General features: G+C 38.0%; 3 protein-coding genes across 9 annotated transcripts; 1 reads left to right on the top strand and 2 right to left on the bottom strand.

Annotated features, from left to right (window-relative positions):
* The first annotated feature begins 11,217 nt into the window (after positions 1 to 11,217).
* On the top strand, positions 11,218 to 38,926 carry zbtb7c (zinc finger and BTB domain containing 7C). 2 transcript variants are annotated; one of them, XM_084387093.1, is made up of 3 exons: positions 11,218 to 11,318; positions 32,248 to 33,559; positions 36,496 to 38,926. In XM_084387093.1, the coding sequence occupies exons 2-3, from the start codon at positions 32,262 to 32,264 to the stop codon at positions 37,037 to 37,039; spliced, it is 1,842 nt and encodes a 613-aa protein (XP_084243219.1). In that variant the 5' UTR covers positions 11,218 to 11,318; positions 32,248 to 32,261; the 3' UTR covers positions 37,040 to 38,926. The 2 variants fall into 2 exon arrangements, with proteins under 2 accessions (XP_084243219.1, XP_084243218.1); XM_084387092.1 differs by lacking the exon at positions 11,218 to 11,318 and adding an exon at positions 24,151 to 24,323.
* Positions 38,927 to 46,062: 7,136 nt separating this feature from the next.
* hnrnpabb (heterogeneous nuclear ribonucleoprotein A/Bb) lies at positions 46,063 to 49,965 on the bottom strand. Of its 6 annotated transcripts, none has more exons than XM_084387173.1 (9): positions 49,839 to 49,965; positions 49,222 to 49,395; positions 48,014 to 48,182; positions 47,776 to 47,934; positions 47,557 to 47,688; positions 47,238 to 47,331; positions 46,986 to 47,153; positions 46,820 to 46,905; positions 46,063 to 46,672 (listed from the first exon to the last, which is right to left on the bottom strand). In XM_084387173.1, exons 2-8 carry the CDS (start codon positions 49,374 to 49,376, stop codon positions 46,835 to 46,837), a joined length of 948 nt encoding a protein of 315 aa, XP_084243299.1. In that variant the 5' UTR covers positions 49,377 to 49,395; positions 49,839 to 49,965; the 3' UTR covers positions 46,063 to 46,672; positions 46,820 to 46,834. The 6 variants fall into 6 exon arrangements, with proteins under 6 accessions (XP_084243299.1, XP_084243297.1, XP_084243300.1 ...); XM_084387171.1 differs by having other exon boundaries at positions 47,533 to 47,688; positions 49,839 to 49,955; XM_084387174.1 differs by having other exon boundaries at positions 49,831 to 49,931.
* Positions 49,966 to 51,178: 1,213 nt separating this feature from the next.
* On the bottom strand, positions 51,179 to 60,438 carry LOC311277051 (small ribosomal subunit protein RACK1-like). Its single transcript, XM_084387177.1, has 8 exons — positions 60,210 to 60,438; positions 59,039 to 59,210; positions 57,115 to 57,262; positions 56,246 to 56,341; positions 55,866 to 55,976; positions 53,440 to 53,580; positions 52,103 to 52,213; positions 51,179 to 51,318 (listed from the first exon to the last, which is right to left on the bottom strand). Exons 1-8 carry the CDS (start codon positions 60,316 to 60,318, stop codon positions 51,253 to 51,255), a joined length of 954 nt encoding a protein of 317 aa, XP_084243303.1. The 5' UTR covers positions 60,319 to 60,438; the 3' UTR covers positions 51,179 to 51,252.
* Positions 60,439 to 62,736: the final 2,298 nt, after the last annotated feature.

Genomic DNA, 62,736 nt, shown 5'->3' on the forward strand with positions numbered 1-62,736 from the left:
TGTGTGAGTGGAGTCGAGTGAGTGGAGTCGAGTGAGTGAGTGAGGGAGTGAGTGGAGTCGAGTGAGTGAGTGTGTGAGTGGAGTCGAGTGAGTGAGCGAGTGACTGGAGTCGAGTGAGTGAGCGAGTGGTGAGTGAGTGGAGTCGAGTGAGTGAGTGAGTGAGTGAGCGAGCGAGCGGAGTCCAGTGATTGAGTGAGCGAGTGAGTGTGTGAGTGGAGTCGAGTGATTGAGCGAGTGAGTGAGTGAGTGAGTGAGTGAGCGAGTGTGAGTGGAGTCGAGTGACTGAGCGAGTGATTGAGTGAGCGAGCGAGCGAGTGAGTGTGTGAGTGGAGTCGAGTGAATGAGCGAGTGAGTGAGTAAAGTCGAGTGAGTTAGCGAGCGAGTAAGTGAGTAAGTGAGTGAGTGAGTGAGTGAGTGAGTGTGTGAGTGATTGAGTGAGTGAGCGAGTGAGCGAGTGTGAGTGGAGTCGAGTGATTGAGCAAGTGAGTGAGTGAGTGAGTGAGTGAGTGAGTGAGTGGAGTCGAGTGAGTGAGTGAGTGAGTGAGTGAGTGAGTGTGTGAGTGAGTGTGTGAGTGAGTGTGTGAGTGGAGTCGAGTGAGTGAGTGAGTGAGTGAGTGAGTGAGTGAGTGAGTGAGTGAGTGAGTGAGTGAGCGAGCGAGCGAGTAAACAAGTGATCACTACTCCCCTCCGTCCGCCCAGTACAGGGGAAAATCATAGCACCCACCCAAACTCCAGCGGCCTGCTCACAATTCTGATTCATGCATTACATAAGGTAAAAACACACATACACACACACACACACAGAAATCCATGACACAGAGATCAGATATGCATTTTCAGACCTCCTCTAACGTTCCTTCTCAAATGAAAATCACATAGGATGAAGGTCTGTCACTCTTCTGTCAAAATCTCTGTCACTCTTAAATATAAAGGTTCTTCAACAGTTCTTGGGCTCAGCAGAAAAAGCTCTTATAGTTGTGAATATTCTGTGTTGATGCATTTCCTTTTCAAGTGGTAAGTTACTGTTTGAATAGTCAGTAAGCCTTAGTTTCACCACAATGTGCTATTTGCTATTACTAATCGGTGGTAATAAAGGAATATTTCACTTTTGAAATATTTCATTTTTGTCATCATTTACTCACCCTTATGTAGTTCCAAACTCGAATGGCTTTCTGTTCCTTTTCTTTCTGTGAAACAAGTAAACAAGTTGAGTCATGAATATTTTTGGTCCGTTTTCCCGTAAGACAATGACTATACATTTTAAAGGAAATGTATGTTTTCTGAAATGTTATGTTCAAATTATGCCTATAAAATACGTATAATATTGCATAAATGCAATGCATATAAAGCAAATAAAGCATATATGCAAATAAATAGTTTCTTACCTTAAAAGATTATATATATACTACAATGTACAGTATACCCCCAATGTTTGTTTAAATTAAATGTCTCCAGTGTAATATTTCTTAAAGGAATGGGTTTACAACATTCTGTCATTATTTTGTTGTTCTAAACCTGTATGACTTTATTTATTTTCTTGTCCAAACAATGGAAGTCAATGGGCTCCGATGTCGTTCGATTCCCATTGTTCTTCAAAATATTTTGTGAGTAAATAATGACAGAAATGTCATTTTTGGGTGGACTATACCTTTACATTTTCAGCACAGTATTCACAATACACATTGCACAGATGGTATTTTTAATTGCTTTGATAGTAGCAGACTACAATACGCTCAGAAAACTTGATGTGTGGATTATGAACATGCAATTTCCCTCTGGAGTCTAGACACACACGCGCGCCACACGGGTCTCCCATCTCAGACCCGATCTATCATTGTGCCGTTCATAAAAGTGCTTCTGCAGGACGGCGGTCGGCTAAACGAGTGTTGCCAACGGTGAGCAGTCGTGCCCGAGAGTCCACACTGAAACATGCTATTTTAACATCTCACCACCAAAGATGGCCTTACCCATAATCCCTCAGCGACCAGCCACGCCCTCCCTCCCCGCCAGGCTTCTGATAGCTAGCCGGAGTGATTACTAGTTTAACTTCCAGTGGTCACCCGTGGACTAGTCTGAGTCTCAGACGGCACACACCCACAGTCCACTCGCTGACCGTCTGATGCAAAACTGGACAGAACCTGTGAAAACCACAAGCTCCAATCGGACTGACCTGCAGGAGTCACATTCACAGGTTTAATTAGCTGGGAAACACTAGAGGAGACACTACGGGTGAATAGGGTAAAAAACATTAACTAACTGATCTCAACATACTTTCCCCAGTTGATTAATCACAGCACATTAACACTGTTTTGTAGTACAAGTTTGCTGAAATTTTATGTTTAAATATGCAAATAAGGCATTATCTATTCAAAAAAGCACTATTTGACATACAGTAGTGGACAAACGTGATGTCCGGCCTAGGAACATTGACATCTTTACCCTTTATTCAAATATTATTACAATTTTGTTAAAGCATTTTACATAGTTGTGCTTGGAGTCAATTGTAATTGTAACGCAATGAAACATGACAAATTGTGCCGACATCATTTTTCACCAGACTGTCCCACAGAGAAAAAACTGAATATTAATAACTGATTATGTTGTGGTCAATGTATGCTTTTTCCTGACAGCTTTTTATTCTAAGAATTTTTTTTATTTCATTTTATTGCATAGCTGTGTTGTCTTTTTTCGTCAGATACCTTAACCAAGTTTAGTGTTTTGTTCTTCCCTCATAATGTACATTTCCAGAACAGAAATATGAACCCTGGATAAAGCCAGGTTCAAAATTGTTGTTTCGTTTTGTTGCTGTAAAACTGTAAAGTTTGGTGTATCTAAAGCTGCTGAAATGGAGATTTCCGACTCATGACCTTTAAAGATATGGATCGTGATTGAAATCTACAGACTCAAGTTGAGAAAGTGCAATAAAATTACCACTTAATGTGTATTTGGATGTTTTTGAAGAAAAGTGATTGAAGCAAAATAGTCCAACATTTTGCCTGTAGTGTCTTGCCTTAAAAGGTGGAGTTGATTTTATGAGCACTTTTGTGATATTTTTCAAAATAAATATGTAAATGAATAAATCTTCACCTCATTCAATTCATGTTTTTTTTTTTATTTTATCATCCTTATAACAATTATCATTAGTGTTGGTCAGAGCTACTCATGTGTATGTGGAGAGGATGATGTTGTGGATGAACTCTAGAGTCAGTCTGGCTAAACAACAGCCTGAACCTTCTGCTCTACACACCACATCAAGAGGAAAAGAAAAAAGAGTATAAAGAAGTTGGTAACCTTTATAAAACTACATCACACTTCCTGTCATTCAAATAACAGAAACTCTCGAAATGACAGGAGGAAATGAAAACTCTTTGCATTCAAGTGTGTGTGGATTTGATAGCAGTGGTGGGTCCAAAATTAACACTCGCCAAACACCAGATGCGACAACAAAATTAGGTTTGGGAAGTTAATAAAAATCGACAGGTTGCAAATCCTTGATATTCAGACCGTCTACTTGATGATTGTTCCTTAATGAAAATCTCTCTTTTTTTTCCTGTGGTGGCCTTTTCAAAACGGTTTATGTTTGGCAAACAGTTTGCCACAAATGTTTGCAAGGAGTTTAAGGCCCTTTTTTAAAGATGGTGCTGCAATGACAACTGACCTCCTGACAATGGATTCAACAATCACATTTCATTATTCATTCAGATCTCAGTGGTGAATGTAAAACAAAACATAAAAGCCAAGTTAAAGCCAAAAGCTATCTTAAAAACTCCAGCAACATACATGTGGAATATTCTTTGCCATCAAAATCTCATGTTCAGGTCTTTGTGAACAGGTGCAGTGTCAGTGATGGCTGAACATTGATCTTATACAGTACATGATGCTGCGAGTAAGATAAACACAATAACTCATTACATGCTTTATGTGCAATTTTTCTAGCACATCTGACTTGCAAGAAGAAAAAGAAAAGATTTTGCATCAAAATATAGATGTTTAATGAAAAAAATAAATAAAAATTAGGGCTTGCAAGAAATATTTTTGCCCAGTAAATACCACCCGCCATTGGGAAGTGTGGCAAAAATGTCATTTTTGTACTGTGTTTGTGGGAAGACGTACCCAAACACTTGAGTAAGAACACCAGCAACTCCAGCGGGCAGGTTTAGACATGAGATCACAGTGAGGGGGTTTAACTCAGCACAGCTCAACCAGACTAGACCCACCCACCCCGAGAGAGAGAGAGAGAGAGAGAGAGAGAGAGAGAGAGAGAGAGAGAGAGAGAGAGAGAGAGAGAGAGAGAGAGAGAGAGAAATGGGATGGGAACGGGGGTCGAATGGAGAGGAGAGGGCCGTGTGTGTGTGTGTGTGTGTGTGTGAGTGTGAAAGTGTGTAGGAGAGGCTAAGAAAAACATTCCGACCTGGCAGCAATATCACGGGAGAGGGCGAGAGAGAGAGAGAGAGAGAGAGAGAGAGGACTGGAGGAGGGTGAGGTAATCTATGAGTGTGTGGTTGGATTACATTCCTTGCCTTGTCCTCTCATGCAGTGGGTTGTGGGACCAGAGAGAGAGAGAGGGAGAGAGAGACAGAGGGATGGCTGGTGTGAACCAGTTGGACCACTCTAGGGGTGTAGTCGACACCGACAGCCACTAACAGTACAGTATATTCCACTACTGCACACCATTTCTCAGAATTTCTAGTACAACCACACACACACACAAACACACACACATTATTATTATATTTATTCATAATTTAATTTAATTTTAATTATTTACATTTTATAAATTATATTAAATTTTATTATATTATAATATAATATATTATATTATATTCTATAGCAGAAATACATATATACATATGTAAAAACGTAAATAATTGTACAAAAGATTGTGAATTCATGCATATATATATACACACACACACACACACACACACACACACACAGAGATATAGTGTCGCTGTCATGCGGAAACCTCTATATTTCTGTCTGTGGGCAGAGCCGATCCTTCCTTTACGCAAACTACATAAGTTGCGTAGGGCCCCTGAACCACCAGGGGGTTATAAATGTATATACATGACAGAAATTTTCCATAATGTGAATATTTCTTTATAACATGCAAATATATGTGCGGTGTCAACTAAACATTTGTGGAGTCATGTGGAAATATTTTTAATAATGATTTATGTTTATTCAATAACTGTTTCGGACTCGGACATCTTGCAGTGCGGCAGATAATAACATGGCTTGACATGGCTATGGCTGCAAAACAAAACTATCCTTCTGGAACTGAATTTAGCGCGCATTTAGAAAGCCAATTCGGCAGTGTGTTATAGTTTTTCTGACAGCTAGATGGTGCCAGAGCATTGCTATTATAAAATGCATTTATTTAGCTGTCAACGAAAATTTGGTTTTAAATTTTACTTACTGCCAATCTGAAGTGTTATAACGGGTTTCCCTTTATATATTTATAAACGCTTTTTCATAACTTGCAGTTTGTTTCCATTCCAGTAGGGTGAATTCAGGTTGATTGTGACACTTTGTCCCATTCAGGGCTGCACGATTAATCGCAATTAACATGAAATCGAGCTTAAACCGATTTGGCTTATTTCGATTATGAAATCGCAAAGCACTGAGAGTTTGAGTTACTTATAATGTGCATCTGAAAAAGCAACACGCGTCAAACATCTTTCCAAACTTGAGAAGCATTTATGAACCCCTTGTCCAACAAAAGACAACATTTAATAAATCAATCAAAGCGTTTCAATCTTCTGTTTATTCAGCTACAGTGATAGTATGATGCCCATAGGGATTTCCTGGAACGACGTGTGTTATCTACTTCTGCGGGGCATATTTGGAGATTCTGCGTGAGACGCCCTCTGGTGTTCAGATGCAGCATTTACTACTGATCACAGAGCCGTGCTTCACTGACAAGCTGCGCAATCGCAGCCCATGCCAAATCCTGTGCGGTTTAATTTTGATTAATCGTGCAGCCCTAGTCCCACTTAAAGGAACACGCCGACTTTTTGGGACTTTAGCTTATTCACCGTATCCCCCAGAATTAGATAAGTCCATACACACCCTTCTCATCTCCGTGCGTGCCGTAACTCTGTCTGATGCACCCACCGCTAGCCTAGCTTAGCACAAAGACTGGAGGTAAATGGCTCCAGCTAGCATACTAATCCCAATAAGTGACAAAATAACGCCAACATTTTCCTATTTACATGTTGTGATTTGTATAGTCACAGCATGTACGAATAACAAGGTCACATGAGACACAGCCATCTTCTAACCGTATTCATACTGGGAACTATATTCTCAGAAGGCGAAGCACTGCTACTTCTGCGGAGTGATTTACTCCAACTCTGAGCGAACTCTCTGCTCCTCACCACGGGGCTTCTCAGGCGCTGCGAGCAAATCACTCCGCCCAAGTAGCAGTGCTTCGCCTTCTGAGAATATGTGACCATGTTATTTGTACACCCTGTGACTATACAAATCACAACATGTAAATAGGAAAATGTTGGCGTTATTTTGTCACTTATTGGGAGCAGTCGGGTCAATTTTTTATTTGTATTTTTTATTTTTTACAGATTGGGCTTTGGTCGGACTCGGGCTCATTTAGCTTTTCTCCTTTCATCGTGCCCATAATATACGTGCAGAGCGCAGGCTACTGTATGAAATATTGTTATATTGATAATATTATAAATATGCAACGCAATATGCGATCACGCGAGTAACGCGACGCGCGTGCAATGCATTAGGTGACAGTTGACCATGCAGAGCACCAGGGAGAAGTTAGAGCGTAAGGAGTTACTAAAAGTTCCCAATACTTCAGGAAAAGCTGCATTTTGAAAGAGTTTTGATTACCTGAAGTCTTCAACAGTGGATGCTATTCTTTTTCTTCACAACGATCGGTTGAACGTACTGAACGTACTCAGTTCAACGGATTTTTTTTTTCTTTATTATATTTTTAGTATTATTTAACGTTAGCCAGTTGGCGAAGAGTTCTTTGAAACGTTGTTCTTCAGTAAAGTTACTTGACATCAGAGAAAGGTAGGCCATAAATCTTTATTTACTGCTGGATCATATTTGGCTATATAATATTCTCTACTGCATGATTATGCTTCTCTGTAATGGACAGTCTGTATTAATATTTGTGGGCATAATTTTCGGTGGTGGCAGTTATGTTTGAGGCCTATAATAAAATTTTACCTAGTAGCGTGTGTGTGTATGTGTGTGCGTCTAGCAGAGACAGCACGCATCAGAGGGCGCGCGTCAGAGAGAGCTCAAAGTGATATTGATGTTGGTCTCGGGTCGGTTCGGGCTGAAAAACTGCAGACGTTTTCGGGCTGGGGCCGGATTAGGGCTTGAACACCACGGGCCAGGTCTCGGTTAGGGCTGGATGTTTTGCCCCGTGCAGGGCTCTAGGCAGTATGCTAGCTGGAGCCGTTTACCTCCAGTCTTTGTGCTAAGCTAGGCTAGCGGTGGGTGCGTCAGACAGAGTTACGGCACGCACGGAGATGAGAAGGGTGTGTATGGACTTATCTAACTCTGGGGGATACGGTGAATAAGCCAAAGTCCCAAAAAGTCGGCGTGTTCCTTTAACCTGAATTCACCCCTATAGAAATCTGGCACTGTAATTATGACTTTATGGAAATGTGGGGGTTTTAAGAACGCACTGAAAGGGGACCCTTCACAAAAGTTTTGCTTAGGGCCCCCATAAGTGTAGGATCCGCATCTGTGGGTTGTGCAAATATATAACCAATGACTAAACCTTGTCCTCAAAGTGTCAGTCAAACCTCATAACTCCACCCACTTCCAGGGGCGCCAAAAATGAATGAATTTATTTACAAATAAAATTTACACAGCCTCAAGTCGTTTCAAACCTGTATGAATCTGTATGAACACAAAAGATGCTATTTTGAAGAATGTTGTCGATAACAAGATGTCTCCGCAAATGTATTGTCCTTTAGTTTTCAGACACCTGCCAGACTGCCAGAATGTAGTGAAGCTATTTTAGCTGCGCATAGAAAAATTGTCTTGCAAGTTTTGCGTCATCTGATCGGCCTTTATAGAGACCCCCAATCAAACTTTAAAAAGCTATTATCATCAGCCGATAACGATCAGAGCCCGATCAATCAGAGCACCCTCACAAATTTTATTGTATTGTTTTACCCTTGTTCTCAGAAAATGAAAATCCATCTATCACATCTGCATATTTCATTCAAATCATTTTCCACCAACAACTTTGCTTTTAAGAGTTTAGTGTTGATCATCAGGGAGACGACAATGTCAGCGAAAGGCATGATTGAGATGGATTTCCAGTCATCTATAAGCATGTCATATTGTGCAAAAAGCATGCAAATATTTCTGAAATAATGGGCATTTGTGATACTTAAAATACTAGCTGTGAAATTATCGATAGGAAGGCCACTTTTAATCTTTCTATTCTAAAAAAATACCAAAAATTATTTTAGGGTGCGATCAAACCAACAAATTTTGATTAGTTTGTTCATAAAAGCAATAAAAATGACTCAAATAAATCGACAGGGTCCAAAAAGACCCAGAGTTGAAGAAACTCCCCTGTACGTGTCACTAGGAGGGAGACGTCTGCTACCCATGTACTGCTGAGGGAACCACACACACACACACACACACACACACACACACACACACACACACACAGGCACTGCAGGAAAGGAAGTGGTTGATTTTTTTTGCAGTTTCAGCTGAAAAAGTAAGTCCTCATTTATAAGTGTCTCATTTGAAACAATCAGTGATCATAAAACAGAAACAGAAAGGCCGTGAGCAGAAAAAAAACTAGGCCGTGCCATTCATGTTTATGAAACACAATAATCAAAGAGAGATTTAAAAGATGCACGAAAGTATAGCTTACATCTACTCTACATCGTACAGCTGTAGTGGGCATTAATAGTACTTTTAGCAAATGTTTAAAATGAGATGAAGACTCTCGTCATATTGGCAGTCAAGAAAAACGCTCACGAATTGATCGTTTCTGGCATCATGTTTCTGTGTGGTGCTGCATCCACACCGATGTGTGTCAGTATTCAGAGTTTAAGACCACCGCTTCATCGGCCGACGAAACAAACAAAAGTGACGTCTCTGTTTCTGATAATTCAATAGGCGTTGTTGATATGTGAATGTGGGCAGTCATGCGTTAACATATTCGTCTGTCTGACGACTTGCGGAAGTTCAGAACGAGTCATTTGAGTATCTTTGCTTCAATGAATCTCTTTTTAACCTGAGGAAGAAGTTTGAGTTCTGAAAGTTACAGTATGTTTTCAGTGTCAGACATCAAACTCTTTTATCTCAGAAGATCAAGAGAGATTAGAGTCCTCATGATGAGTCCTTTAAGAGAGAAAGAAAAACAGGTTCTATGTCTTAAATGCCTTGCATAATGCCTTCATGTTTAACAGGTTATTTTGATAAACCATGTTTAATTTAATCAGAATTCAAATTAAATCCATAAAATGATCCAATGAAGGAAAGCACTAAAAGGTTCTATACACGAAGCCGCTGGCGGAACCCTTTAAGGTTCCGTTTGGAACCTTTTCTTCTGTGACATCACTTGATTAATGACACGCCACTGAATTAAAATCCACCTCCAGGGATCAAAGTGCTTGAGAGTGATTTGAGCTGGGTAAACATGTATTAATCTTGATCTTTAAATGATGACGTTTGCGCAGCGTGAGTGACACAGTAATGTGTTTTTAGCGCTGTTCACTTAATGCATTGTATAATTATCTACGCGGTGCACACCTGCATTCACAAACACCTTACTCATGAGCCTCACAGAAGCATGCCCGCTCCCTTCTTTAGGTGGGTATTAATGGAGCGGCCCACATATATCCAGCCCCTCCCTGAGTTTAATACGACACTGAATGCTGGGAACGCAGCCATGAAAAGAATCAACACGTATTTACACATCACACCCACATACACATCTTCTACGGGGGCTGCGGTCAATGTATACAATAAATACGAGGCCTATTTAGCTATACGAGGACACACTTACAAAATAAGCACTACGGTATTATTCTTTACCTAGGAGTAGCATAAAAATAACACCGTGTATATGAATATGATAATCACATAGTACCATGGTATATTAAAAAAACAGCATAGGTATTGGATAAGTATTTAGGAAATAATAATCAATAAATATTATTCAATATGTACATCTTTTTTTCATTCAGTAAATAATAAATAAATAAATTCCAGTGTTTTTTGTTTTTATATTGATTAATAATAGTAATTAATATATTAATAATTAACAAAGTTAGTACCTGTAAATGTTCATTCTGACCTCTCACAAGGCAAGGAGACACATTCAGAAATGTTTATGAATAAAATTAATAATATACATATATTTAAGGTGAATTTTAATATTTTGCCTATATATAAAAAAAAAAAACTTTCTCTGACTTAAGTACAAAAAACAATGTATAATTAATCTGCGATACCTAAAATGTGGCGAATACAGTATGTTCAGCATTAATTCAGAATGTACAGAGTAAAATGTGGTCAGGTAACTAACAATTAATTAACATCTAAATTGACTGGTCATATTTTACTCACAAATGTTATTTAATATGACTAAATAAATTAGATTTCACCAATAAAAGTCATTTCTAAAGGTCAGATCAGGTAGAAAGAGCTTTTACTACAGTATATACTATATCAAAACAGCATCTGCTACCATCATTTGACCAACAGAACTGCCACAGTATATTTATGTAGATGCTTTAAAAACTTGAACAATACACTCACAAAACATATTTCTCAATAGTAAAACTTCCAATATGCTCCTCTGACTTAAAGGAAAATCCTTTGTGTGTGTGTGTGTGTGTGTGTGTGTGTGTGTGTGTTACTGAGATTATCAGAATGTAAACAATTTGCTGAGTATGTTGGTATTAGTGCATAACACACTGCCAGTGTCTGCAGGTACGCAGGGAGGGTTTGTGCTTGGTGTGTGTGTGTGTGTGAGGTGCATGTCAGGTGGACACGTGCGGCCGGCTGCCAACATACTTTTGGTTTGGAGGGAGGGCTGGGTGGGTGTGAACTTTTGTTTAGTGTCTCTCTCTCTCTCTCTCTCTCTGTCTCTCTTTCCCTCTCCCTGATACACGACACACCTTCTGTGCAAAACGCAACTCCTCTGCTTATCTCTCTCCCCCTGTCGCTCTCTCTCTCTCTCTCTCTCTCTCGTCTGTGTTCACTTTCACATGTTTGAATCGGAGGATAGCAGTCTGTTTCCTGACACGCAGAGACTTCTCTCCAAGAAGCAACTCCACCAGCAACACCTAAAGGTCAGCAAACACTACTTTCTGTCTCTCTGTCTTTCGCTCGAAGTTAGTTTCTCTCAGTGCCTGTCTAACTGCTCCATCACTGTCTGTGGTGAAATGTAAAGGGTTTGTGATGGCATTTTTTCGGCTCGTCTTGTGCATATGTCATGTGAAGTGCATTAGATTCTGCGGGACCCCCCCCACCCCCTCGTTCTCACCGTCTGTTTAATTAGAAAGTCTAATACAGTAAAATGAGATGATAGGGCAGGGACAGGGGTCTGATGCTATCTCAGCATCACTCAGTGTTGCCCTGCAAGAGATCTCCAGTTTAAGACTAATCAGGCTGTGACCAACATTATCCATTACGCCACGACAGCGACTAAACAAAAAATGCATGAGAACCAAATTAAAATATGAGGAAAGTTTACATAATAAGTGAGAAATTATCTGTACTTGAAAAAAAAAAAAAAAAAAAAACTAATGATTTTTAGACTTTCATTATACGTCACTTGAATGGCATATTGCAATCTCAAAAACGCAAGCTTTTTTGTAAGGGTCTCATTCTTCAAGTCAGTAATGTAACGTACATAACAAAAGCACTTAAGTAAATGGTTCTGTTTTGTAAGGGTTTTATTACTGTATATTTATTGGGAACAGTATAAACATTAATTGAAAAACATTCAACAAAGTCAATTATTATTTAAAGATTTCTGAATGATTTTCAACATTTCAAATGTTAATGTCTTCCACTATTTAATTTTTATTTTTTTATTCTATAAACGAAGAAAAAAATAGAAAAATTCCAAAAATGAACGATTTTACGTGAATATTCTAAAGAAAAAAATCTTTGAATTTTATGTATACATTTTTTGCTTACATTTTTTTGGACAAGATTGCTTTGAAAACACTGACCAGCATGTTTCCACTTTCTGCTGTGACTTTTATTCTGCGGAAACTTCACATACGATGTCTGAGACGGAATACAGGAAACATCATTCATCTGCTCTCTTTGTGAACATAAGCCGAGACTCAATCAAGAATCTGGAGGATTAAATGCTGAAGTATTCAAACATGTAGATTCAGTGCACTCGGGTAAACTGTGTGAATACAGTATCCACACACACACACACAGAGAGAGAGAGAGAGAGAGGGGGAGCTTTGTTCGGTGTGGTCAGGGACACCGTATATCAGGTGAATGGGCAGATGACCGCCGGTCTCAATTATTCATTCATTTTAATTGTGGCTGTGACGGGTACCAGATTTCCTTTCAATGCCAAGCAGCCGCTTTCAGATCCATCACGGCATGTTCGAGCAGCCCTGATTAACCTGACATTAACAGGCCGTGATTACATAAAAACTCCTGCGGTGGGAGTCCAAACCTCAGCGAGCGAGAGAGAAGCAGCGGAGAGCAGCGTGAGGGAGTGGGGTTATGCCGGGATACGCACCACACCTTTGTCTGTCGAGTCACTAGGACAAGGTTTATCAAAGTTGAACCTGATCCGAAACAGTCTTTTGTTACACGCCAGATACTTTTACACTGGCGTGTTCTCAAACATTAGAGAGTGTGGTGCGCTCCACGCGGGAGGGTGTGGGAACGAGGTAACAAGAACAAAGATTGGGATCTCAGTGTGGTTCTAGATCACTGCTGGGAACAGTTACAGACCAGATCCTACCTACACACACATAGAGAGATACAGACATACACACAAACACAGCTCAGAACAACACTGGGGTTTTAGAACATCAGTGGTGACAACTATCAAAAAGAAGCTACTAATTTAATATATATATAAATTAATTAAATATATATGTTAAATACATTAAACGGGTGGTATAACCATGTAGAAGCAACAACATGTAGAAGCAACAGAACGTTTCTGAATGGTTAGTTGATGAATTTATGTAGCTGATGTATAGTTATCTTCTAATCACTGATTAGCATATTCAGTCTTGATAATCTATAAATCGTGTTCCGGGGGCGGGGTTTATGCAAATTTTAGGGTTAGTGATGTCATTAACCCGGGAGGAAGCTCGTGTAGTCTCTACCAGCCGTTTGTTGTAGTCCTTAAAAAGTGATTTCTTTAAAAGCAAATATCTTCCTTTGCTTTGAACTTTGAGTGTTGTAACTTTGCAGATGTTGTTTATGCTCAAACAGCAACATTACACACTAACTAAAGTTAGAAAAGTGAAATCATAATCAACCAACCCTTTAAAATAGCTATAATATTCAAAATACAGAAGACTTTTAAAGAAGTCTCTTCTGCTCATCAAGGCTGCCTTTATTTGATTTGATCAAAAGTACAGTAAAACAGTAATATTATGAAATATTATTGCAAATGTGTATATATATATAATTTTTTTATTTATTCCTGTGATCAAAGCTGAATTTTCAGCATCATTACTCCTGTTTTCAGTGTCACATGATCCTTCAGAAATCATTCTAATATGATGATTTGCTGCTCAACAAACATTTATGATTATTATCAATGTTGAATGCTGGGTAATGCAGAGTTGTGCCGCTTCATATTTTGGTCAAAACTGTGATCCTTGTTTTTTTTTTTTCAGTATTCTTTGATGAATAGAATAGCATTTTTTTAAAATAGATTATTTTACTGTCACTTTTGATCAGTTTACATCATCCTTGCTGAATAAAAGTATTAATTTCTTAAAAAAAAAAAAAAAACCTCACTGACATCCGCTTTATGGTAATCAGTCAGTATGTCCAGACAATAGCTTGTTTATATAATTTATAATATCGAAGACGAATATGGTTTGACTGACTGTCTGGAATAGAGATTATGATGTTTAGTCACTGAACAAAACAGATATTGATGAGGGACTGTGATGTGAGCAGATATAAATATTGATTTACATATAGTGTTGCTCATGGCTGGTGCAAACGCATTGCTTCTTTTTGGGTCCAAATAATTTTTGTTTAATAATAAAATAATAAAAAGAGTGCTTTATACGATAATTCAGCTACTGAAAATAACATTTTGATTCGATAAAGAAGTGTAAAAGAGAGTACAAATCAGTGTAAAAAGAGTAAAAAGATGTGTGTGCATCATGACGCTAAATTAAATAATTTATCGTTATCCCAGGCAACCGATGTCCCACATATATGTGCTAGTTTCATTTTTGCAAAAAAAAAAAAAAAAGAGTGAAATTATTTAGTCAGATCTGTTCACCAAATCTTTCAGTGTTAGTTTCATTATCACAAAATGAACCCCCTCAGGTTGAAACAAACCCCATCATCCTGTCAGGGTTTATTTTGTGATAACCAGCTGATCATTTCTTTTAATTTCGTTTAACAGTTGTGAGAGGAAATCTGCGGTTTGATGTTACTTAATGGAGACTCTTCTATGACTGTGTGTGTGTTTGTAAGCAGTGAATCAATCTAATAAAGAGTCAGTTTGTCCAGTTCGAGACCCAAAGAGAAAGTTAGGGGATTCACATCCGCACACACAACATGTCTGTTTCTGATGACACAGCCGCCCAACAGCACACTCAAACAGAGAGTGAAATAGTGCCTGTCTATATGTCATTCTCTTTCCTCTCTCTTCATCTTAAAAAAAAAAAAAAAAAGCATCTGTGGTGATTTAGGTAACGCTTATCTGTCAAAGCGTGAGGACTGCCCTGACCTCACCTTTACACAGAGTGAGAGACAGTTAAACTCAACCTGACCAAATTTTTTTTTTTTCTGCTGCATAAAACCGTGTCACGACTGAATCTTTTATGAACCTGCTCTGGATAACCAGCTGTTAAACTGATTCATTCAAAAGTTAAACGGTTAACTGGGTATTTACAGCCATCCATTTAAGTACCTGATGCTGATGTCATAGCATGCTCATTTTGATAGCAACTGACCATGTCACATGGTCACGCAATTTCACTATCACTATGGTCACGGTGAGTTGAGCTGAGCCGTTATTTATAAACTCTGAGCGCTGCGACGGCTGGGATTATATGATATATCTTTAAGAATTCAACAAGTGTTTTTCTTTAGAAGCTCCTACACATTCACAAGGACACATGACTAATCGCCCATAACAAACAGGAAATTAACCATAATATAGGTCAAAGTCTCCAGAAAGAAGAAAAGGTTTTATGCGTTTGCAATGACTATTTACAGCTGATCTTGTTTAATAGAAACCAAACTGATTAATCCGAACATGATCGGCCCTTTGGGATCATAATCTGATCTAGATAAGACATTCTACAATAATTACTGTTTAACAAGACTTTACAGTTCTATAACTAGACTTCAGACTTATAGTAGACTTATAATCACAACATTTTACTGTTCTATCACTATACCATATTATAATTATATTTTATTGTAACTGTACCAAACCTGATTAGACATTACTATAATCTGTTCAATTTCTAATCTATAACTAGACTATACTATAACCAAACCTGATCAGACTATACTATAATAATCTGTTTAACATCTAGACTAATCAAAAACTAGACTGTACTATAAGCAAATTTGATTAGACTTAACTTTACTATTCTATCATTAGACTAAACTAGAGCTATTCTTTGGTCTAACCAAACCAGATTAGACTTTACTATACTATAATGTGTTCTATATCTAGACTACTTAATAGCCAGACTATTCGATAGCCAAACTTATTATTAGACTAACTATAACTAAACTTTACTGTTCTACCTCTAGACTATACTTAACCAAACCTGATTAGACTTGACTACACTATACTGTTCAGTCACCTGTAACCAGACTTCACTATGCTATACCATGCTAAACGTAGCTTTTGTATAGACTATACTTCACTATTCTATCATACTAAACTTTAATAGACTTTACATACTACAACTATTCTGTTCTATAGACTACAACTAAACTTAACAATACTGTATTTTCAAGTGTATTCTGTTCTCCAGCTATACTACTTCCTGTACTGTAACACAGTTTAGTTTCTTTCAGCTGACATGTCTTTCTTCTCGTTTAAGCCCGATCTGTTAGATTTCAGCGTTGGGCCGTGTGTGTTTGACTGATTTCCTCTGGTCTTCTATGAAAAGTGAGTGTGATGTGAGAGCAGCTGATTGAGGAACATCTAAACTCCTGTAGGTGTTTCCTGTGTGAGAAGAGTCACTGTAACCAGTGGCAACTCCCAGACTGTCTCCTCTCTCTCTGTTGCTCTGGGTAAATTACAGAAGCCCAAACACACACACACACACACACACACACACTTGAAATGATCACACACACACACAGACACAAAGTATTATTGAGGGCAACGCACCACAACACACCGTTACGTAGAGAGACCGAGCTCAGTTAACCACACACAGAGAGAGAGGGAAAGCGGCCCGTTTTGTAATGTTGCTGTAAGATTTTGGTTTTGAAACTGGGTCCACCCACTGGTGTGAGAAAAGAGGAGAGGCACAGAGGAGGGGTGTATGGAGAGAAAGACAGCGATAGAAATGAGTGTGTGGGCTATCACTCACTCACTCACTCACTCAGTTTAAAATAAGGACACATTGATCCACCCACCCTAAGCACACACACACACACACACACACACACACACACACACACACACACACTGGAGCAGATACCTCAGCAGAAGAGTTTAGGCATCACAGCGGGCCGCTCTCGGGCCTGATGGACTGACAGTCGGGTTGTATTGTGTGACCGCAGGAAGATTGAGGAATTATCTCAGCGTTTGGTAGCTGCTTGTTATAGATTTGTGGATATTATGTGACTTAAACAGGTTTCCGATCGCCGATATGTATTACACAGCAGTGCGGCCGATATCCTGCAAATATACAATGAAAAACAACACATTTTACACAACATTTATTCCAAAATTGAAGGAAATGTTTACCATATATTGTCAAAGATGAAGTCTTGGCCTGGCAGGTCGTGCCGGGCGATGCCGGGCGATCCAAATTAATTCCAGCTTGGGTCATCTCCCGATTCGGTTCCCACAAATAAAAAAAATCTAATTTCAGACTGTCACTGTACAAACTTTATTCATACATTTATAAATGATCAAATATATCAAATATTAAATTAATATGTTTATTATTAACAATATACAAATTAAATAAAATATATTTAATTTTTATTAGATAGGTTTTTATTTTTATTTAAAAAATGTAAATATTATGTATAAATATTTATTAATTTAAAAAGTTATATATATTTTATATATTAAAGTTATACCTTAAAGTTTGTTCCAAAATCAATATATAATTTTGTAACTTTTTAAATTATTTTATAAATATATTTGTGTGTGTATATATATATATATATATATATATATATATATATATATACACACACAAATATATATATATACACAAATATATTTATAAAATAATTAAAAAAGTTACAAAATTATATATTGATTTTGGAACAAACTTTAAGGGGGTGACCTATTACCAAAACCATTAATATGTAAAAAAAAATATTGTTTGTCCTGATAATTGTCTTTTTGTGCAGGGGTTGAACCACTTTATGTGATGCAAGTCGAGTCGATGTCGACTAGTCGCTGATGATGTCATTGATGAGCAAATAAGCCTGAACCTCGAGCTGAGACTCGAACACGGGTTGCCTTGTGCTCAGCTCTGGCATATTGACACAGCGCTCCTACATAACAGCTTATTCTTATCAGTTCTTTTGTCTTTGTATTTCTCACAGATTTCTGCTCGTTCTAAATCACATACAGATAAAGTTACATTACATTTATATGATTGCATTAGTGAGTGAGAGAGCGATTGCGTGAGAATTAATTCTACCTGGCAGCGTCTCTCTACTAATAGTGAAGCTCTGGGTTTAGGTACTAAGAAATATATGCTACAACTTTTCAGATTCTAAGCTATTTTATTGATAAATCACAGAACAGAGTTTACAACATGTCTCTGCAGTACTGAATGATTCTGTGTGTGTGCGATCTTCACGTGATCTGCAAGCTACTGTCTGTATGTGTGTACGTTACAATGCAGCAGTGCATTAGTTTAGAACGGCGATTAACTTGCGTGTACAATAAACGGTTTAAAACGTGAATTCACACGAGCAATTTTGAGCATCCAGATGGTTTAATGAAACACATCTTGTGGAGCGCTCTCTGAGTATGCATTTATTAGTCATTTTAAAGGAAACGGAGTGTAAAAGTTGACTTTAACCTGTTGCGCCCTCTATAGGCTGTGATCAACAACTAGTCGATGTCAAGCTTAAAGCGTCATGGCAGAGCATTAAAGTCGACTAGTCTGTTCAACCCCTAATATATATAGAGTATAAATATAAAACAAATAGTAGATGATAATGTATGTGATTTTATTACCTATTAACAAATCAATTAATATGTAAAATTAAGCAATATTATTTGTCTGGTTAATTGTTCTGTTAAATATATTAATTGTTCTGTTAATTGTTAATAAAAAAACATTTATATGTTTAGATATCGGTCCATCACTACATATAACATGTTTTTTTTTTAGGCATGCTGAATATCCAGTGCCATTACACATGTAGATTTCAATGAACTGTGTGCATGAGAGCATGCGTGTGATATGCGCTTGCATTTTTTAGCATGAAGCGACATATGTGCATACAGTTAGTTTGTGACTGATCACTATGAAAGCTTGCATCTTGTGTGTGTGTCTATGTGTGTGTGTGAGCGCGCTTTGACAGACATCTGTCTCCTGTGCCCTGCAGCCTGGTTGCTTTTAATTAGGTAGAGCCAGAGGGCCTGAGGGCAGACAGGGGCTAGTCATAATCACTCTCACACACACACACACACACACACACACACACACACGGGCCAGCCTCCCCCTCACAATCCTCCACAAAAATGTCCTTTCAGAAGGAGCATCTCAAAAACACAAAAACACACACCCTCACACACTCCATCTGTCGCAAACACGTGTGAGATCTGTGTTTTACATGCATGATTAGTTTGATTAACGACATATTAGGGGATGTACATTACACTACATTTGAGCTTGAGCGCTGGAGTATCTGACGTCAAGTATGTCGCAATGAGCGAATTCACATATGAACACCAGCACACCAACAGGATACTCTGGTTTTCCTATAAGCCGCAACTTTCTGGGTTGAAGGTGTGTCAATTACAAAATAATTGCTGAAGTTAATTGGTTTCAGTCATAATCATTTGTAATTCCTGCAGCTTAAACAGTAGAGCGTCGTGTTAGCAATGCCTATACGAATGCATGAACTAATCAAATTTACACCTTCAATACAATAGCAAACAGCGTCTGCTAAATGTAATTGTCCATGTTTAAAGTACAATTTGGCTTGTATGCATTTCGATAGGCTTGCACAACAAAACTATATTTCCCATCATGCTCCACTAAAGCAATTAATGCTTGAATCATTATCATATTATGTAGTTCACACTCACACACACAGACTGACAAGCCTGACCAAGACAAAAACACAGATAAAAACTTTCTTATCAGCAGCATTTCCAAAAATGATCACTGTTTCTCTGTTGTCTGTGTGTGTGTGTGTGTAGAAGATACCAGATAACGCAGATGAAGCCGACCAAAAGACACAACACATCCAGTAAAAACAGGAGTTGATGTGTGGAGGGGTTCACAGATGACCTTGTCGCATATTTTGGGCTCTCTGTGTATGTGTGTGTGTGTGTGTGTGTGTGTGTGTGTGTGTGTGTGTGTGTGTGTGTGTGTGTGTGTGTGTATGTGTGTGTGTGTGGGTGTGTGTGTGTCGTCCTTGGACGGCTGTTTCCCACCCTAGTTGGTGGGTTTGTCTGTAAGTGGGCAGAGATGACAAATTTTTCCCACAAGGCCACACCCTTGAGCGCCAAAGCCCCCACTCCCACAATACATCTGTGCACGCCGTCCCAAATCACAAATCCAAAGGCTTAGGATATCAAACTGATGAATTTATGTATTAAACACACGAGCAACAGTAATAGAGATTTTTGACTAGCAAACTAGAAAGAAAGAAAGGAACATCTAACCTTCCCTGAAATGAAGCATCACAGGGTCAGCGAACACACAAGGGTTTGTATGAGAAGGATGTCAGTCGTGGTTCTGAATGAGTCTCTTCGTCGTCTGACTGCTGTGAAAAAAACAACACATCAGTTCTCACTGCATTCTGACTGATGCAAAAGACATCGGAGAAATCTGATGCTAAACTGGGTTATTATAGGTCAAACTAAAACCTTAAAAAACATTTTCGTTACTTGAAATCAAATCAAAGTTACCTGAAACAAAAAAACTAAAAACTTAATTTTCATTTAGTTTTTCATGAAAACATTTTTTTTTTAAAACACAATGTCAGAGAAGAACCATTTTTGGTTCCTCAAAGAACCTTTCAGTCAAAATTTCTTAAAATAACCTATTTTTTCTTATTGTGGAGAACATTTTAATATTCTAAACAAAGTGTTACCAATGCAAGTTCAATTTAATGCGTCATTGCGTTACGATTTTCAAAATGTGTCAAGCATGTGAATTCATAACACAACACAAATCCCTGACACATTCTCAGTGATGTCACGCTTTTCAGGGTTAAAAAAATACACAAAAAAACTTGTATTTTGTAGTTCTTTAGAAAACCACCAATGCTCCAGAACCAAAACACTCCTCTGACTTTGAAGAACCATTTAATTTTAAGTATAGGAAGTATTTTGATTGAAAACCACCTTTCTTTTTTACCCTGAAAAGCAACTTTTGACAACACTGTGAATGCATCAGGTACTTGTGTTGTGTTACGAATTGCGCTTGACGCATCTTTAAAGTCGTAACGCAAAATAAATGTCTTTTTATAAAACACTGTCTAATTCAGGAATCTGTTTTAAGGGACGTATAGAATCACCTGTCTGAGGTTTCTATGACAACTAACTGAAAATATCTTCAAATAATGTGTGTGTGTGTGTGCGCGTGACACACGTCTCCATAATTAATTTGTCCATCTCTTACATTTTCACATCTTGCATTCGTCACGTTCTCAGCAGCACAAAGAAATCTATCTAAATCATAGTTTACCCAGTTAAACGCCGTCTTTGGTTTAAAGTAACTGTGCTCGTTAAAAAGCAGGTCATGATGAATATGTCATAAATTACATAACTAGGTGGATTCTTGATGTCATTTAGGAAATCCTGTCCGTGTTAAAGCGTCGAGTCATGATTTAAAGAGACAGATTCGGGGGGGAAAATGTCACAGTGCCAAAAAACACAAACGAGAGAGTCTGTAATAGTTTTATGTCTTTTGAAACAATAGATTTGAAGGAAACGCACTCCCTCTCTCTCTCTTTTCACACAAACACATGCTGGATTTCTGAAAAAGTACCGCCATTTCAATATGTGTCTGTCTCACATATTGTACATCTGTTTTCAGAAATGCAGACAACATTTGCAGTGTTAAGAACTGAATTGAACCGATTGAATGGAATTGAAACATTATGATTGTGACAAATGTCAAACATCTTTGATTATCAGAATCCAAACATGATCCGGGGACGTTTTAAAGTTCACATTGATTGAACAAAAGAGATTTTTACTGGTATCCTTGACAAGAGAGATTTTGTTATAAAATGGTGATAAAATAAGATCTCACTGACATTACATGAAAATACAAATATAAATGAAACATTGACAGCTGAGAGTATTATTATAGGATGAGATTGTCCATCTTCTCAATGTCCAGCTGTAAAAAACAGAAGATAATAAACATTCATTTGACAGATTAATGCATGATATATGCCAACATTTACATACCCAGAGGAATATCTAATAATCTAAAGCTTTTTGCAGAAGAATCACACAATGAGTTGAAAGGTGGGAAAACAGTCACGTGTGTCAAATACACTGGAGTATAGAAATATTTAGAAATATTTTGTTTCACTTAGACATAATTACTTATAATTGAGCTTTTATTAAAAACTAGCTTGTATTACTTTTGCACACATTCAACTACACTACTTATGGAAATGCAATCCAATTATGTATAATATATATGATAAATTATGGAAACCAAATCAAATGAATAGAATTCAAAAAAGCAAACCTACAGTTATATGTTATTAAACTATAGATATATAAAAAATAAAAAGAAAATGTACATTTCTAAAAAAAAATTTAAAAAAATGACATATATAAAGAAAATGTTTATAAAAAATGATAAAGAAAATATATATTATGTTAAAAATTATACAGAAAATGTAAATTATTAAAATATATATCATATATAAAAAATTATAGAACATGTATATTACTTAAATATATATTAAAACTAAAGAAATGTATATAATATATATATATATATATATATATATATATACACACACACACACACACACACACATATATACATACATACGTACCTTCTACAGATGATATGATGTACAGATATGTAGAAAACCACATTACAGTAAAAACTGCTGTCTGTATGAACAAGTGCACTCTTCACACAACTGTGAGTATAAGTTTACGCGTTAACTAACTGATTATCCGTCTACCTCTGGTTTCAGTTTCAACAAAGGGAAATTGAACAGCCCTGTTGAGGAACATGCAGTCTGAGCTGCAATATGGGTCAAACCGCACGTATAAAACAACCAACTTCTAATTAACTAGAGAGTCGTAACGTCTCAATTCTGCCATTATATAAAGTGTCGCTTAATAAAACTGACACACAAGCAAAATATAAGCAGCAAATCTGACCCGTGCGCCACAGGAAACGATGCGAAATCACATACTTTATATTCAGCAGAAACAGAAAACTAGCATACTAATCTTCCTTTTGCTGTAGTGTATAGCTGTCATACTTGTGGAATAAAGTATGTATAGAATTATAGATTTAGTTTTTTTATATTTTCTGTTTTCATTTCAGTTATTTATTTTTTTCCTTTAGTTTTAGTTTTAGACAATAACCCTGGTGCACAGTAAGCCATTTATCCTGCATGTACAGATTACATACTACATTTGCCAAAATGTGTAGTATGCATGTAGTATACAACCAGAGAACAATGCTTCAGATAATGTATCCCACAATGCATTGTGCTCTGGTCATATACTACATTTTGGCAAATGATAATGAAAATCACATTATTTAATATTTCTTTCTTGACTCATTATATGAGTTGATTGCCAAATGTGTAAATAAAATTGCATGAAAACTTTATTAAATCGGTTTTATTTTCAACTTTCAACCACAAGCCGAATCAAATCCATTTAGGTCATGTGACAGTACATTTTTTAAGAAAAATATACATCTAAGACCATAAACAATGTATAATGTCCAGTATTTAGTACGTTTTAAGAAGTAAGAGTAGAGTGCTATTGTGAACTTCGGGTCTTCTACCTTCGTCTAATTCATGTTCTGAAGTCAGCGCACATGCATATATAGAACTGGTACTTTTCTCTCTCTCTCTCCCTTCATTTGTGCCCAAGTTTGAGTTGCAAATCCTTCACGAATAAAACTAAAAATTCATTTTGTCTGACCCCAAATCAGAGGGTTTGTGCACCATGGGCTTTATTACATACTGAGCTTAAACTGTGTTGTGGAGGAGGATGGGTATTATTATCCTGAGCTTCCCACCCAGCTATAAAAACTACATCGCCGCTCTAGAGTAGATCCACCACCTCCTCTCTCTCTCTCTCTCTCTCTCTCTCTCTCTCTCTCTCTCTCTCTCTCTCTCTCTCTCTCTCTCTCTCTCTCTCTCTCTCTCTCTCTCTCTCTCTCTCTCTCTCTCTCTCTCTCTCTCTCTCTCTCTCTCTCTCTCTCTCTCTCTCTCTCTCTCTCTCTCTCTCTCTCTCTCTCCTCCTTCCTGTCAGTGTCCACACAAACCTCTCAGTCTGTCCGCGTGTGCTGTTGTTTTGGGCTTGTAGTTTGGATGCTCGTCTGTGCTTTTTGTGAATGGAGAGGAGACGCTCGGGCAGAGAGGATGGACAGACGTCTTTGTGTCCCTCAGAGACGGAGATGAGACCGGCTCGGATCTGAGACCACACTTAGTCCTGGAATAAAATAAAAAAAATCACACATTCACTTAGACACACCTGAGGATCTGGACGGGTGAGTGCGTTACTGCTTACCATGTTTTCAAGAGTTCTGCATGTGTGAAAGTCTGTCTCGTGTGTGTTTGAGTCACAATGCGCACAATATTTGAGTCTGTGGTTGACATGTGCGCTCGTACAAGCTGTTTATGTTTGTTTGTACGTGTCCGTCGGGGATGTTTGTGTGCATCTCAGGTAGAGAACAGCATGTCTGTGGGCAGTCATTTGATGACTCATGTAATTATTTGGGCCATTCTTTAGATGTCGTCTCCAGAAAATGAGCGTGTGGAGTTTTGGCCTGCTGTAAACGCAAACTAACACAAACAAGTAATGACACAGCAAATCGACAATTACACCAGACACCGCTGACTCTGATGTGTGTGACAGCAGCATAGCAAAGTGCTCCGTTATCACAACATGACTTTAAGTTATTTACTGTACTTCACTGTACAACACTGTAAGATAAAGTGCACTTTTTCATTTCTCAAATGATCAATCTAAACAGATGATCGACCCACATTTGTTACATTCATTGTAACAAACAATTTTCATATCATCTTTAAATATACAGTACTGGTCAAAAGGTCATTAAGGTTTTAACGTTTTTGAAAGTAGTCTCTTAATCTCACAAAGGCTGATCAAAAACTTTCACAATTATTACAACTTAAAATATCCAAAAAAAATCATGTGACACTGAAGACTGAAGTAATGATGCTGAAAATTCAGCTTTGATCACAGGATTTTAATATTCACATAGAAAGCTGTCACTTAAAATTGTAATAACATTTCACAATATTACTGTTTTTACTGTATTTTGGATCAAATAAATGCAGCCTTGGTGAGCCTTCTTTCAAAAACCTTAATGTTTCCAAACTTTTGACCGGTATTGTATCACATTACATTTTTATATGAAATAGAACTATATTTATATATGAAATATATCATTTTATATGAACTTCCCGCTTAAAGATATATTAAGCCAAACATTTTAACTGCGACTGTCACTGCTTAAAATAAGTGTAAAAAATTAATTACATGTATATACCTAAGATATATAAAAGTATAGTTATAGGCCATATATAAAAATATAAAGTAAAACTTTATTATACATTAATTATCTATCTATCTATCTATCTATCTATATCTATCTATCTATCTATATACATACATATTTGGCATCTGTCTGCGATACTTCATATAGTGCAATTTATGAACTATATTTGGGGTTGGAAGTATAAAAAGACTGACGTCACAATTCAAAAATCAGATACATATCAGATTTGTTTCCACACAAAAGTGGCCCAGATCAGATTCGAAAGTGTCAGACTGTGAATTTTGCTGTTCACATTATCATCCAAAAACAGATTTTAGATTTTAGAAGTTTAGACACTCATTTGAATATGTTTTTGAAGTTTTCGAAAGGGTGTCATGACGTTGACGTGTGTTTGTGTGTTTGAAGAGGCCTGAACGCAGATTAAAAACAGTGTAAATTACTGTTTGTAGCAGGTGTGATGCAGGTGTCTGTACGGTCTTGCTTCATATATTTAGCAAACAGACGAATTACAGCAGACATTACACAATCCCTGTGTGTAATCTTGACAAGTCTCTTAAAGTGTGGTTTACGTTTGTTCTCATCTGTTGGCGGGTGAATCCGTCTACGGGTGAAAAGCAACTCAAACATTTGGGTCAAATTCATAGCAGAACGTTAAAAGAACTCAGAGAGGGCCAAAAACACGAGGCCAAACCTTCACGCCACACTTTATTATGTTTTCTTTAACTTCGTTAAACAAGGTTTAGTAAAGACCGGTTTAAGACTGTGGTCTGTCGTCAATTTGTATTAGGGTGGTTGAACACTGACATGCACATTGATTTTTTTTTATTATAATTGTTTTATTATATATAATTAAGCTTTGCCATCACTGGAATAAATTACATTTTAAAATATATTAGAATAGAAATAATTTTAAATTGTAATATTATCTTGGTGATCATAAGAGACTTCTTTAAAAAACATTAACAAAAGCTTAATTATAAACAAAAATCTTAATCCAAACTCCTGACTATTAGTGTGTTCATATATATATACATACACATGTTAATTGTGTGTGTGTGTGTGTATATATATATATATACACACATACATATACATATACATATATATATATATATACACACATACATATACATATATATATATATATATATATATATATATATATATATATATATATATACATACATATATCTTAATACATATATATACAATTCATAATACATTAAGAATAAATTGATGCATTTAAAGAATTCAGAAATTGGACTGGTGCAATGAATTATAGTTTTTATTGATTTTTACTGTATTTTTAATGAAATAAATAAATAACATATATATATATATATATATATATATATATATATATATATATATATATATATATATATAATTTTTTTATTTTTGTTTTGTTTTTTTTATATTACAAAGAATCAGAAAAATCTGGTTTAAAATAGATTTTACTTGACATCTTCTTGACGTCACTTCAGCTACTCATTAACAAAACTCAAAAATTCTGTTACTATTAAATGCAAATGTCAAAACCAAATTCCACAACCACAAAAGTAATTAATCAGACTGTGGAAACATGACAAACCATGCAAATGTCTGCCACAACTGAAACAGATATCAGGTTCACAGTAAGCAAAGCACCATTAAACAGTTTGCTGTGTATTATATGCAAATCACTACAGGGCAGAGAGAAACCGTATTCAAATCCACAGCCTTCTATTGGGCGACTGGTGTGCCGCTGCTAGAGTGCACAAGAGGGAGGGAGGCAGATGTGTCTGTAAACAGGGCCGTGAGTCTCAGCAAAGCACTAATAGACTAAAACCTACAGGTGCCCCTGCAGGTGAGGCCCCTAAATGATCTCCCTCAGGACCCACGAACCCACGGCTGGATTTAGCCAATTTACCAGCAGTCTGAGCACCATGACACGCGCTCGCTCCTGTCTTAGACTCGAGCCCTGCCTCCCTAAAGAGGCCATGATGAAATATCTCTCACAAATGTGAACTGTTTTAACTTTTGGAGGAGATGTTGTAACTTTACCATATCAAGAGTTGGTCATCTTTGCATCACAAAGTTAGACGAGGCATCCGTCGCGCACCGAATGCATGCATTTAACCCCCAAAACTGTGTTTTAAAAAAAGGTGCTTACGAATACATTAACGAAAAATCACTACATTAATTCTGAAGCCACAGTCTTTGTCCCAGTTAAGACGATCATCAAAGCAGGTGTTCGCCTGCGTGTGCTTATGCATTTAGTTCAAACATCAAACACAGGTGTGTGTTATTTTCAACAATCAAAGAGCTGAGGGGGTAGTTTGGGTTTTTACTCACAGTGTCATTTATGTTTTGAGATATGACACATTGTGATTGATGTTGAACTCAGAACTAGTAATTCATGAACATGTAAAAATGAAAATAGGAAATATCTGCAAACAAGGTTATTATTGATCATGCTTAAATCACACTGCATGCGTTCATTTCTACACACAGGCTTTACTGAGCTTATAAATTACCATTTTTTAATCACTTTAAGTAAGCTTTCAGACAAATTCAAACTCAAAACTGCTCAACCGATTCGTTAAAACGGACGATTTTGTGAATCGAGCAGTCTGAAACTCATTGCATGTTCGTTTTCGCAAGCTGACAACAAGGACAACGACGCAATATCAAAGAAACACATCTAAGCTTTTTTTGCAATGCTCCTCCTGAATAGCAGTGCAGGAAACACTGGTCCACATGCACGCAACTTTTTCAAATCACAAACGCTTCTCTGTGCTGAAATGAGTGTGTGGTATTTTATCAGGCTGAAGGAACTGTGTGAGGGTATTTTATGAGACGTTCTTCACCTCTTTCCACAAACTGCGTAGATTAAGACCGGCACCAGAACAAACGATGAATGATGATCACTCAGATGATCTCTGAAAAACATCCTTTAACCTCAAGCGGGGCATTTGATTTGGCATTGCAACATTCATTCTGAAAAAATGAATTTATTTTATTTATAATCATAATTCTATTACTTTACATTGTTCAGAGAAAGAGTTCAAATCCACAGAAAATTTACTGAACAAATGTTTGAAATATTTTAACAATACAAATGCAAACACGTTCATACAACAAAACTCATGCACTATATACTGTATATACATTTAATTTATATTTAATGAATGAGAGAATAAATAAGCTCGTTTTCTTAGGGTACACTATTCTGCACTTCTGCTATTAACAGTCAAACAAATGGAGTTCACTGAAACAATAATGAGCGCCTGACAGCAGCGTGTGAACATTACGATAAAATATTACTCCGTGGAAAATTACGTTGTCTTTCCTTATCGTTAGAAACATCACAAGCAAACCGCAAAGGCTACACTCCAATTGAGTACAAATGATCAAATCATTTTAAAACAAAAAGTGCAAATAAGGAAGTTCCGTCAGTCTGGAGGACAAACTGAGCTGTGGTCCAGTCGCAGATATCAATCTAAAGCATGCTCTTTCCTAGCAGTGCCACATCAACAGTTTCGACAGGATTTCAGATAGCATCTATCGCTGAGGTGTGCGTGGGTCAATCAACTCGGTGGGAACCAACAAGGACAAACGGCTTAATGAACATGCTCAATGTGCAACGGTTGAGGTTGCATGTAAGGGTATACGGTCAGTTTGGAAAACAACAGAAAAGTTGCAGACAGAATTTAGCGAGAAGTTAGACCAAATGATACAAAAGGTTTTCCAATAGATGTACGATATATGTGGTATTAGTAATTAGCGCAACTATAGTGTCTGGTACGTCAGCATGCGTCGGCACACGCGAAGGAGTGAATTGTCAAGGTTTGAAGGAGTTAGTCAGTGCTAAGCGTGTGTGGAGGGGCCAGTCGACCCTCAAACGCGCACACTATAATTATGGGAGTGAGTGAGGAGGTGTGGAGGGCCGGACTGAGAAAAGAGGAGACGAGAAACGCATGTGCTCCCAGGGTGGGTGGGAGACCTCACTGTGTCTCTCTTCCTTCTTTTTTCCCTCCCGCTCTACTGTTGTTTTTAGCTCTGAACGCCTATTTAACTTGGCTGGATTTTCCAGGGTGGGGCAGAGGTTTTTTTTTTTTTTTTTTTTGCCCAACCTGTCAGGGAACTTCTGGGGACATGAGATTTCATCCTTCCCTCTTCCGCTGTCTTTCTCTTTTTTTTTCTTTCTGCAATTAAACCTTTTAAAGTGTTTGTGCTATTTATACAAATGTGGTTAAAGGGATAGTTCCCCCAAAAATGAACATTTTGTCATCATTTACTCTCCCACAAGCTGTTCCAAACCTGTATGAGTTTCTTTCTTCTGTTGAACATGAAAGAAGATATTTTAAAGAATGTTGGTATTGTAATCAAACAGTCGACGGCACCCACTGACTTCAATAGTAGGAAAAAAAATACTATAGACGTCAACTGTCTGCTTACCAACATTCTTCAGAATATCTTCTTTTGTGTTCAACGGAAAAGAGAAACTAATTCAGGTTTGGAACAACATGAGGGTGAGTAATGACAAAATTGTCACTTTTGGGTGAACTATCCCTTAAAAATCATCAAAAAAATTTAATGTTATTTATACACAATTAGCAAAGAACACACCAATCAATTATAAATAATTCAAGGCATATTATATATGTGATATTCTTCAATATCTATAATAATTATTCATTACTGCTTCATTTCATGTTGGTTCATACAGGCCAAAGAAATTATTTTTGTGGCATCTATATTTATGTGTGTATATTTACCTGAAGGGTCACATAGTTTAAAACACAAGGCTCTCAATTTAAAAGATACATTCCGTGTTACTTGACTATATGTTCAAACGGTAATTATAGCATCTGTCTCCTAGCAACAGCAGAAGGGACATTAAAATCCTGATTGGTAAGTGCTGAGCTCAATGTTATAGAGAATAAATACAGACAATGTACAAGAGAAGAAGAAGAAAAAAATCCAGAAAACACCAGTAGCTCATTTACTTTGGCCCAGAAGCCGTTTTTGGACCATTGAACCCCAGTCGACAGCTTTCGGTGGTGGCGGGACGTATGAAAGCATCCATCCACATGCCTGCCGTGACCACGGGGACGAGACACACTGAGATTAAACTCTATTCATAGCCATGAATGAAGGACAATGCTGCCAAAATGCCTCTTAAAAAGTCACAGTAAACATTTCAGGGAATCCGCAGGTACAATTCGGGCTCCATTCATGTAGGCCTGTAGTTTAAGAGCATCTGAACGGAGATCCGCCGTCCGAAAAATATAGCTTTGCAAATTCTTTATTATTGTTGGACACTGTACAGTAGAAGTGCACTTCTAAACTAGACATGACTAAAATATAATAAATATATATATTTTTTTTAAATATGATTCAACATTGCATGCCTGTTAATTAATCAAAAGTAATTGCAATTAAGTAGCACCGTTATCAGAGCTCTCATGCGACGCAAGTAAAACTGGAGGTGGTGGGTTACGTTTTCTCATGCCCTGACACTTTTTTTTCCCGTGGAAAGCAGAAACTAGAGCCTGACCCCTTTTGCCTTCCTGTGTCGTCTTGTCTTGTCTTCTTTTCTTTCCGAATGTGATAAAGATAAGTGTCAGCTTTTCTCACAATGCAAACGATCTGATTTATTTCCCTATCTTTTCAAGGCCTACACAACAAAATAGCCACTGCTTTCAACATATGTCATGAAAAGCAGAAGCCAGTGGAGCTGCTGTTTGATCGCAATCAGAGAGAAACTGAGATTTGGTCCTTGCACGCTATATGGGAGCTAATTAACTATCTGATGATGTGACGCATCCTCTTTAACCGCAAAGTGCACGCACACACAAGTTACACACTTTTGCAAAACCAAGCAGTTTTAACTCAAATCTCATTGTATATCAATAATATCTGAACGTAGGTCTGGGTGATATGGCCAAATATATCGTCACAATATTTTTTTGCCCATCTCATTTAATCATTTTATACTATTAACATGGAAGGAAATGCATTCCACGTGTTTGAAAATGAATGTTTGTTACAAGTAAACTTAGAGTAAACTAGCTTTTAATTTAGAACGAAATTCTGTTTTCTATTAAATTTTTTTCTGGATTCTGTTTTATGATTTAATAAAAAGGTATCGTCAAAAAATGGTGTCTGGTGAAATGAATTCAATCAGTCTTTTAAAATGTAAACAATTGAAAATCTAACAATTAATTGAGAACAAAATACTGCATTTGTATTATTCGAATAAGGTGCAACACAACAGCACTTGTATACTGTATAAATTAAAACATGGATGAACAAATATCTTGGTTATCCCTAAATCATATTAAAATTACTTCAACAGATTTTTTCAAAGTTGCAAATAAAACTTTACTGGATTATTGAAATAGTTTATTGGAGTGCGTTTTACAAGTAAATACTACTTTCGTCTTTCTACTTTAAAATTTAAGTTAAATTCAAAGTGTCACTTGCCGTTTCTTTGTAATTATTTATATATCCAAGTGATAATCCTACACTAGTTTTTAGTGTACATTCAGTGTCAATTTCCTCAAGTTAAACTGAACTACAGTAGTCAACATTTGAAGTGGATCAAAAAAGTTCATCAAAGTTGTCGGGTATTGTTCAAAATTCATGTATAACTTTGATGAAAGGTTTTGATCCACTTCAAATGTCGACTACTGTATTATTAGGGCGGTTTGTATTGAAGTGCTACCTGCAGACATTCTAGCATCTAACTGTATTGAAATGTACTCAAAAGTTCATTATTGATATGCCTGATTTTTTTTTTAATGATAAAGATGAATATCGATTAAGCGCCCAGCCCTGTTTTAATGCATGACAGGATAACAAACTGCACCTCTGACCAATTTCACTTTTTACCCGTACACAGATTCCCCGGAGAAGATGGCGCACACAGACGAGGACCTGATCGGAATCCCCTTCCCGAACCACAGCAATGATATCCTGTGCAGTCTCAACGAGCAGCGGCGGGACGGGCTTCTGTGCGACGTCATCCTAGTCGTCAGGGATCAGGAGTACCGGACCCATCGATCAGTCCTGGCCGCCTGCAGCCAGTACTTCAAAAAACTCTTCACGGTGGCCACCGGCTCCAGTCGGGACACCAACACGCACGCCATCTACGAGCTGGACTTCGTGGCGCCGGAATCGCTGACGGCCATCCTGGAGTTCGCGTACACGTCGACGCTGACGGTGACCGCATCCAACGTCAAGGAGATCCTGAGTGCCGCGAGGCTCCTGGAAATTCCCTGCATCATAAACGTGTGTTTGGAAATCATGGACACGGGTGGAGGGGGAGAAGGGCCTGCAGAAGGAGAGGAGTTTGAGGGGGATGATGAGGAAGACGAGGACGAAGAGGAGGAAATGGAGGAGGAGGTTGACTCGAAAGATGGAGAATTTGAGGACGACAATAGTGAGAAGTCCGCACAAGGCGATGTGGCGGAAAACCAAGAGGGACGAAAAGTTTGTGAGGACAGGAGAACGGACAGCCCACCCTGCAGCTCGCAACAAGAGCTGCCGAACCCGGACCGGGATGGACAAGAATCCCAAAGACGCCAACTGGACACTCCAAGTGCTGGGAAACCCAGAGGGCCGGAGGGATTGGAGGGCCGGGCGCTGAAGGACTTCTCCATAGAGTCCTTACTTCAAGAGGGGCTGTATCCGAAAGTGCCAGGCCTGGAAAGAGGAGCTGGATTCTCGCCTCTTCTCCCAGGCTTTTATCCTCCAATGTGGGCCGCAGAATTCCCAGGCTATCCTCAGATTCTGGAGCCGCGACACCCTTTCCCCGCTGCTTCGCTGGAAAACAGCCCTCTGGACCTCGCAGTCAAGAAAGAAGTCATCAAAGAAGAGTTAAAGGATGAACCCACGAACCCTATCCTTCACAGAGACTTCCTTAAAGACTTTATGAGTCCAGGTTTGGGCATAACCTCTGACCCCGCTCTCGGCCCGATCAAAGAGGGAGCGGACTTGCGGTCCTACCTGAGTTTTCTGTCCGCCTCTCATCTCGGGACACTGTTTCCTCCGTGGCAGCTGGAGGAGGAGAGGAAGATGAAGCCCAAGGCGTCACAGCAGTGCCCGATCTGCAACAAGGTGATTCAAGGAGCGGGAAAGCTGCCGAGACACATGCGAACACACACGGGGGAGAAGCCCTACATGTGCACCATCTGCGAGGTCCGCTTCACCAGGTGAGTCGGGTTAAGAGACGCAAACTTCAGGAAAGAGAGTCAGTGAGAGAAGATAAAGGAAGTGACACTATTAAATATAATTAAATGTAATTCAATTAAAGATACTTTCCAATAGAAGTATAGAAATACTTTGTATTTTTCGACACACTTCTAATTGTTAAAATTATTGTTAATTTTATTATGGATCATTTACTTAATTAACGTTTATTTAAATTATTATTTAATTACCATTTAAAAACTTTTGCCACTTATTTGTAGTGAAGGTTGATAGGTGAGTTATGGTGGGTATATTTTTCTATACACTTCTAATTACAATTATTACTAAACATTTAATTTTATTATATTTTTTTATAATTGTATTTTATTTCATTTATTATTAAATTACTCTTTTAAAAATACTTTTGACACTTAATAGTGAAAGTTGATGGGAATAATGGTGATATTTTTATATACACTTCTAAGTATTACAATTATTATTTACCATTTAATTTTATAATTTTTATCTACCATTTTTATTTTATTTAAATTGTTACTAAATTACAATTAAAAAACTTGCCAGTTTTATTTATATTAATAAGTTAAGTTAATGGGAATTACGGTGGGTGTATTTTGTATTTTTTTTATACATTTCCAAGTATAAAATGTTTATTTTAACGTATTCATTTTAACGTATTTACATTTTTGCGATTTTTATTTATATTTTTGAATTATAAAAAAATAAAAAATAAATTGCCACCTTTATTTATAGTGATTGTTGATGGGAATGATAGGAAGAAATGGAGACAATGTGAATGTGCAACAACACCATTAAAGTGATAGTTCACCCACAAATGTAACTAAAAACTTGTGTCATTAAAGTCATTTACTCGCCCTCATGTCATTCCAAACCGGTACGACTTTCCTTCATCTGAAAACGTTCGAAACCACACGAACATGAAAAAGTTGGGTGAACTATTCCCCTTAGCATTTCAGGACTGTTTTTAACATCATTAGTGCGAGAATAACTCTTTTTAAGTGAACATTCACTAAAAAGAAACAGACAAATTGAAAAAGGCAAAGAATGTTTTACAATGACAGATTTACGAGAAATAATTCTGACTTGCTGTCATGTAACTTTTTCCCTCAAACAAATTACACTTGACTGTCTACAAGAATAAATAGCCTCTTTGAAGCTGAACAGCTAAGCTTCGGTATTACAACAATGAAATGGCACATGAAAACTAGAGCAGCATCATAAGGGCAAACCTGCTGTGAAACACTTTATGCATCACTGTGGTCGAAGCCCGCACGAGGTTTCCACACTGTAATAAAAGCCAAAGCGTGGTGATGTTAATATAAGACCTACATTTCACTTTTGGGCTCAAACGCTCTGTAAAGGAATGAAATTTCTATGAGTGAGATCTAGAGTGAGAAATAGATCAAACAACGTTTTTCTAGCTTCTGGATAACTCATCTGGATACCACATAACAGGAGCACTAAATCCTGAGTGTTTCGGTTTTCATGTTTTTAGGTTCTTCTGTGGCTGCGACTGTTGAGCAACTTGCAACTGTATGCTTTTCAAGTATGAAGGCGTACACCTGTTTGTGTGTTTTCCTGCATGCATATTCAATCGAAGACGCTTGAGAAAGAGTGTTTAGTGTGTAAAGGTAATGATCGAAGGGGAACATTTTTTGCCGGGCATTTTCCCATTGAAAACGGGCAACACATTTCTATCTGGATACTTCAGGTCGGTCGTGGGCCCTGTGTCTCACCTGGTTGCCCGTTGACGGCAACATTACTCAAAAAGTTGCCCCGTGTATTATCATCTTAACATTGAAAAATGGATAAAAATCCCCACGGGTCCTCAAAAAGTAAAAAAAACCCTCAGATGTATGAATGTATGTTATAAAACTTCTTAAATGGAATAACAAACATCCTAATTATTTTAAAAGGTCTTACATTTGGTGAGGGACAAAACAGGAATCACAATTTTTAAAATGCAAAAGGTGATGATTGAATTAAATAATAGACTGCTTGTGATCTACTGTTGATGAATTATGACAATGTTTACTTTATGGTGCTTAAATTGTAATGTTTTAGATGAGCATATTTTATCGCCAGCGACATTTCAAGATAAGAGTCCTGGCGCATTTCGGGCTTTATTATAATGAAAACTCACACATTATGCATAATTGATTTTACAGTTCATTATTGATATTCTGGTTACACAAATAAACTGTGTCTGAAATTTTAATTTAACGTAAACGCCTCTGTCTGAGCTGCCTCGTCACAGAAATCAAAAGATTAACTCTTTCCCCGCCAGAGGTTTGTTTTAAAAAGTTGTTTAAAAAGTTTTGTGATAATTTTCACAAAACTTTCATGGCCCCCAGAATATTTGTAACAATAAATATAGCAAAAGAAAGAACAGAAACTCTGCTTTTAAACAACAACAATAACGTTTTATTCTATCTTTATACCTTTTTTTTTTTTAAATCAACTCTTGAATGTGGGTAAATTTCATTAAAAATAGCAACATTTTGAACAAAAAGCTATTTTTTTTGTTTTTTCTCTCTCAAAAGACTATAACGTGCACAAGCAATGCTTTTATTGCTTGTTTCTGCTGCTTTTTGCCTGCGTTTTTGATCAGGAGATTCGGCACTCTTTCAGAAGATTCGTAATAGTTTAAAAACCTAGTGTATTTTTTGTATTTTTGTATAACTTACATATTATATAATAAATAATTTTGCTTGTAAATGTCTCCGTGTATTCCTTTATTAAGAAAAAACACATTATTAAATACATTTTCATTGCACCCCTTAAGTTTTTTCCCCCAACTTTTTCACCCCTTTTTTCAACTTTTGATTCAATCCAAATTTCAGATTTTGCAGGTGCTCCTTGGAAAAAAAGACCTGGTGCATCTAACCTCAAACTTAATCTCCGTCTTACTCTTTTTCAGGCAAGACAAACTGAAGATTCACATGCGCAAGCACACCGGCGAGAGGCCCTACATCTGCCTGCACTGCAACTCCAAGTTCGTTCACAACTACGACCTGAAGAACCACTTGCGCATCCACACGGGCGTTCGGCCATACCAGTGCGAGCACTGCTACAAGAGCTTCACGCGCTCCGACCACCTGCACCGGCACATCAAGCGTCAGAGCTGCCGTGTCTCGCGCCCGCGACGGGGCCGAAAGCCCTCCGCCTGGCGGGCCACCAACTTCCTCTTCCCCCAGGATCCCAACGCCCTCCAAGCCCCTCTGCTGGCTCAGCGGGCTGAGAAACAGCATCCTCCGGGAGGGAAAACGATGGAGGACGTGGACGACAGCCGGGAGACTGACAGGAACATCATCTCAGAGGACGTGAATAGGAAGCGGGGCGTGTTCGCTTTCGCTATGGCCACGGAAGACGTTCTGCCCCACCCGCCCTTTTATTCGGCGCCCTCTGACCCCTGGGCCGTGAGACTGGAACGAGCCCCGCCCATTCCCGAAGCCGCAAAGTGACTTTTCCGTTAATTCCTGAGCTCTGATTGGCTCAGCTTGAAACAGCTGCTCGCTTCGGAGAAGTCTCGGGTTCAGACTCTGTAATATTAAAAATTAAAGAATTACTTTTTTTTTTTTTCGTTCGTTCGTTCGTTTCATAAGTCAGCTTCCAATGGGATGACAGGGATTTTAAAAACTTTTTAAATGACTAGATTTGGATGTGCTTTTTTGTTAAAGCTGTTTTTGATGCTTCAGCGTTTGCTAACAATGGTGATATGCTCATAGACTGTTCAGTGCAATGGAGTATGTGAAAATTGAATGCAAAAAAATTGACAATCAGGTATGCTGAAAGAAAAATACGTCCTGCTGAAATAAGCTAGAAGCTTCGATGTTTTGCATTGCATTATCTGACAATGGTTCTCTAATGTTTGCAGTAAATCTAAATCCTGAAGACAGGGAATAATTACAAACCTACACATTGTACATCCACTATGCAAAATACAAAAGTGGTTACATTTTTAGAATTACAACAGAAACCACAAAGACAGATTAATCAGAAAAAGTCTCAGGAATTGGAAAGCATTTTTAACACGCACAAAAAAATATAAACTTTTTTACAGCCAAAATAAGATGTCAAACCCAATCTGCAGTAAATGTGCAAATAATGCAAGCTGTTTTTCTCATAATAACTTTCAGGATTGAAATTATTTATATTGTGCATCTCAATCAACCCCTGATTAAACTGAACGCTCTTGTCTGCAACATTTAAAAAATAATAATTTGTATAGATGGCTTTCAGGTTCTATGGTGGAATTGTTCATTATCGTAGGTATTTCTATACTGAACATTGTAAAACATCCAAAGATGTGTTGTTAAAGAACAAACTTGAAATCCAATGTTTTCACCTCTTTTGCAAAGCAGTCTTTCTTTTCACATATGAAGAGTCTTGGAGGTACAGGAAACTAAAACGGGGGGGGGGGGGGATGTCCACAACTTTCATATCTGAATGGCTAGAATAATTCAGCATCGGTTAAACCGAAACAAAAATATTTTCATGCTATTTATGCATATTTAAATAAGCCTTGGCTATATTTTACTAAGAGGTTTTGTAAGACACTAACACGTTTGTGTTCTGGTTTATCTGAAGAGGGGGGCGTGTTTTTCGAGAGAGAATGTGTGTCGAAGCAGTATACGATATCTGACATCAAACCCTCAAAACAATTCTGAAATAAAAAGCTTTTAACAGATACAAACTCACACACTGATTTTCCCCTTCAGGACTTTCTTCTAAAACACCCACAAAACAAAACACCAGTCTAACAACCCCAAGAGCCACCGTACAAGGACTCAAGATGAGAATTGACATGACAATTTAATATCTCTGCACTTGACAAGGCATTTAAAATGTTTTTATCTTGGTGTGCAAAATGCAAAGATGTTTCAATGGCCATGTACAATGAAGGTGCTTAAAGATTTGTGTGTATATATATATATATACATATATATATGAAGCCCTTCTGTGGCTACTGGTGGGAACTTACTTGCACTATTTGTTTGATGATGTTTTAATATTGGTAACGATATATTGCTTTTTATTAAAGATTTAAAAACATACAAAAAGAATATCACAGAACATGTCTGAGATATGCACTTTACTCCTCTTTAACCCAGTAATAAGGAGCTCCTAAAGGGACGTGGTGAAGAACAAAAAATGAGATGGGAGAAAGAAATATATTACAATGTTTCTGCGCAAAGTTTCTCGGAGGATCGCAGAATCATTGAAATATATTTTTTCCACCACCATGTCCCTCTAGGGCCTCCGTACGGCGACAATTTCAGTGAAAGTCATTTTTTATAAATATGTGTGTTATTTGTATATTAGATTAATCCCTGATAAACGGAATCGAATTAATTCAAGAACTGGAATACAATAAAAGATAAAATAAAAAAAAGCTTTTTTTCTTTTTGTGCTCATTGCTTTCTTGGAAATCTGACAAAGGCCAACGCTGAACTTCAGAACTGGGTCATTTAGAGAGGCTTTTATCCACAGCGATGAGAAACGCCGTGAGGTCAAGTGCATTAACCGTCTCTTTAGAGTATTTTAACGTTAAGTGCCATACTCAAGACCATGAATTGTTCTCCCTCCTAAACGTCCAGCTTTCTGGATGATGCACCAGCTCTTTAACGGCTAACTTACCTCAACCTAAAATTACTCTGAAATCATAGCATGTGGTAGTTTGTTATGACACAAGGCGGTGAGGATCCGACTGACAGCCCTCTCTGGCACAATTAACCATCTCTGTGAGTAATCTAAACCCACACGCTCTAACTGCGCTTCAGTATGAGCCAGTTTCCCAAACACATACTAATGCTGTCTTGCATTATGAAGGAATTTAAAGTAGGATCGCCACTTTCCATTTTAATCTCTCTGAGCACCAAGTTTATTCTCACCATTCCTTTTAATGTCTGAAATGACTTGCATCGTGTGTTTGCTAATAGTTTTGGATCAGCATCTCAAACTGACCCTTAATTTGAATTGAATGTCTGCACCATTGTTGATTACAAATTACTTGAATGTCTTTTAAAAATATTTTATAGTAAGCTTACTATTTTGCATTAGATTGCTTTAATCTAATCTTTAATCTTTACTTTAGTCTTAATTTGTGACAGTGGCTCAGTGTTTAAGTTGAAAATGGCTCATTCACAATTACACCAAATGAAGTCCTAAAATCATAACCAATTAATGCATTTTATATGCCTTTATTTAGGTGGCCACCTCTTTCACTGATATCTAGCGCCCTCTAAAGGAAATGAGGATGAGATGCACATAACAAAAAAAGATCAAGTTCTTTATCTTCAAACACATTTTCACCCACACTGTTCCTGCCTGTACAGGATATAAATATATAGTAATAATAACAGTATAACACTATGGCTGAGTCCAAAATCTTAAAAATGCTGCCTTCGGAAGATGCATTGCAAGGTAGGAAGGCGTTAGGCACGTCCGAATCCAACGTTAGCTTCACTTCCTGTCTCCTAAAATAACTTAATCTGATTGATTTTTGAAGGCAGCATAGATGTATCCTTCACTGCCCTTGATATCCCACAATCCTGTGCTTTCTGATGACATCTGAAAGTTTCAGTTGGTGGTCAGTTTTGTGTGTAAATGTACGTTTTTGATCAACGTTCTCCACTTTTGGTGTAATTTCTAGTGAGAAATTACTATTGTAGTAATTAAATATTCATAGTAATTAAAAAGCTCTCTCTATTTTGCTGAATATAATTAAACTGTTACACTACCTCAGAACAGTCTGTGTAAAATCAGTTCCATGAGGTGCCTTCATGCACAAACGCTGCCTTCAAAGTCATTGCCTTGATAGGGCAGAAAGAAAACAAGTCAGCTACCCAAGTTTTCAGACGTCAATTAAACTTCATGGATATCAATCTGTCCAGTTAGGAAGCATAAGTAATTTGAGAATCAGGGTAAGTTTACACAACAACCATGTGCTATACGAACGGAAACATTTTTTTCTTTCTTTGTACAGATGACAACGTTATCAAAACGGTCCCCGGTCACCGCAGAAAGGCAACAACCCAGCAGCAGGACCGGCCTCTGCGAGGAGGAACAGAGAACACCAGACTTGGCAGTTCTGCCATTGGCACCCCGTTCTCTTCACGAATTAGAGCAGGTTCGCACCGAGCACACATGACAGACGTGAAAGAGTCTGGAGATGCTGTGGGGAACGTTATTCTCCCTGCAAGGCCCTCACGTTCCCCTCTCGTTGGGGCGCCAATGGCAGACCTGCCAATTCTGGTGTTCTCTGGCAAATACCAATCAAGCTGTATACGGTGCTGTGACTGTGAGCACAGGTCCCACCAGAGGACATCAGGCCCTCATGTCAGCCTCATGGAGTCTGTTTCTGACAGTTTGGTCAGAAGCATGCACACCACTAGCCTGCTGGAGGTCATTTTGTAGGGCTCTAGCAGTGCTCCTCCTGTTCCTCCTCGCAGATACCCGTCCTGCTGCTGGGTTGTTGCCCTTCCACAGCCCTGTCCAGCTCTCCTTGCAACATGTCCCAGAGGTTCTCAATTGAATTCAGGTCTGGGGAACGTGAGGGCCAGTTAAAGGGTAACTCTCACCAAAATGCAACCTAGGGTCTTTTTGTGAATCTACCCGAGGCAAACTTTCGTTTAAAAGCATAGTTAGAATGAAAACGCCACTTTAAAGTTTGACCGTATTTTCGTTTTCGGTCGAATTGCCTTTTGAATGGGAGTGCTTGGGGCACGACTATGATAGCATCGAAATCGCTATTTTTAAAACACTAAGAAGGTTCGACACAACATGAAACTTTGCTGGAAGTATCACCAGCGGCTCTACACATGAACTCCAGCATTGAGAACATTGTTTGTGTACACAGAGTTCACTAAAAAGAAAGATTTTGAACAACTCACTGTAGCTGTGTGTCCGCCGGCATTTTGACAGTCAAAAATAGTCGATCTCTTTAATGAAATCAATGCCTTCATGCCATCAAGTAGCACCCAAGACTGTCCAGAGGCTCATTGATGCCCTGATCCAGGTCTAGGAGGAGATCCCCCAGGACACCATCCATCATCTCATCAGGAGCATCCCCAGATGTCGTGGCACGTGGGCAGGGTTTGAAATTCACACCCGCCAAATGCGGCGTGTTACTATATTTACTCACTAAAGTCTGTGTAAGCCAAATCTGCGCGGATTTAGCGCAACTACTCAACTCGTGAGTCATCATGATTTAATAAATACAGCGTATTGCGCAGAATCTGCGCATGTCTGGCTTACTTGAGCATACACATCACTACGCAACAAATAATGGCGCACTTGTTTATTTGCATTGAAGCAATAGCGAAGATTACGATTTGGTTAACAGAAAATACATTGCTATTTTCCAACATCCTAAATGTTCTTTGTACTGTATTGATCTGTCCACCTAAAAGACATTTTTGGTAGAAAGGATGAGAATGAATGAGGAAGGGAGGAGATTACTTGATGATAGGATTTTGTTTGAATAAGAAATTAATGTATGAAATCCTTCAAATCAAAACGTAATATCACAAGCGCCTTCACAAAAACGCTTCCCGACGTTATGTTCTCAGTCACGGTTCTCCTGTCTGATTTCTTTCACGCTGGTTGAGCGCGGTAAAGTTAGTTTTAGGTTCGATATTCGCTGGACATCTGTTTTCCCTGGCCACTGTTCTATAGGGTCAGCAGTCTTACAAAGATAACAATAGCAGGATTAGTTTTAACATTATGTGACCATTGTATATCGACATGAAATATTAATTCAAAATCACCTACGTGCGTTATAGCTGTATATTTATAGCTACATATTTACTACTACACTGCATAATTTACTACTAAATTTACTACTCCTTTAGCTGCATATATTATTACTAAACGTAGCCTATAATTTGTATTATTTCAAATTACTTTTAACATTTAAAAACAGACGTTTTCAAGGTCCAAAGCTTGTAGAAGGTTCCTATTGGCAATACTGACTTAGGTTACAGCTTTCCTGGTAGCCTTGAGTAAATTAACTTGTCTAAGAAAATGATTCATAAAACATATAAATAGCATATATATTTAGATATCAATATAAATACGAAGATGAAAAGACTATCAGTCAAAGTTCAGCTTTAGGAGGGGAAAGAAAGATGAAGATGAGGAGAGAGCAGGTATTGACAAATAATCTAATGCCTACTGACATGGTTTTAAAGCTATCTCTTATCCATTTTTTGGCCTTCAAAAGTCTTAAATTGCAGAGAAATGCAAATTTTCTCGGGGGAACATGCCCCCGAACCCCCCTAACTCTACCTCACAATGTGGGCTGGTGTGGCTACAGTGCCAGGGCTGAATATTTTTGTCCCAGTTCGCCTCTGACAGTTGCTGTTCTAGCCAGAGTAAGTGGATGTAGCAGTGGAGTTAAAAGTCAAAGGTGAAGTAAGCTAATGTCAAATTTACATAATTGTGGTGGTGATTTATTTCTGTTATAGTTGTCTTCGGCCATTTTTATGTTTGAATTTACCTTGTAAAAAACAGGGTTCCATATTGTGGTTTTCAGCAATATTAACATATCGTCATCATATCAGTGTAGTAGATGGACCAAAAATAAAACCATTAAAATATCAAGTAAATAAGTATTGTGATACTTGGTGTCACAGTGACACTCTTGTCCCAAAATGCATTGCTACATCACAATACTGAATATGTTGTCCCACAGTGAGTACTTTTTCCCTGTTGCACCTACACAAAATTTGAGGGTTCCCCAACCTGCCAAATCCCACTTTAACCACTGTGTGTGTATATATATATATATATATATATATATATACATATATAGGCTATATATATATTCACACATGTGTGTGTGTGTGTGTGTGTGTGTGTGTGTGTGTGTGTGTGTGTGTGTGTGTGTGTGTGTGTGTGTGTGTGTGTGTGTGTGTGTGTGTAGTTAATCTAATTAATTTCTTCTTTTTTGGTTAGTAGAAGTTCTGAATGGCTGGTAACTTAAAAAAATTTGTAGCCAAACTGGCCAGTGGGTGAAAAAGTTAATTTCAAACCCTGCACGTGGGGTATGTGTGGCACGTAGCCTACAATATATATTTCGTACACACAATTGAAATGTGTATTTTATTCAAGATTAAAAAAAAAGTGTTTACAATTCAAAAACGAATTTGTTCTCAAATAACATTATGGTTTTAATGGTACAGACATTCAATTTAAATTAAGGGTCAGTTTGAGATGCTGTGTAAACACTAGCAGCAGTAATTAATTTCAGTCATTAAAATTTTGACAATCAACTTGGTGATTTTGAACCGTATTTTTCCATCATCTGTGCAGCATTATATGTCTGCTAATTTAGTTTATTAACCTCACCTGTCGTAGGTGAAATTGAGTTGTGCACATCCAGAACTGCCCTCCATCCACAACGAATCTGTTGATTTTGTAATGCAAATTTTTAACTTCTTGCCTTTCAACCAGCACATGTTTACTTTCCCCCCGAGTCAAGTGAATCAATCCCAAATTGAATCGTTATTTTGAACCGGATCTTCCGGGCGAACTTTTGAATGCATTTGAATCTAGTTTGCAAAAGAACTTTGATTGGTAACGTTAGTAAAACTGTGTTGTTGTGCATGTAGTACAACGCAATATTTGAATTAACTGCAAACGTGGTCATAAACAATAGGCTAGTATTTAAATATTTCTATAACCAAATATGTGAATAATTAAACATGTCTAAAGCACAAAGACTTTTGGGAACCCTATCAATAACGTTAATTCACCCAAAAATGTAAATGATGTCCTCATTTACTCACCCTCGATGGTGTTGTTCCAAACCCGCAAGACTTTCGTTCATCTTCGGGACACAAATGAAGATATTTCTTGATGAAATCTGAGCTTTCTGTCCCTCCATTGACAGAATATGCAACTACCACTTTGACGCTTCAAAAAGTTCATAAAAAGTTCATAAAACTAATCCATATTGAGCGGTTTAGACCAAGTTTTCTGAAGAGACTCGATCGCTTATATGATGAGCAGATTTCATTTAGAGAGAATTTAATTCTCTTTTGGTCAGTCAACAAAAACTTCTCGGGTTAACTTCATGTTTTCTTTAATTAGACTCTGAAATCACACTATTTACTCACTTAAGCAATTCAATAAAAAGTTTTGTAAACTAATGTTAGTCAGTCAGCAAAAACTAAATGACCGTTAATTTTTAAATTACACCAGCGCGCGTGCGCATCTTTCTGTGGAAGAATCGCGCGCAGTAAAAAAAAGTTACAAACCCATGTATTTATGATTTATGCTTTTCATACGACGCTTAACCTTGGTGTAAAACTTTTAGCTATACATTGGATTTATCTTACAATTATAATGCGTTTTGACTGATCTAATCCAGCTGTTTTAATAAACTGTATCTGCAAAATATACTTTGTTTATGAAAGATTACACATTTCAGCATAACAGTTAGAAAAATAAAACCTAAAAATAATAAATAACCAGCAGGGAAGGTTCGTTTTAGATTGCAAAGATAAAAAGGAAGAAAAGCAAACCTACAGAGAACATTCCTAGAACGTTATTTGGTTCCCCAAAAATAACCAAAAAGGAACAATATGGGAACTTTTAGCGTTTGCTGGGTAACATATCAACCAGCACAGTCTGGGTTAGTCACTTCAAGTAATCTAAGTAAGATTAATTTTAAACATGTAATTTATGCATTAAGTCCCATTGGATTAAACCAATTGAAACTCAATGTAAAATATCCCCATCATATTATTTACACATTGTTTTATATGACCAAACACCAAATTAAGAGACAGTACAAAGATCTAATTGCAATCCAATTAAAGACGCAAAAAGATAACTTGTGTCATCAATACTGTGGGCTACAATACAAGACAGTGTGCTTTGATACATACTGCAGATTTAGCAAATGTAGACAAAGTATTCAATGCATATAGGAAAGTTGCATGTTGCACTGTATACATAGTATATAATGCAGCAATTATAAGACTAGAACATCAGTAGACAACCTCAGACTGAAAACCAAATCATGGATAGAAAGTCAAAATGAGTTTCCTTAAGACTTAGTTGCTTTATCCACCTTATTTTAACTTGAATATGCAAGGCTTTTGGTATCGGCGGTTTCGTTATTGGAGCTGTGCAAAAGCAGACCATTTTGCTACAAACTGGCATTAGTTGCACCATTTTAGATATGCATCACAAACCCAATGTTTGGCATGTTCCTTCAGCAATAAATACCCATTTAGCTAATGAATTAGAAGTATTGCACATTCACAATGCTTGTTTGAAAAATAAGTTGGATAGTTTAGCAGTTGCTATGCATGCAAAATATTTTTTATATGTAAAAATGTAAGAAATGTAAGGTCTAAAGTGATGGCTAATGCCAAATTAAGGGTTTTTGAAACCAAAATGAGTCAAGTCACAGCAAAAGTCATGATTAAAACCATTAACATTAATGTTATCAGTAAACAAGAACACTTCCAAAAAAACTTACAAGTCATTTATTTCTACCAAAAAACACTATAGGAGCAATGCGACTATGGTCGCTAGCAAATATACTAATTGACAAACTTAAGCAATATAACTGAAAAGGCAAAATCAAAAACAGTTTAAAATCAAAGCTAACAAAAGTGGAAAAATTTCCAGTCACTATTAGACATTACCCAAAAACGCTGACATTCACTAGACTCTGGTTTTTAAAAGACTCTCTCCTACACTATGCAACAACAGGATAAGCATAGTAAGCATCTGGAAACATTGAGAAAAATGTACTCAAAATCGTTTTATTTCAAAAGCTCTGGCAGCTCCCGAACCTCATGTGGCAAATCCAGTAGACATGTAAAATACAACCATACAATACATTATTCAAAAAAGGTACCAAAAAGTACAGTAAAAATAACACTTCCATCTCTGGAAATGTGGACAAAAGGAAAATAAAATTAAAATAAAAATGTGGAAGTGTGACTTTGCTTCCCCTATTATCGGTTCTGTACAAATGGGTCATGATCTTGTCCGGTAAAAGGAAAGAGTCTGCATGTGTGTGAACTGTTGTCGGCGTCACTGTCAGACTCATGGTTTTTGGGAATACGTCAGTCCTGTGGAAAAACGGAGACACACATGGTCAGTGGCAACATACAGGTTTGAAATCATCAAGTCAAATGTAAAGCAGCTTAGATAGAAGCAAGGCAAAACACCTGGTCACTGGTTGTACATTTTACACAAAATCAACATCCATACGCTACCTGTTCTGCATGTGATCAGTATGGCTTGTAGCTACTCTGGTGGCCTCCGCGTCTCGGTGTCTTTCCGTAGCTCGCGCTGCCCTGGGCTGAGAAAAACATGTAACTGAGTGAACATGGAAGGACAACAAAGAATTATCATAAAAGCGTCTGGAAGATGCAAACTTACTGTAGTCATAACCACCACCATATCCATAATATGGGGAGGAATAGTCGTAGCTGCCATAGCCACCGTAACCGCCATATCCCTGCTGGCCACCGTAACCACCATAGCCTTGGTTCCCATAGCCCTGGTTCCAGTAGCTGTTATATCCCTGGTTCCAGTTCTGGTTTTGGCCTGAGGAAACAGATGTTGCAAGTTCAGACTGGTTTTTTTAATAATGCTGCCATTTGTGAAACGCTCATAAAGCACGCCTCTTACCCCCACGACCCCTGCCGCGACCTCCGAATCCTCCGCGGGCGCCGTACTGCTGCTGCTGGTAGATTTCCTTGGGCTGAGCGATTTTGATCTCGCACTGATTATCAGAGACAAAACGGATGAGAGCAAAGCCAGACTGTAACAGGCCGAATAAAACTTATATGCACTAATAAAAAGCAGATTTAAATCAATACAACAGTTGTAATCAAGCAACTGTGCACACCCACAAATCAACTTCATTTACCCACCATAACCATGCATCTATTGCAAAAGTATGAGAGAATAAAAATATACATACAAGGTCTTCCTCTCCATTCGTTACCTTGCTTCCGCTAACGTTATGGTATTTCTTCTCAACTATCTTTTTGACAGCAGATTCTTCCTTGAACGTGATGAAAACAAAGCCCCTCCTTTTGTTTGTTTTTGGATCCGTTGGAAGTTCAATATTTTCCATCTGCAAGCATAAGCGATAAAGCATTAAAGCTGGTAGACAAAACAAGTTTTTGTTTTGTTTTTTTACGCTCAACTGTAAAAACCTCACCTCTCCGAAGGCCCCAAAGTATTCACGGATCTTCTCTTCTGCGGTTTCAGGGTTAAGGCCACCAACAAATATTTTCTTGACCGGCTCTTTCTTCATGGCCATGGCTTTCTTGGGATCGATCTGTCGGCCATCTAGTCTGTGTTCCTTTTGCTGTAGCACCTTTTAAAAGAAACAAAATGTTGTAAACATCCGCCACCTAATAAGTATTTGTACTGGAGAGAAGCGAAAGCATCCATACCTTGTCCACACTTTCTGCTTCTTTGAACAAGATGAACCCAAACCCTCGTGACCGGCCGGTGTTTGAATCCATCTTTATGGTGCAGTCCGTCACCTCGCCGAACTTTGAGAAGTAATCCTTTAGATCTTTCTTACTGGTGTCCCAGCTGAGTCCTCCAACAAACATTTTACTGCATAAAAGAAAAAGACAAAGTTATTGAGACTCCGCATCAAACCACAAACAAAGCAAACTCATAGCATCATATAGTACCATAACTGCAACAGTCAGGTTCAGGGAGAAAAATTTGCTTTAAATAACTGCGTTCAACAGTGGCATTCTGGGTAGGAAAACTACATTACCCATGATTCTGCAGAGAAATGCCCACCAATCAGAGTGATGTAATCAAGTCTAATAACCCATCTTGTATATTTTAATGCATATTTTGCAATAAACAAAAAACATTGCTTCTATTCGTACACAAAAAACAACCTTGAATTCTATATTTCTCAATATTTACATTTCAATTTGTCACTCAATGACTCATGGAGTGTAGTTATTTCCCTCATTACAGCATTGTCTTTTGTAAAAATTAAACTACATTTTTGCTACTCTTAAAGACTACTAAAAAAAAAAATCCCTATGGAAAAATACTTCCAGAAATCCAAAACTGCTTAAAGTGGGCGGGGACTAATGTACTTGTGCCAATTCTAAAGTCTGATTGGACAAACCAGTGTGCACAAACTACATTAGGAACCGTATCCAGGCAACCACATACACCTAGGCCAAAGTATTTTACCATGCGGAAGAACTGAGTGTCAATAGTTAGGGATTGATATACAAGGAATAAGCCACTTAAGGGGATAGTTCACCATTGCAATCATTTACTCACCATCAAGTCTCTTTATTACCAACATTCTTCAAAATGCCATCGATTTGGAACAACTTGAGGGTGAGAAAATGGTCACTCATTTTAGGGTGAACTGCCCCTTTAAGACGGCAGGTTCGTGATTTAACCGCGGTAACTTTAGTTCGCGTACCGGCAGATCTAACGGCAGCTGCCGTGAATTTCAACACCAAACAACCCTCATCTCCAACAATGAGCACAACACCGGGCAGTAAACCACCCCACCCCCCTCTATTAACAAAGACACATGGCGCCAAGAAACACGACTTAAAACACACGGTCTACACCAAGCATGAAAACGCAATTAAACTCTGGATATTCTTACCCGGCATCTTCCTCGCCCTTGCTGGCGTCGATCTGTCCTCCATCTCCGTTCTCCTCGTCCTCCACCGCGGCCTCCTCCGTGAGCTCCGCTCCGTTCACATCCTCCTCGTTCCCGTTCTCGGAGGTCTCCATAAACTGCTGCTCTGCGTCGGCCATTTTAGTCTCTTTTGATCACCTTTGGATTACAAATGATTAAGGTTTTAACAGTTAGCTCGCGGTGTGAAATAAGAGGCACGGTGCTAGAATAATAGAGTAACGTTAGCAACACGGTCACGCCATTAGATTTAGCGGACAAAAGCTCGATTTCAGGTCTTAGCTTATAAAATGCACCAGAAAACAAATTAAATCAGCCGCGAAAACGTGTTAGAAGCGTATAATGAACGCATCGGCCTTCTGAAAACAAACAAACAAAAGATTCATTCAGGCCGTTTGCAGAAAGCTAAAGCAGCATGCAAAGCTAAACTAGCTAACGTTACACGATCTCGTCTAGAGTCGTTTTCAAGTACGCAGAACGCATAAAACAGGCTTTTTCATCTAATAATCTGTTTTACGTATAGTCTCGCTAAACATACTTTAGCACAACACGGGAAGCGTGCGAAATTAAATTTACCGGCTTACTGTAAAATATTGGCGCTGAAACAGCCGCTTTCCAAGATGGACTCTCGCGTACTGTACCAACTCGTGGCCAATTTTATAGCACCGGATGAGCTCGTTTGAATAAAACAAGCTGTGACTGGATGACTGGGAGAGACCAAGCAATGATAACGTTCTTTGATTGGTCAGGGACTGTAAAAGCCCCGCCCCGTTATGGTTTCCTCTTGCGCACTTCTTTTCTGCTACAACGCTTTAGCACGAGATGTTCAAACTGAGCGCGTGCACGATACAACACGATAGTAAGAGAGCGTTGTGCAATCAAACACAATGCATACAAGCGTGTACAATACTATATAATATATAGCAGTTTTTTTAATACATTTGTTAGGCTTCCCAATCACTTTTATTAATTTCTCCCCCCGTCGTCGATTACTGCACTCACTAAGAGGAATTTATAGTCTTAAATATTTTATAGCCGAGTATAACAAGAAGAATATGTTCACTTTCGATTTTTTTCATAACTTTAAAAAAGACTTTTCACCAACCTTTCAATCGTGGAAAATCTCGATTTCAAATTCCTTGATATATTTTTAGGTTTTCCTTGACTATGGGAACAGTGTACTTGCACGCTTCAAAAAGGTTTGGGTTTTTGTAAACGTTATTTATTTGTGTACTATTGCTTTGTGGATATCATTCAGTAGGTCACCATTAATATCATTATGCCATAAAGCACTTCTACACTTGCATTTTCCCAATGACAATAAAGCAAAATTTGCTGAATGTAAAGAATTTAAGATTTTTTAACCATTTTTACTTTTTCAAATGGCCTTAAGGGCATATTAATATGCATTTTCTATAGACACATCCTTTGCATGATATAAATGTATTTATTTTACTACAAGTTGCATATGGGTGCTTAAATTTGTATCAGACTTTAAACTGATAAATTTCTTATAAGATGTATTCAGCTTCCCAAGTAAAAACTAAGAAAAGTGAGGGTAAAAGAGTCTAAAATACTAAAGGTTTAAGTGTGACGTGGTGTGATTTTATAGCACTGAACAAAAACAATTAGACATTCAACTCAGAAATATCAGCAACATTTTATGTAAGAAACAGACAGCAGGAATCTGAAATTGTCAATGCTTTGCTGAAGTATTCACATAATCCAGCCTTTCCTTTCTACCCAATTAAACTGTTCAACAAAAAGGCCCACACTGATGCATAAACAGCCTCAAGTAGATCAACATGGCATTAAATCATGAGTAATATAATGCAGTTTTTTATAACAGAGAACAGCTGAATTGCACTGATTTAGTACAACAAACTGCCATTATTAACACAAAAGAAAAACAGGGACAAGGTCCTTTTAATCATTTCATCATTTATTTTTTTATTAAATTTTTCCACATGTTGTATTCTGCTCTTGGAATCGACATCTTTATCGGGTTCCGACGGTCACCTGCCAAACTCTGATCAGGTTGTCTGTGTATCCAGCAAAGAGAGTCTGAGGAAAAAAGAAAGAAAAAAAAAAGTGTAATTAATATAACCTTTTTGTTTGTCCACTGGTTTATATTTAAGTTCATCCACTGCACTCATACACTAATGCCACAAATCACCCAGAGATGCACCATCCGAACAGATACTGATTATCTGCAAAGTAACCTCATCACACACAATAAAGGGCCTTTCACACCGAGTGCGATTAAACGGCGTGAATGTACGTCGCGGTGACGCTCTTGAATTGAAACAATGGATCCCGATGGAGCTATTCACACTGGGCGTGATCAATCGCAGCATGACAAAGCAAGTTTTTTTCCCCGACTAGTGTGTTGATTTTTCCCCCCCTCAGCCAGCGATGAAACGAGCCGTCCAGTTATATCTGAGCTTTCCCGAGCCTCTGCTGTTGCACTAAAGTGTGAGAGAGGTGGCGTTGTTTTGAAAACCAGTGTGAACACAGAAGAAAAGCATTCAGAACAGAGAAGAAAATGGATTTTAAGTGTTATCATTGGTGTCTGAGAACATGATGTTCTTCATACCGATTATTATTTCTCTTTATTTTCCGCTAAATTCTTTATTAACCGCCGTTTTCTGCCCTGTGTGTGTGTGTGTGTGTAATGAGCCAGAGAGCGCATTCACTCTAGAGCTGTCAATCATATTATGTGATTAATCATAACTCCTGCCTTTAATTTTGAAGGACGACGTTGTGTTCGTTTCCTCGTTCTGAGTTCCACACATAAACAACAAACAGCGCCACGTTCAGTGTGCAAGGGCCTGTGTGAAGCTCTTACCTGTCCATCAGCAGACCAGGCCAGAGACGTGCACTGGGGCGGCTCAGCCTTGCTGTTAGTGGTGATGACCTCCTGTCTGAGCTCATCAACAATGATCTTTCCCTCCAGATCCTGTGGAGAGAGAGAGAGAGAGAGAGAGAGAGAGAGAGAGAGAGAGCGAGAGAGAGAGAGAGAGAGAGAGAGTGAGATAGAGAGAGAGCGAGAGAAAGAAAGAGAGAGAAAGAGAGAGAGAAAGAGAGAGAGAGAGAGAGAGAGAGAAAGAAAGAGAGAGAAAGAGAGAGAGAGAGAGAGAGAGAGAGAGAGAGAGTGTAATGTGAGAGAAGAGTGACTGGAACCATTTCAAAACCATTTGAAAGTCAAAGATTAATCTTCATATTCATTCAAGTAGATTCAAAATGTTTATTGCAAATAAAAATCACTTTTAAAATCAGTGTTTCAGCACAGTTTTATGCTAAATGACTATTAGTGTATGATATTTAATCTTTTTATATAAGATTTATATATGTTTATAGGTTTATATATATATATATGTTATATGATTAACTTTTTTAGTGGTGGCAAATTAATCGTTAAGAGTATTTTTTTTTCAATTTTTTTACCAAAATTGTTTAACGTAATTAAATGTAACGTATTGCAATGACTTCCAGTGTTGATTATCAGTGGAGACACAAATGAATCGTTAAATCAAAGTCAATATATGAAATGGACGATTGTAACCGATTCACCAAAATAAACAGAACTTGTACATTTTAAATTTAACATGTGTTGCACTGACATTCAGGGATAATTAGCATATTCATGGGGCTGCGAATACTAAATGAAGCAAGGGTGTAGAGTTAGGCCTACATTCAAGCTATTTTAATTTTTTTCACATTTTTCTGTTGTTGTCATTTCCGTGATCTAAGATGAGTTTAAGGTATAAAATGTCTTACTACAGATTTATTACTTTATTAAGTGCTGACACAAATGACATGGACAACTCAACTCATTCACCAAATTGAATTGAACTTACCAATACCTTTTACTAATGCCATCTTCATAACATATTACAATGATTTTCAATGTTGATGAATTGAAATCACCAGTCTAAATCGCCAGTTGACCATTATGAGTTTTTCAATGAATGAAACCGCTATAAAGCCAATATAAAAATGCCAAATACTGACTGACTGACTCTCCAGTATCACTAAAGTTCATAAACTACATGCATAGATGAAGCAGAGTTGTGATACTTAATGTAAAATGAGTGAAACTACAACAAATTAGAGCATCACAAAGCTGACCCAATCCAGCCAAGAACATGTTTTGATGTGAAAAGGACAGAAAGCTGATCGTACCCAGATCTTGATGCTCGGCCCAGTGGCGGCACACAGCCAGTATCTGTTGGGGCTGAAGCAGAGAGCGTTGATCACGTCACCGCCGTCCAGCGTGTAAAGGTGCTTGCCTTCGTTCAGATCCCAAAGCATGGCCTGTCCATCCTGAAGACAGAGACACAGGGAACGTCAAACCTCCACATCATTTACAAAGTCATCATCCAGCATAACGAGGGCTCAGAACTGCCCGAGAAAAGTGAAGGTCAATCATTAGCCTCAAAGGTTATGCTTCAATGGTAGTTGGCAGCGTTGTGTCTTTCATCAACACGACTGAAAACGATCATCCTCACTCTTAAAATTGGACCTCAATCCAAAAAATGTAAAGGCAGCTATATAGTTTCATAAATAAAGACCCAATTTATACTGTAAACAAAAAAAATCTATATTATAAATGTGTAAAATATTTTGTTATTTTGTTTAGGTTACGCTACTTTGCATTTTTTATTAATTTAAATACATTTTTTATTTGAATTCATTTATTTATTTTACGCGTATTTTTTATTATGCATTTATTTTTATATGTAAAATGACCCAATAAAAAAAATAAAACAATTTTTTAAAGGGATACTCCACTTTTTTCGGAAATAAGCTCATTTTACATCTCCCCCAGAGTTAAACAGTTGAGTTTTACCGTTTTAGAATCCATTCAGCCGAACTCCGGTTCTGACGGTACCACTTTTAGCATAGCTTAGCACAGATCATTGATTCTGATGAGTCCAGTAGCATTTCTTTCAAAATGACCAAAAAGTTTCAATATTTTTCCTATTTAAAACTTGACTCTTCTGTAGTTAAACCGTGTACTAAGATCGACGGAAAATGAAAAGTTGCGATTTTCTAAGCCTATATGGCTAGGAACTATACTCTCATTCCGGCGTAATAATCAAGGAACTGTGTGGCTGTACCATGAGTGCAGCAGGCGTAGTGATATGACGCAGCGCCTGAAAATAGTCCCCAGCTCGGTAACTTCTTCCAATGTGACCGGGACTAAGTTTGTCTAACCTATTAGACCTATTTTCAGGCGCTGCGTCATATCACTACGCCTGCTGCACTCATGGTACAGCCACACAGTTCCTTGATTATTACGCAGGAATGAGAGTAGTTCCTAGTCATATAGGCTTAGAAAATCGCAACTTTTCATTTTCCGTCGATCTTAGTACACGGTTTAACTACAGAAGAGTCAAGTTTTAAATAGGAAAAATATTGAAACTCTTTGGTCATTTTGAAAGAAATGCTACTGGACTCGTCTGAATCAATGATCTGTGCTAAGCTATGCTAAAAGTGGTACCGTCAGACCCGGAGTTCGGCTGAATGGATTCTAAAACGGTAAAACTCAACTGTTTAACTCTGGGGGAGATGTAAAATGAGCATATTTCCGAAAAAAGTGGAGTATCCCTTTAAATGGCAAATATTTGGTTTCTGTTATGCTAGATTCTTATGGTTTTTATTAATTTAAATTAAAAGCATTTATAAAAAATGTATTTATTTGAAACTTTTTTTTTAATTATTAATGTATTTTTGTCAATTGTTTCCACCACTGTTCACTAAACTCCCTCTCTGTCTCCTGGGGGTCACTGGACCCCAGTTTGAAAACCCCTTGTCTATAGACCTTATGTAGCCCCGCCCCTTTTCAGCGCTGCGCTCATTGCCTTTTGACTTCCGGTCTGTATTTTCACAGCGTTTTGCGTGTTTATTAATGAACGGCTCGTTTTAAAATCTTCCCGGTCGACTTACATTTGTTAAGTCATCTGCTTTAAACATTACAGTCCTCATGATAACTTTCGTTAACTTTAAAGGTGCATTGCGCAAGTCTCTGAGTTTTTGCAGAACTATGCCCCCTTCTGGCGACACACGAAACTGCAACCAGAGTTGTGCACGCGGTTACGTGGAGTTTGCGTTGGGGTTTGGGATGAACTAGAAGCCGGTCTCTTTGAATCCATCTTCTACTTTTGCAAAAGTCGCTTGAGTTGTCTTCGCTGATGCGGATAATGGCGGCGAATACACAAACCTGCCAGACATAGCCAGGTGAGCGTGAACGCGCATGACATCACGCCCAGTCGATTCCGACCCGAATCCCTCTTATTTATTTTACTGTACAGGATTATAGAGGCAATCGCAGAGATCATAGAAGGGCTCATTCAGCCCATAAGGCAATTGTTTAAGCATGCATGGGTTAGAAAAACGGGTATTTTTAACATGAAAAGTTGCTTAATGCACCTTTAAGTAAATCCACTTAAAAACCTAATTACACCTGGACAGCAATGCCATAGAAATATACAGAGTGACCACAAAAACGGAAGTTAAAAGACATTATTCTAAAGATGGCGGCGCCCTCGTTTCTCTGGCGCATAAGGTCTATAGATTTTGAGTGGAGCATAAACAGTGAAACGGACCTTTCCTCCAGATGCACAGAGGGAGCCATCGGGGGACACCGTGACGGTGTTCAGGAATCCCGTGTGACCGATGTGATTGGTCTTCAGCTTGCAGTTGGCCAGATTCCACACCTGAAACAAACAAAACACTATCAGTGAAAAGTCACTCAAGTGGAGCCCCTAAAGGGACAAATATGAGATGTGAGAAAATAAATAAATAAGGGATGCACCAAAATTCAGTCGAAAAAAGGTTTCTGGCCGAAAGGGAAAAAAGGCTGAAAATATACGCTGAAAATATGCCGTTATTACAGCCATATTTTTCTGTAAAGCTGCTTAAAACCAATGTGCACTGTGAAAAGCTCTATATAAATGAGTTGACCTAAACACTGCTTAGTTCTCACCTTCACCATCTTGTCCCAGCCGCAGGAGACGATGATGGGGTTACTGCTGTTCGGGGAGAAACGGACACAGGACACCCACTCAGTGTGACTCTCGTCCTGAGGAACAACACAAACATCTCAGTGTGGATCAATCACACATCCGCTCAGCTAACAGATTTAACCCCGTCAAGCCTGACATATTAAATTAAAAAAAAATTTTTTAAATGGAGCCATTAATTAAACCTTAAACCATTTTTGTTGAGCATCATATTTGATGCATCAGGCTTTTATGGCTCGTATCATTTTGTTCAGAGGCTCAAACTGAGCAAAAATATGCAGTTTGGTGCAGATGCTGATATTTAAACGGCCATAAAGTCTGATAGCTTGTAATGTAAATCAGTGAGGTTCTTATTACAGTATAACAGACTTACATAAATATAAATATCAGTTATTACTCTGTCTATATCTGCCAATATGTCTTAGTAAGTAGTTTTAAATCATATAATGGAATGTATTGCAATGATGATTGAGAGATGATCATATTTGAGACTCCATTTTTTGTTTTAAATGGATATATGGATAATCAAGTAAACCTACGTTGCTTCAGTCCAGTAAGTGTTCATCTAGAAATATTACTAATATAAAAGTTATGTTTGTTCACAGCAAACAAGTGTAAAAAAGGACTTTTGCTAAAAAAAAAAAGTCATAGCCATCAATCGTACGACAGAAGGCATGCAGTAGATTGTGTGCAACAGGTTTTTCAGTTTGATCATGTTGGTCATTTATAGGCCTTAGAAAGTTGCATTTGAAATATGATGCTTTATAGGGTTAAGTCAGTGATCAGGCTGAGATGTCACTGCTGACCCAGACTAACCCACGGTTCGTCTCACCTGGATGGTGTACTTGCAGACGCCCAGGGTGTTCCACAGCTTGATGGTCTTGTCCCGAGAGCCGGACACGATCTGACGGTTATCAGCGGAGAACGCCACGCTCAGCACATCTTTGGTGTGGCCCACAAAACGACGGGTCGTGGTTCCACTGAAACAACATTCGAAGAGTAAAAGGTCACAAACATGAGGGCTATCCAATGCAGGCAGGCGCAATAATATTGCTGAATATAACTGAGCAAGCCAGAGGCGACAGTAGCTACGTTTACATGGACACCTTTCGGTTCAATCGGAATGAAATCAACACGATTGATGAATCCGAACACGGTGTTTACATGAACGACAAATAAAGTAATCGGGTTGATGTGCGCGTTTATACGTCACAAGTTTCAAATCGGAATCGATTTTTTGACATGCGCACACTGCACAAATATACAGAGTTTCCCGGTCGTCTGTGGATGAGAATCCACAACAAGGGCTAGTGGGACGTTGTCCTGCTTCACGCAGGCGCTGAGTGAAATGAGAAATTTAGTTGAGGATCTGTCAAAGCGCCATTTGTTGTTTGAATTTCAAAATAAAATGGACAGAAATTGAAAGCTGAGACTCGTTTCATATCAGAAGAAACAAGACACAAGCTCTTTGAGATTATTGGATGGGGAAAAAACGCAGACCTGGAAACCCTAGCTTGAACTACCGCTGATTCACAGGGTCAAATAGAGCCAGCTTTAACACAGATATTTTTTATATTTTGCAAACACAAATAATGACACTATATAAATGTGCTAAATACAAAATAAACAGGACCAACAAACAAACAAACAAACATACTAACAGTCAACATAAGTCAATTCTGATAACTCCTGTGTGTGTGTGAAATGTAAGTGTATGATCTCGCTATTTTTTTATAGCTGTTATTAACCCTTTAAAACCGGCTGTGTCGTCGCCGACACACACCAGCAAGCTGTATTCATTTTACCGTAACTATTTACGGCAGGTTAGAGTGTTTTGGATTGCATAAAATAATAAAAGAAACGAACAAATACATGGCGAAAGAAGTGTTAGACAGCAGAAGAGGGGATTGGGATGATTTTTAATGAAACTTGGGAAGCGGATGGCCGTTACTCTTTCACGTATCTAAGCATGTAGTGCGTGCATGTGTATGTGTGCGTGCGTGCATGTGTATGTGTGCGTGCGTGCATGTGTATGTGTGCGTGTATTAAAAAAAAGTGTCCTAAATGAAAACTGTGCAACCCAATGTCACAAAAAAGACTTGTATGTGTGTATTATAGTTCATTATAGAAAGTGTTAGTTTCTTTCATTCATGATTTTTTCTGTTTTTTCCTAAATAAAAATCTGTAAATTTATTCTCGTTTTTTTATTTTTGTCTGTTTAAATTCTATTTACAAACTCACCACACACAATAATGGTCAATAACCGTAATTTGTTGAAAGCTTATCTTTTTCTGAAAAAGATGACACCTTGCACATGAAGATAGCACATTGTTTTAGAATTTTACAGTCAAAAACACCTATTATAGCTTCAGGTTCTAAAGGGTTAAGGTCCTTGCAGAAATCTTCACATGTTGATAAATAAATACGACCTCACGTTGTGTCGATCACATTTACACACTGCCTCTGAAACTTTCGTCCGTCATAAAAAAAAATATTTTCTGCGTTTTTCGCATCCGTAGCCAGCATTATGAAGGTGTTTTGACAACTCAGAGCCAACGAATGACGAATACGAAAAATTCGGACTCAGTGTGCAATGCGTTATTGTCCAGTTAACCTGCCCTTAAATTCAACACGAGAGATTTTATTCACACACAGTGACACGTTCTTACGCCCCCTTTTGATTGACAGGATATAATCTGGCCTGATCATCAGCTGTTTTCAGCTTTAATCAGCCGATACGACAGCCTCGTACTCACGTGGTGAGGTCCCACAGACGCAGCGTCCCGTCCCACGAGCCGGACAGCGCAAACTGACCATCTGATGAGATGACCACATCGCTCACGAAGTGTGAGTGTCCGCGCAGGGCTCGCTGAGGAATACCGTAGTTGGTCTCGTCACGGGTCAGCTTCCACATGATGACGGTCTTATCTAGAGGAACAAGAGCAGGAGAAGTGAAGATATTAGAGCAAGGGCTGTCGGGACGGTACAGTTAGTAGTCAAACATTGACTTGATTTCAACAAAACATCCCTCAAAAATCAAAACGCATCATTAACAGCATTTTCATTAATAATAACCAACTATAACTAATGCCAGATTTCATGCATTTGAATACAACTAGTTTAATGCCAGATGAACACTTACTCACATTTAGGGCAGAACTGTCATTTAATGCAAACTTCTTTTTTTACACATCATATAATAACAGTAAAATATGCATAATTACAAGCAACTAACAGTAAACACGTTTAATAAATACTATCCAATACTTGTGGTATCACAAACACTTTAAAATAAAGTGCAACAACAAAAGTACCATGATGAACCATGGAATTCAACAAAGTACCATAGGATTACTGTAAAACAGCATCACTGTACCATGGTAAAACCACAGTACTTTTTTATTGTAAGGAAGGCATTACTATCATCCTTTATTGTGATGCTTTCTTCTCCTGAAAAGTACCATGGTGTTACAGTAATACCATATTTATGGGCATACTTCAGTTTAAGTACCTTGGACTATAATGTAAATACCATGGTAAATGAACGCTGTAATCGTTCAGCATTACGATAACACATTAAAAAAATGACAATACCATGCTATCATCCATCACTGTACCACGGTACCAGCACAGTAAAGTTACTTTTTTGTAAGAAAGGCAGAACTTTACAACTTTTCCTCTCCTGAAAAGTACTATGGTACTACCGGGGTCATGGTATCGTTGTAATACCATGTTTTGAACACATACCATGGTAAATTAACATTGTAATCATTCAGCTGCACTATACATATATATATGTATGCGACCATGGTATTATGATCGGATATTATCCTCACTGTACCATGGTACCAGCACAGCACTTGTTACTCGCGCTAACTGCCCGTCAGACAGCTGTGGTTGGGCGGTAAAACTGTGTGTATCTGTCACCTCGGGACGCGGACAGAATCATGTCTGGAAACTGCGGGGTCGTGGCGATCTGGGTCACCCAGCCGTTGTGGCCCTTCAGGGTCCCTCTCACGGTCATCTGCTCGGTCATCTCGGCGCTCGGTACCGGTCGATGGCTGTAGATTGAGTTGGACGGACTGAAACGCCGCTATACTCAAGTTAACAGCACAGGAAAAGGACCGGCTCCACGCCGGAAGTACATATTCATGCCTGAGCAGAGACGGGGCGCAGTGCCTTGTGGGAGTTGTAGTGCGAATGCAGCACATTGAAGTCTTTTTTTTTTTTTTTTTTTAAATAATAAAAATAAAATATTTATTTCACAACATAAATTATTCGCAACCATTCTATAAACATATATTTTTAATAATAATAACAATAATTTGATAATAAACATATATTATAATTTAATATAAAATACATAATAATAATAAAATACAAACAAGTGTCTTAAGACTGTATAAAATATTGTATAGTTGACTGGGGTCAAAATCATTAAAAAAAAAACAATGTACATCCACTTCTACTATTAAATGACATTCAGAACTCTTTGGTGATGTCACTTTTTTGTCCACATTTTGTCGACTCTTATTTTCGCGTTTTCCATTTTGTATGAAACACGGGCAGAAAAAAAGATATCCATTGTTTCCGCCCGGTTTCGAACCGGGGACCTTTCGCGTGTGAGGCGAACGTGATAACCACTACACTACGGAAACCTGCGTGGACGTGACGTCCTGACTGCGGACCTTTGAGTTTTCGCATGTGTTTATGATACGTCTCCATCTAGTGGCGGCTGATAGAAAGTACAGTGCAGAAGTTCAACAAAAATCCACAAGATGTCGCTCAAGATCAACAGTGTCTCCAAAAAAGTATTTAGACGATCCCAGTCACGTTAAAAATGTCTTCATGTCATTGTATAAAACATAAAATGTCTAAACATGTTTTAAAGAGCACACATTTAAAGCAACACATAAAAAAAAGCAGATTGTTGGATTTGAAATGATAAAATAATGTCGAAAACGAAGACGAGTATGGTGTAGCACACCCATCAGATAAAGGCCCCTCTTGTAGCTTTTTACATCCAGTCAGCCCTAATATAATTAGGCAGGCCTATAAATGTTTCTGGGGAGATGCTTTTGTCCTTGCCCATGAAACAAAGCAGTCAGCAGAGGAGAGAGCCAGGCCAGCACATCTGCGTTCAGATGGAGAGTTTGGGTCTCTTGACCCCCCTGAATCAAAACCACAACCCTTTCATGAGCTGGTCTGGCTCCCGACTCCAGTTCTCCGCTCAGGGTGGCTCCTGCCTCGAGAACTAATATACTGCAGCCACAGGCCTTCTCTAACGCTCAGAGATCTTCTCCTCCTCTTCCTGGCTTTCTATTTTGATACCAGAAAAACTCAGACTGGTTTTACCTCAAACTCTCTGACTACAAGGCCATCTGGGACCTCGATGAGCTCTTAACAAACGTTGCATGTAAAATTGCATTGTTTGCCAATGATTCCTCCCCCCCCAGAAAGTTTTGACAACTAATTTTTATTTTATTTTAGAGTTATTTAGTTACTTTAAAATTAAACATGATTTGATATCACCTGGCTGCCGAGGCAACATTTCTCATTTTCAGTTAGTTTAACTTGATAGCTATAATAATTAAAACTAAACTGAAATAAAAAAATACATAGGCATATTTTTTTGAAAAATGACTAAAAATGACAATAACACAACAAAATTACTAAAACTTTAACTAAAATTAACATGGAAACAGATGGTACAAAAATAAATTCCAATTCTAATATTTTTGAAAACTATAATAGTATCTCAATGATACTTAAATAACTCCATACTATAGCAACAAAATGCATATATGGGTGTTATTTCTGTGGCGTGCATTTTAACATAAAATTAAAGTCGACGGGAAACGGACGTTGCGCTCGCCTTTTCTTCCCTGTTGTGACGTATATCAGTGCGAAACGGCTTCTCAAACCAGATCAAATGTGGGCGGGGCTTGATTTTGTCTATAGGGAGTTGATTGGATGGTTGTGGTTTTGATTTCATGGGGACTTTAAAAAACTCTATTAATAATACTAAAATAACACTGGGGCATACTATAGCCACAAAAAAACATATATGAATGTTCATACAGTGAAATTAACTCTTAAAAGTAAAGCCGCACTGCAGTCACATTCAAAACTCTACAGTGGATTCTAGAGGTGAGGTTGACTAGACGCTGTAGTCTCTCCACCCGTTCATCAGACCACAGTGGAAAACTGCTCTGTTTCTCACACACATGATGAAGGCTGGAGACTCGGACATCTGCATCACATGTTTTAAGTCTCATTTGAAGACATTTGCTGAGTGAAACCCAGTTTCATATAAGCTCATGTGTACACAAAGGTTCCAAAAGGGTTCTTTTTCTGCAGTGATGTCATAGAAGAAGCATTTTTGGTTCCGAAAGAACCTTTCATTGAAAAGTTCTTGAAAGAACTGTTTTTTTTCTTAGTGTGAAGAACATTT

This window comes from Rutilus rutilus (genome assembly GCF_951802725.1).
Source record: "Rutilus rutilus genome assembly, chromosome: 18".
NCBI classification, from domain to species: Eukaryota; Metazoa; Chordata; class Actinopteri; order Cypriniformes; family Leuciscidae; genus Rutilus; species Rutilus rutilus.

Excerpts from the sequence above, each read along its gene's own strand:
- hnrnpabb (XM_084387169.1), bottom strand. The coding sequence starts at position 49,376 with ATGGCCGACGCAGAGCAGCAGTTTATGGAGACCTCCGAGAACGGGAAC. Across the intron at positions 47,935-48,013 it reads AAGCAGAAAGTGTGGACAAG|GTGCTACAGCAAAAGGAACA; the intron begins GTATGGATGCTT and ends TTCTTTTAAAAG. Across the intron at positions 47,332-47,556 it reads ATAACGTTAGCGGAAGCAAG|TGCGAGATCAAAATCGCTCA; the intron begins GTAACGAATGGA and ends TCTGATAATCAG.
- LOC311277051 (XM_084387177.1), bottom strand. The coding sequence starts at position 60,318 with ATGACCGAGCAGATGACCGTGAGAGGGACCCTGAAGGGCCACAACGGC. Across the intron at positions 57,263-59,038 it reads CGTCTGTGGGACCTCACCAC|TGGAACCACGACCCGTCGTT; the intron begins GTGAGTACGAGG and ends ATGTTGTTTCAG. Across the intron at positions 56,342-57,114 it reads TCTGCAAGTACACCATCCAG|GACGAGAGTCACACTGAGTG; the intron begins GTGAGACGAACC and ends GTTGTTCCTCAG.
- zbtb7c (XM_084387093.1), top strand. The coding sequence starts at position 32,262 with ATGGCGCACACAGACGAGGACCTGATCGGAATCCCCTTCCCGAACCAC. Across the intron at positions 33,560-36,495 it reads TGCGAGGTCCGCTTCACCAG|GCAAGACAAACTGAAGATTC; the intron begins GTGAGTCGGGTT and ends ACTCTTTTTCAG.